This window comes from Hypomesus transpacificus, chromosome 15 (genome assembly GCF_021917145.1).
Source record: "Hypomesus transpacificus isolate Combined female chromosome 15, fHypTra1, whole genome shotgun sequence".
NCBI classification, from domain to species: domain Eukaryota; kingdom Metazoa; phylum Chordata; class Actinopteri; order Osmeriformes; family Osmeridae; genus Hypomesus; species Hypomesus transpacificus.
This window is the reverse complement of record NC_061074.1, coordinates 10271551-10331280: the sequence shown is the minus strand read 5'-3', so window position 1 is coordinate 10331280 and position 59730 is coordinate 10271551. Positions and strand designations below refer to the sequence as shown.

Here is a 59730-nt window from a genome sequence, read left to right as displayed (position 1 = left end):
GGCATTAAAGGTCCCAATGAGCACAGTGGCCTCCATCATCCTTAAATGGAAGAAGTTTGGAACCACCAGGACTCTTCCTAGAGTTGGCCACCTGGCCAAACTGAGTGATCGGGGGAGAACGGCCTTAGTCAGGGAGGTGACCAAGAATCCGATGGTCACTCTGACAGAGCTCCAGCGTTGCCGGAAGACGGAAGCCACTCCTCAGTAAAAGGCACATGAAACCCTGCCCGGAGTTTGCCAAAAGGCACCTTAAGGACTCTTAGACCATGAAAAACAAAATGCTCTGTTCTGATGTAACAAATATTGAACTCTTTGGACTGAATGCCAAGCATCATGTCTAGAGGAAACCAGGCACCGCTCATCACCTGGCTAATACCATCCCTACAGTGAAGCATGGTTGTGGCAGCAGCATCATGCTGTGGGGACATTTTCCAGCGGGAGGAACTGGGAGGCTAGTCAGGAACGAGGGGAAAGATAAATGCAGCAATGTACAGAGACATCCTTAATGAAAACCTGCTCCAGAGCGCTATGTGGACTCAGACTGCAGGAAAGGTTCATCCTCCAACAGGTCCACAGGCAAGATAACAAAGGAGTGGCTTCGGGACAACTCTGCAAATGGCCTTGAGTGGCCCAGGCACCCCAGACTTGAACCCGATTGAACATCTCTGGAGAGATCTGAGAGCTGTGCACTGACGTTCCCCATCCAACCTGATGGAGCTTGAGAGGTCCTGGAAAGAAGAATGGGAGAAACTTACCAAAAATAGGTGTGCCAATCTTGTAGCATCATATTCAAAAAGACTTGAGGCTGCTTGAGACAAAGGTGCTTCAACAAAGTATTGAGCAAAGGCTGTGAATACTTACGTAAAGCAAAATCTATAAAAAAAAAATGTAAACAACCTTTTTCACTTTGTCATTATGGGTTATTGTTTGTAGAATTTTGACAGAAAAAAAATGATTTTAAGGCTCTAACATAACAACAGGTGGAAAAAGTGAAGCTCTGTGAATACTTTCCTGATGCAGTGAATGAGTACTACTAAGTTCTTCTTTATTACACATCTGTACATTGTATTTCCATTCTTGTCAAATACAAGTACAAGGATGCTCATTAACATCCACTTAAAGGAAAACAGGTTCTCATAATTTTGCATAAATAGTTTATTAGGATGGCATAGATTATGTTTATACTTTCAGTTGTATTTACAAAAACAGTTACTTTTGAAAATCTTTAAAAATCATTCAAATAAACACTCTCTTACACACGCACACACACACACACACATACATACACACACACACAAACACACACACACACACAGAATATATTACATACAACCATCAAAAAGTGGAAATATTACAAACACACTAAGAACAGAATGGAACACAATCCTCTCATCAGCCGTCGCAGTGTCCTTTACAAGCTATCCAAATATATGTCAACATCTTGGTGGCAGGCTTTCACAAGTACGTAAGTTTTTTTAAGTACATAGAAAAGTTGCATAGTACACAGAAGCTCAGAGAGGGGGGAAAATGTTTAGAAGGACAATACAACTGTGTCACAGTTCATCAATTGTAGGCATGATGTGGTACATAAAGGATAGTAACTCTTTATAATATGCTAGTTGATTGTTATCTCCATGGGTGGTTAAACGGTATGTGGCTCCCCTTGGTTGTCTGTATCCTCTTTGCTGTTGTCGGTGCATTCTGATGGGATGAAGCACCCAGAGTCTCTGGTACAGTCGCTCTTCTCTTCCTCCAGACTGCGTGACGACAAGGACTTAGGCTCCTCACTCTCTCTCACATCTTCACCTGTGTGGTCGAGAACAGCAAAAGAACAGTGTGGTTAGAATCTGAAACCCATGCCGGCCCATGTTTGGCTCAGCCTCATTTTAGTCAGTTCAATTAGGATGCCCTTCTCACACAATAGCCTAATGGATTTAAGCTTGATTAAATGACTGAATCCCTCTCTGGCTGATAACTTCAGCTGGTGTCAGCCAACAAGCCAGGGGCTGTGCATTAGTAAGTGCCATCTGTTTGGTCCAGCCTGAAACCAAACACACATTCATTCTGACCTAATTTAGACCAATATACAGAGCTAGAAGTGTTATTTGGATGTAAACATGATTAAGTTACTTAAACACACCCGTGTACAGAAGGCTGCAAATAAAAACATCCCAGCATTGCTAATTTCTAAAATTAGAGCAATAACAAATGTGTGAGTTGAATTGAGTCCGTCTACGAATATAAAAAGGAGATAAAAAAGGAAAATGCATTGGGCACAACACTTCATAAATTGAGACTTGAGTAGAGAGATAACAATTTGTTATCAATCTGGATTACATCCTGATCAAGATGTTTCCACATTTGCTGTGGCTTGAGTTTCATGTTCTGGCTGTTCTGTACTCTATTGTGAGAGCTGTTGTCTCACTGTTCTGACACTCACTCTCAATGTAGCGGTAGTCTGCTGCGGCCAGGAGCCTGCGTCTGTGTTCAGGGTCCGTCACGTTGAGTTCTATCAGGTGCTTCTCCTGCAGGTGTGTCAGATCCTCCACGGTCTGATAACCATTAAGGAGTAATGCAGAAGCATACTCCTGAAATAGACAGAATAGTTCTCTATGTCAGTTATGTCATTTAACAGCTGTAGTCAGTGGACATCGACTGCTTCCTGTATTTTGTAACAAGGGCTAAGTTCCTTAAAACCGTCATGTCATTATTGTACAATGGGAAGCCTGAAATCGATACTTCTCCGGTATGTGCTGTGTTTTGTGTAATTTCTTTGTTGTGTATAGGAATGAAAAGACGTAATGTTCAGACATTTAGCGTCTGTTTTGACTTCTGATCAGAATCCTCACCTCCAGCTGAAGACGCTCAAGTAGTTCCAATAGTGTTTTGGGTCGAGGCCTCCTGCACACCTTCTGAGGTCTGATCTTAGGGGCTTCTTCCTCTTTCTTTTTCTCAACCAGAACATCAACGTAGATGAACTTGAAGTTGCCCACCTTGTTTTCCAGCATGCCGGTCCATATGCCCATGGGAGGTTTACTAATGATGCTAATAATGTCGCCAACCTTTCAAGAAATAACATGACTTTAAACAAATGTATGTTTCCATACCTGGACTTGTTCCCATGCCAATCCTATCTACCTAAACCAAAAGTGCATTCATTACTACAATCCTAATTATTGGTTCTCCTACCTACCTTAAGTTTGAGAGAGTCGGTGTCATATGGGCTTGGGACAAAGTCTGTGTGGACCCGAGCTTTTCCACAGAACTGTCCATGGTTTGACCCATCCTCATCCACCTTCAGACTGTCTCTGGTACTGGAACCTTCCGAAGCACTGGTCACACCACCTAAGCCCACGGGGGACAACACATCAAAGTATGATTACACTGCTCCACTGGTATGTGTGCGTGAGTGTGTGTGCGTGAGTGTGTGTGTATGTGTGCTTACTGGAGGAGCTCTGGCCACTGTAGAGGCTCTCCAAAGAGTTGCTGGTCTTCTCAGAGCCTTGTTCCACAGCAGGACTGCTCTCTGCTTCTCCTTCATGATCTTTGTCTGTCTCATCCCCCTGCAAAGTATAGTGATACACATAATAGGGATGTTACTAAGGAGCACCAGTACAAGTACAGCCATCCCAACCAAGCCATGTCTACTGTTGTGATTGAATCCTAAGGTTATGAAGACATAACCTTTTGGCAACAGTTCACATTAGCATTACATTGACTGGCATGTACAGCAACATAACAATACCTATAGTAAAAACATTGTAGGTACGCAGGCATTGCTATGTAATTAAATGGTATAAAGTGTTGGCGGGATAGGTTATTTGAAAAGTGTAAGAAGGCTCAGTATGTGGGAGGGGTGTAAGAGGTAAGTGGAGGTTGGAAAGGGCATAAACTAAATTGTGGTGAGGGATAACTACATAGTAATTCCCCATGTAAATACAATATTGTTACAATATGTACTGCTCTTTAGTTACATGGTGGTTAATGTAACCTTAATGTAAAGTGTTTCATCAAGTAAGCCTAGTGAAAAGTCCCCTAGATACTGTCTTGTCACTCGTGCCCCAATTGCAAGACAGACATTGTCAGTACATTTCATGACATCTCTCAGCAAGCTATTGAATGTTGTGCTGGAGGATGTGAGTTTGAGGGAGATTTAAGATAGGTAGTCTACGTCAAAGGCTTCCTGAGAAAAACAACACACATGGGTTTGAGGTGCAGCATGTGACTCACCATTTCCTCTGAGAAGGATTTGACATGCTTCTTGCCCATCCTTCTGCGCATGGTCAGAGAGATCGCCTTCATCTTCTTCCCCAGACTTGCTGACTTTGTTGGATCGATAGTCTCACTGCCAGACTCCTCTGTACCCTACACACACACACACGCACATACACACACACATACATATATATATATATATGCATATATATGCATTCACACACATACATATATTTAAATTAGCTTTAAAATGCAAAAATGTTGAATGTTTGACATATTAACTTTATATGTAGTATATATGCCTGAAGCTTGACACAATTTGTGATGCATACAGTTTACAGTATAGTCATGTATGGTACTTTACCAATGTGACTACATTTTCTTCTAACTTGGCTGGTGATGGCTGCTGTCGATTGTTCTCAAACCTTCCAAAACTAGTTGAACGCTGTATGGAGAGATGGGAGATGGCAGACTGAATATGTGTTTACCAAACTGTACCAGCCAGATCTCTGGTATCTAGAGGGTGAATTAACATCCGATTAAACCTGGTACATCATTATTTTAAACTCCTAGGGGTCCTAAAATAAAGATACACATTAATGTATACAGTGTTTTTGTATTTTGAAATACAAGGCTATATGTGAGTGAAGAACTACAGGAGAGTTAGTATAAATAATTCCCCTAAATATTGTCTTGCTCTCCAGCAATGTCTGAAGTAAAAAATCCGTCCACAACGGCTATTTTAATTAATGAGATAGAACAGAATATAGCCCAGAGATTAGAGTTGCGTGCGTAAACACTATACTGCATTAACAACTTATATTCTCCTAAATGTAATACTCTCTATACTAATTATTTTTTCATATTCTGAAACTCAACCAAACCTCGGATATGTCTGCTTCAGAACATCTAATATGAATCAATAATCTCTGAAAATCCCTGACATCACAGACCATGTCAGGGCTCTTGGCCAGACCTTATATCTGACACCTCAGACCATTTTTTTTTATACCTACCACCTACTGAAAACATTTATGAAATCAAATTGAATATAATATGTTTTATACACTGTTTAAATCAATCTCTCTGTCTTTTTATCTTTCAATCTAACTTTTGCAAATGCATGCACACTGTTTGCCGCTAAAAATGTCCTTGTTCTTGTCTGTGCACAAAACCTACCTTTGGTTTGCTTTTTGGTTTGTCAGAGACATTTGAAGCAGCCCTTTGTAGCATTTTCTATTTGTTCTGCTCGTTTTTTTAAACCTTAATCTTGGATTGCTTCTCTTTCTCTCTTTTTCAAGTCTCCGATCACCTTCATTGACACCAAAGTGTTAATACCACTAAAACTGGCAGTCTGGTTAGCTTCCTCAAAAGTGACAGGATGTGAGGCAATTTACATTCTGTCTCTTACTGCGGTATCGGTTTCAAAGGGAAAAACAATTTCTGCCTAAACAAGCATTTCTGTGGTCTATGTTTGATAGTCACTGCCAGGAAAACCTTGTTGGTAGTTTTCTTCCTCAAATGTTCAGTTGTGTAACCTTGTTCCTATTGGTGATGGGGCTGCTCATGTAAAATCTGATATGCAGGTACCACTAGGTCATAGGAACACCTGTTACCACATATCAAGGTGATGATTAGAAGCGTAATTAGATTTGAAAGAGTTGATTTCCTTTTTCCAATCAGGCCTGTGACTGGTCTAGGGCAATATCCACATCTGAACAACAAAAATAAGACAGATAAAAACTACAGATGTTATTCTTTAAAATCTAGATATGCCATCTCATCTACTACCGACTGAAATTTTGTATAATTATTTTGATATATATAATAAATAAATAATAGATAAAAACGCATTTAGAAAAAAATATGTTTTGCACAAGTGATGACTGATCTTCCTTTTGCTATTTCAAAATTTTGGATGATTACATTTGAGGAAGTGATGAAAAGGGTAGACTGATGATGAGCTGAAGACGGTAACCCTGACATGTTGAAACTAGTGCTGTCAGTTTAACGCGTTATTAACGGCGTTAACGCAAACCCAAATTAACGGCGTCAATTTTTTTATCGCACGATTAACGCTCTTTTCGGCCTAGCAAACTTTGTAGTTTTTTTCACATGCTGTTGCAACAATTACCGACGTTAGAAAGACTACAACACCCCACCGGATATAGCTAGACCGGAAATAAAACAACAGGCACGCCACACACACACTTGTTTGGCTTGCGAGCCGGCTAAAGAGTAGTAGCAGAGCCCGTGTACGGATATTACACATTCTCTGGTAGTAGGCTAACGTTACGTTTTGAGTGGATGGCGAGCGCGAGACGCCAAAATGGATGCCAATAAGATTCCGAATGGAAAGTTTACTTTTAAAAAGTTGCCAAATGGTTCCATTGACAAGACCAAAGTGATCTGTGTGTTTTGTCGTTGTAAACTGAGTTATCATCGCAGCACGTCCAGTCTGAAATACCACTTGATGGCCAAGCACACAGCTGATGCGATTCATGCGAATTCTCCGCCCCCTCGTCAAAGCCAGGCGATTGCAATGTTGTTTTCAATAAAAAAATATTTGCACGAAGCAATCCGAACCACTTTTCCATGTTGATAAGAGCTTTAAAATTGAAAAAAGAATGGGACAAAAAGAAATCAAGGGACATTTAGAATAGATAAAAATGTGCGATTAATTGATTAATCGCGAGTTAACTATGACATTAATGCGATTAATCGCGATTAAATATTTTAATCGTTTGACAGCACTAGTTGAAACGTATTAGTCTTCAACTAATACAGACATTGTCAGCGTGGAGATTACAACAATAATTAATTAATTTCACTGTAATTAATAACAGTAGAACCACTTTCCCATTTGATTGAGAGGACCAACATTATTGATTGTAAAACTAGCTTACATCTTCACATGTAAACTGCCCTTTCACACACGCAATCCCCCGTCAACCTATTGAAACAAGGACATTTAACTAGTGTTTACATTGGAGCACTAGCTACAATCGACCAATGACAAACAAGCAAGCACCGTTGACAATAACATGGCCTAATCCCACTGCATGCAATCAGCGGCGCTTGTCTCAATCCAGGATTAGAACTTGTAACTTTACTAATATATATCTTCAGACCCCGCGGACCCTTCAAAGATTGAGCACACTGCATCTGTTTATCTCTTGTGACAGAAATGGGTTGTTCTCGATTGTACTGTACATTTGACAGCTGTGGACCAAAAACAACATTGTTTCTTTTCACACACATCATGAACATTCATGCTGGGCACCAGATGGCATCATAGCCTGTTTCACCTGAAGCGAAACCCTTGCATTAGCACCAATGCAATTCATGTTTTTAGGTAGTCTACATTGTCACAAATATTTGAGTGAATACTACAATTACAAATAGTAAGAATACAATGCCCATATTACTGTACAAAGCATGTATAAAAAATGGTTATATTCCATTCTCCCACACACTTACTGCAACAATTTTACACATTGGTGATAAACAATAGGCCATCATCCCTCTCTAGGAATGAAATAAGTGCTTTAAGCTAGAGAATAGGAGTCTGCACCACAATAGTGGTAATGTAATCTTGAATAAGCTGCTTGGGTGTCACATGACCAACACAGAAAAGCTTTTTGACCTATGCAGCCCTAGAGCACATGTTCACCGGATGTCAGAGACTCCATCAACTAGATCTCTGACAGCGATCCCAAACAGATCCCATCCTGTTCTTTTACCACTTTGAATCAATCTTATCAGTCTTTCTATCAAAAATACGAAACTTGAATAGAGAAGGATGTCCTACAAAAGGGAAGATTATTGGATGTCACATATGGAGAATATTTAACTCAAATCGACTCAAGTGGCCACACTCATCTCTTAGAACAGGCCTGTTTTTGCTACTTACGCTGGGTTCGGAGAGATCCACATCTGTGACAGACCCCCTGGGCAGGGTGAAGTCATGGGCGTAGGGGCGATACTCAGTAAGGGGCCGCCGACAGGTGTGGTAGGAGGTACCCCAGGCTGGGGTGCTCTCTGCTGGGTTGCTCCAGCGCTGGTGGCTGGGCGTGGAGCTGGAGGATCCTCCAGGGCCCTTCCTCAGATCCGGGACGCCAGGGGTGGTGTTCTCTTGGGCAGGGAGAGTTGAAGCTCGGCTTGGGACCGGTATCCTGGCTGGTCCCTGGGCTAAGTCCAGATACTGTCCCACAACTGGCAAGGGGTCTGGTGGAAGGTGATCTAAAAGAGAGAGACAGCATGTGATTCCGACTGAACAGAACACAGATGACTTATATACCTGGTGCAGTGTTTGGTTCCCACCCCCCACCCCCCAAAAAACGATCAATGCAGTAATTAATATAGTTTAATAATCTGGTTCAACCTTTGGAATCATGGCTTTTCTTGGTGCCCTCTTTTCCATTCTTTCCATTTGCTTTCTTCCCAGCCTTCTGGCTCCTTTTAGCAGTACCTCTAGGCTCTGCCACATCACCATTGGTGTGAACAATCTGGAACAACACATAAGTAGCAAACGCACCCTCACGGCACAGAATCATGGCTCATTAGTGGTCTTCCCATTAGAGTTTTTGTCATTTTAGTTGGTGATGCATCTTTTTGAATCTACAGTAATCCTTTAGGACTACTGGCACTGCTGACCAGCCCCAATCTAATTTTCAGCTATTAGTACTTTGCATTAGTCTTGTTAGCCTCTGTGTCAGGCTGCCTGCCAAGAGTGTGTGTGTGTGTGTGTGTGTGTGTGTGGGGGGGGGGGGTTGCTGAGTGCTCATCCAAGTGTTCATCCACTATTGGCAAGCAGTGGCCTACAGCTCATTGTGACAGGCTTTACTGACTGTGTGGACACTAGACCTGGCATCAAGTTCTCCCCAGTAAAACATCTGCCCTGTATTAACCCTCCATCAGCATTTGTTTTAAGTAATTGCTCCATTTGGGACTAGAGGCTCTTTGAATCTATTTGAATGTGGCATCAGGATGCCATGGAGCACTCGCACAGGATGACACGGTGCCATCCAGAGGCCCACTCACCACGTCCCTCTGCCTGCTGTTGGGCCGATCCGTTGGCGTCGGCCACACTTCTGAACCTCCACTCTGAGAGCAGCAACAGAAATTGTGTTTGAATTGACTGAACTTTCAAAATGGCGTTGTTATGGGAAATATTGATCAAGCGCAGATGATATTTGCCATTTTGGCTTGAGACTACACACTTGAAGCTACATTTCGATAGAAATCTAAGGTACTCCTGAGATTCAGTCCAGTCCCAAAATAAGTTAAATTTACTGTACTGAGATTCTAGAGTTTGAAGTTATTTCAGAGCAAGTGGAAACCAGCATTCACATTGTTTTGAAACTGGCAGATCCTAACCTGTGATGGAGATTTGTCTTTCTTCCTGGTGCTTGACTGGTGTCCTTCTCTTCCTGCCTTTGCCTGGCCTGTTCTGGGAGCTGTCTTCACCACATCTGTACAAAATCAAACACACTTCTAAACCATGCAGTCTTTCCCAGGCAAAGGCAACTGTCAGCCATAATGATACTTCTGAGTGCAAATACAGATGCAAGTTGCCCATACTCAGGTGTTTTTGCAATTGTTAGGGAAAAGTAGGCTGGCTGGTTGGACTACTGCTGAAAAAGACGGTCTTGTAGTACTATACATATTGTTACCCCCCCACTCACACACACTCACACACAGTCCCTGTTACAGTAATACCCTGTTGGCACATAATTAATCCCAAGACTGACAGCCAAGTGTTCTAGGAAAAGCCCTCTAGCTGGTCCAACATTAACACTCTCCCTAGACCTTCTTTATTCTACAGACTCCAGACTTTTAAATCTCCAAAGGTTACCATAGTATTAGTTCACCCCACAATGCCTGTGGAGAGTCTCAAATGAGCACAGGCAGTCTCAGCTCAGCCTCCCAAATCTCTCTCCATAATTTACCTTCGTTTTGATTGTTCTTCATGTGGACTAAATCTTCTGGGTTGTTGGCGGGCAGCCAGAGAACCGTATCGCAGCCGGCGTGATCTGCGTGGAGTGGGAAATCAAAACCATTAGTGGGATTTATTTGGGTCGATCGAGGTCAACAGCAGTTGCAGCTAAATCAAAATGAAGAATGTTGCCGTCGCTCAAGAGACAAACAGGTAGGTTACTGGCATCAAGGGAAGTATGAGCCAAGGTTTTAAATAGTCTCTTTTCCCCAGTTTTCCGTATTAAAAGGTGGATTATTTCATTAGAATAACAGAGAAGGGAATACCATTCAAACCGTTTTAGTCTGCTAGTGTTATGACCAAGCTCATCAAAATAGTAGACCATAGATGAAACTATTTGATAATGCATCATGGAAGATTAAACAGTTTGCATTGCCATTAGTAAAACCATCATTCCACATGCTAAAGCTGGTGTTTAGATAGTGAGGTTCTGCATGACCTCTTGGTGTGTATTTCACTGTCCACACCAAGCATGGGCTGTTCAGTACATACCCAGGGCTTCATTGTCTGACATCGATTTTGATACATGTGTTCTGAAAAACAAAATGGAGAAATTAAGACATGTTTATACAATGTTTATAAAATATAATAATGAATATTTGTTGAGCTGTCATTCTCTTTTCTGCTTGGTTGTAACACTTAGTGAACAGCTAACAGATGAATGCAAGCTGCTGCAGTGTTATGCTGTTTTAAGATGGTCACAGACATATATGTATTTTTTTTGTAAAATCTGAGAAATCGTAAGGCTTTTAACACATTCAGAATTGTAACTAAAGTTGTTTTGAATCAGCTAAAAGCTCCATATTGCTCTAAAGTTTGATCCTTGCAGTATTTGAAGGAGCACACCTGATCTAAAGCACTGAGAGGTCAGAGTGGGCAGGAAACAGTAAGTGGATGGACAGGTATCCACTTAGTCCAGAGGGCACAAAGCCCCTTCTGTCAACACTGGACCAACGGGACGTTTGCTTCTTAGCATGCGACATTCATTCAATCTCAGTGGGATTTGGTATGGCACCAGGAAGGAAATAAATTAAAGGAACGTACGATTCAATATTGACGTTTTGTGTTATGTGGGATATTTCAATTGTTTGTCCCTCTGCCTGATCATTGCTTAAGACTTCATTGTATAAATAGACAGATGCTCTGGGCTTAGGGGGAGAAACCCGCATAGGGTCACAAAGGCAGGAAACATGGTATAGAGCCCCGACTTAAGGTCTTACATCTCAGGATGGACAGAGCGCCTTTGGCAGTGATTTTGTGAGGAACTGCACTTTCACTTGCACGGACAGACATCTTCCTTCTCATTTAACCTTGTACTGGATGTGTCCTCTGAGTATGAACTACAGGACAAATGGATGGGGAAAAACACACCTTCTTTTCTTCTTCTTCAAGTTGGTGCTCTGCATTTGGGATATCTCCTAAAACGCAACATAACATTAAGTTCAGTGGTAGGGCATCTGACTGCAGATCAAGAGGTTGCAGGTTTACGTGAAACTTCCTCTGTACATTGCTTTGGATAGAAGGGTCTGCTGAATGATCACATTATTAATACATTGTCTTTTTAGTTATGTTATTATCCATGTTCTAGAATAGTGAATTACAGTAATAGACACTGTTGTGAATTGATTAGGATAATTACGTTGTCAAACCAGACAGGATAATGCTTTGAGTGACGTAACATTTGTATTTCAGGCCCAGCTGTCAGTGCACTGGTTTCATTACAATAATGTCATAATCAGCTTTATTGTATGGGAAAAAGAGGTTCTGAAAGCTCAATTCCACAGAGAACTACCAGACCTAACAATCTTAGTCCAGATGGCTACAACTTATTGCACACTCATGGCTTGACATTACGCAAATTACACTATACAGTTGAGCATTTGCTGTCATGAAATGCTCTTATCAGATATTGCCATAGTTCCAATATTCCTTGGATTGGATGTTGCCTGTTTTTTGCGAATGGGCTATTGTGTGTGTGTGTTGGGGGGGGGGGGGGGGGGGGGTTCTGCAGTATGTGTGTCTGTAACGTACTTGAATGTGTGCCTCTGTGTAGGTATGTGAGAATGTGTGTGTCTGTGTGTGTGAAGCAATTGTATGTGTGTGTGTGTGTGTGTATAAATGTTTGCATGTGTGTGTGTGTGAAGTATTTGTATGTGTTATGTGTGAGTATTTGTAAAGTATTTTTATGTGCAAGCTTATGTGTAAAGTATTTCCGTGTGTGTGTGTGTGTGTAAACACCATGGAGATGGACCGCCCTGAGCTGCTCCACTTGGCGTTGTCCTCCAGCAGGACAGCTGGGCTGCAGGAGCGACTGCAGGAGCGACTGGAGGAGCGACTGGGGATGGTGTACACCGGGGCATCACTGGAGTCCTGCACAGCCTCATACAGGCTGTCCATGGAACCCTCCTACACACACACACACACGCGCGCATTTATATACACACATTCATGTAGATGTTGATAAACATACACATGTTTAAATACACACAGATACATGTGCATACACACAAACCCCATATACACATTCAAATTCATACACAAGTATGTACAAGAAAGTTTATCCGAAAGTGAATGTTCTTTTGGAATGCAGGAAGTAGGCTGCATTGGATTAATGCAACCTACCACTGTAGAGTTATCAGAAATGTCATTGATGAATGTCAACGTCCAACTACAGTCCTAGTTACAATCTAGCAAAGTTTACTGAAAGTTGAAGGTGAAGATAAAACCCTTTTGCTACAATCCATATTCATTTCCTTGCAAAGAACGCTTCATAGGCTTACATCTGATAGCTTTGCGGATTACGATCTCATTCAACCTGATTGGATTCTTTCAAAGAAAATTATCTGAGCAGATTTATTCTTCAACTATTTCTTGACCTTCGCATATGGACAATGACCTTTCAACCATTCACACTGAACCTCCATATTGGAAAACCAAGGCCTGGATTCATGAATGTGGCATCAATCAGTCTAATCAAATAAATGATTGAAAAAGACAGAATGCTTCCAATGCAATACCTAGACCTGTATATATTTCTGGTTTCTCCATGTGATGTAGTGGGATTGATATATTATGTTTACAAGCAGATCCTGTTGAAACACAATAACATATCTGAACTGCAATATCGGGATCTTAGATCAGTTGGTCAGTAATCCTGAACCTTTACCAGGATCTGTCCAAGTGTAGGAGAGTGAGACACACACTTCACACTCCCCCACGCGTGTGACTGTATGAAGGCTTTGCTTTCTATGAAATCTTCATGCTACACTACATGCGCGGGCTATCACCAACTATAACACACTCTGGTAACAAGACTGACAAACGAAGACTGAGAAAAAGGGAACTTCAACCTTACCAGTGAGAAACAGAAAAGGTTCATCTCGGCAAAAGAGGTCCCTCTGTCACTCAGGTGCCAGTGAGGAGCAGAGCCAACAGGGTGGTGGTAGCAGTAGCGGAGGACCCAGCCAGAGACTGACGGAGAGACACGACAGAGCTCTCTCTCTCCTGCCCTGCCCTGCCCCGCCCAGTGAAGCAGGCTGTCCTCCACTCAGATTAACAGCCCATGAAATCCCTCCCATAATCCAAAAGATGGACGCGACCAACACTCAGGCTGAGGCAGACTTCACAACAGACACTACCAGCCATTACATTTATGTATTAGTCATATTCTTGGGGGAAGTGTTTTGAAAAAATATTTAAATCCTCCTGTTAAACGTTGCAGGCTCCATACACATACAGAGTTTTCTGTTGTGTTCTTCTAAAAGCCTTGGATAAATAATTTATATCACAGTCTTGAGGTCAGGAAAATTCAATTTCATGCCACCATGCATCTTTGCAAGCCCCCTACCCTACACTCTCTTCCTCTCTCTCTCTCTCTCTCTCTCTCTCTCTCTCTCTCTCTCTCTCTCTCTCTCTCTCTCTCTCTCTCTCTCTCTCTCTCTTCTCTCTCTCTCTCTCTCTCTCTCTCTCTCTCTCTCTCTCTCTCTCTCTCTCTCTCTCTCTTTCAATCTCACCCTATCAACCCCCATTCTCTTTCTTATCTTTGAGTGTGCAAAGTCCATCTCTTCCTTCCGTGTCAGAAAGAAGCCAACAGAAATCCAAGCACATCATGCATCGCGAGGACCCCCGCAGGGAGCATCACCAACTGGCTTGCGGATGTAGTCGTGTTATTGTAGCAATACAAATCTCGCTGTGAAGTGATCGAGGTCAAGGCTGCATACTGTGCATGCAGAAGGAGAGAGGAAGAGAGAAATAAAGAGAAAAGAGAAGGAGTGTTGGAGTGCCCACATACAGTATATGCTCTTACTGTACAGTTCTGTTCAAGTCAAGTTCCCTCAAGCACAAACTCCCAGACACCCTCCATTCAACACAGCAGGGGCGGGCGGTCTGACTCATGGGGTCGTGCCTAACATATTAGTCACTCTTATGCTGTTTTAAACCATCTGCACAGTATCGACACAGTGGTTCTTACTATAAGTGTTGTGAAACTGTGTAGTGTATGGTAAACCGTACATACTCTAAAATGGTTTAGAATAGAGATTTAAAATATATATATAAATAATACAAATCTGTATTTGCAGCAGACAACTCTAAAGTGACATAATATATTAAAAGGGCTAGATACCTGTGCCCTGTGTACTTTTCTAGTCAATTTTATATTGAAAGAGGTGCACAGTGTGTGTGTGTGTCTGTTTGTTTGTGTTTGTGTCTGTGTGTGTGTGCCTGTGTGTATGTCTGTGTGTGCAAAGGTGTGAATGTTGTCTTCCTTGGGTTTGAACACATCTAGAAATCTATATTGCTCCTGTCTTGATGAGCACTGAAAGATTAATAAATCTGGTCAATTAAAATCAATTTTAATTGTACAGTCCTTTTTAACAGAAATGTCACATATGCCCATAGAACTGCACCAAAACTAACCTAAGCCCTCAAGGAAGACAAGGAACAATAACACAATGTCTACAATCATAAACACACATTACAGTACGTAAAGGTGTTGCATCACTGGCACTTTTTTATATAAGCCCTGAGTTTTTGATTGTGCCTTCTAACAGCTATAGGTTAACTCAAAACCTTTTGATGGATTACCAGAAAGAAAATAATAGATTGTCTAGTGTACATGAGATTAGGTGATGCCTTATCAACGCTCAAAAAAAGTTAACTAAAAGTTCACTTTGATTGAATTGTTGAAATAAATATACTGCCTATTTGACGTTTTGGAAATATTGGAAGTAGTGTCATTTCTCACCTTCCTTAGTAAAATAATGTTTTTACATACTATATACCCATTGTAACACTTAAGAATACATTTATGAATTGTATTTATAGCCTTGTAATCCCCATATTTTCCCTTTGTTGTAGCTGGTGACAGTTGTAGTTTAGTTGGGTTACTCGGGAGTGCATTGGGTTGCCAGGTAAACTGAGCCCCATAACCCCCCTCCCCCTTTAAAAAAGAGGAAAGGATTTCTATAATCCAGATACCCAGATTCCTATTGCCATCCTTGTCCCTTCATTTTCACAGTCTGGCGACCCATATTCCTGATGGTTGTCGTAGTGATGACCCACTCACTTTGGAACACTTTGGATCAGGGGACAGGATTAGGTGTTGCTGTGTGGCCAGCCTCTTAGTATTAATTCATAAAAAAATTACATCCACATGTCAGCCTAGACATTGGAAATCCTCATTAACATAATACCCCACTGACTGGAGATATGAGTCTTGTATTGATCGTCAAACCAAGGGCAACAACGGTGTGCATGCCATGTACAGTATGTATGTGTGTTTGTAGGATATATATTTATTTATCTTATCTATTTTATCTATTTTATCTTTCTATTTTATCTATCTATGTATGTATCCATCAATATTATGTATATTTCTATCTTATATATCTATCCTATCTATCTATTTTATCTATTACTTCTATCTATTACTTCTATCCATTACTTACTGTAAGTCACTATGGATAAGAGCGTCTGCTAAATGACTAAATATATTATAGATATCCACTATTTTAACTATTGTGGTTATTATACATTCCAGCACAATGTCAAAATTCACATTCAACATTATTTATGTAGCTTGAAGCTGCACTAGGTGACATTACTGTATAAATAGAATCAAAATCAAATAAACAGCGCCCCAAGGTTTGGTGTGCTTTCACAGTACTGCACCACAGCAGTCTAAACCTCAGAAACCTCTTCACAGTCTCAACCGGTATTGTCCTATTATAGTAGTAAGATGGTAGGAACTACTGTCCTGTTGATATACAATTAACTAACCAAGATGTATTCACCACATTGTAAACGACTTATGTCCCTGCTATTCATAAGACTGACCACAGGGAGGCATCATGCACATACCTGTAGATTAGACAGTAACCAAGTGTGAAAAAGTAAATAAACACACCACTCTTCCTGTCTGACTTGCCCAGTGAGGCATGTGTGAGTGAGTGAGTGAGTGAGTAGGGGGTTTTGATACTGTATGTGTGGTAGAAAAGAGAATATACAGGTGTATTGTTTACTCTATGACCTGCCCCTCAGTGTGTGTGTGCTTGTGTGTATGTGGATGTGTGGCATTGTGGGAATGTTTGCACAGTGATCCCTTGTTCAACCTGTTTGAAACGTGAGCTGACTCACTCAGCCTCTGTGCAGGTATATGTCAGTACAGCCTCGACAGCCACAGAGAACAGAACCTCACAGAGAAAGAAGATCAACCCAAAAAAGAAAAAAAGGACTAACTCTTTTCAGAAAACTACCAAGGTCCCACCTCTGACGTGGAAAAAAGAAAGAAGACAAACAGTCAATGCTGGAGTGAGGCATAAGGAGAGAACTGTGAAAGCAAAAGCTCCAGAATGTGGAATGACCCAGTGGAGTTTCCATCCTGGCGATAAACCCATGGGTCTGCCATTCTGATGTGGCCTGCTCTGAAGCACTCTGACGTTCAGGAAGTTTCTCTGTTTCTCAGCATCACATTTTATGTGTGGCACCTAGGTATGTACTATATCTACTCTGCAGGAACTCTACGTTAAGCTTTTGCCATCATGTCTCTGCAAGTTCTTGTTTGACGAGGGAGTTACTGTATTGTGTACTGTAGTGTGCTTTGAAGGACATTCAGAAATATTCCAATGCTTATTTGTGTTTGAATGGAAATGCCTATGTTTGCCCATGGGTGAATGTACAGTATGTTCAGCTTTTTCTATAAAAACTAATCAATCTCAGAGAACCAGGTTTGAATTACAGATGGACCCTGGACTCGAGACTACAATTAATCTTTTGATATTGTTTTAACCAGGGGCCAGTTGAGGAGTAATAACAGAGCTGCACACACACCTTGATCCTTTAGGCATATAAACAGGAGTGGAATGGTCTTCCTCAAAAGGTTTCATAGCATACCTTGGCAGCCATTTTGTTTCCACTCCCCTAAGTTTTTTGTTTGTGATTCACCTGAACCCACACACCCTTAGTTGGACAGGTGCAGCATGTGAGTTATGATAGCTCATATTGTGGCACTTACTGAAGCTCTAAAGCTAGCTTCCTGATGCGAAAAGGTGGCTGTTGGCAAGAAACTAAATTAGAACCTTCCAGCTTGTCAGGCAGGTTTCAGGCCCGACAACTTAGAACAAATAACTGCAACTTAAAAAATATGCATTCCACAGCTCAACCTACTTGTTCTGTAGAGTTAATCCCTTTATCTTCCTCATTGTATTGTCTCAGAGAGTTGGAATCAACACAAGTTTAGATGAGCATATCAGACATGTGCCAAAATACATATAAAGGCACGTGAAATGGTTACTTACATTTACATACATTAACATTTAGCAGGCACTCTTATCCAGAGTGACTTAAAGTCAGTACAGGGACATTCCCCCGAGGCAAGTAGGGTGAAGTGCCTTTCCCAAGGACACAACATCATTTTGCATGGCCGGGAATCGAACCAACCTTCTGATTACTAGTCCGATTCCCTAACCGCTCAGCCACCTGACACCTACTTAATTTCTGAATCTGAACGTCTCTGAGACAGGGTTAGGAAAAACATTTGTGTGAATCATTCCAGATAAAACAGTAGACTCCATGTCTGATCCTTACATTTGGAAATGTTTAACCATGTGTCACCTCCAATGGATTGATTGCAGTTTATGTCTTTTAGGAAAAACGTTGAACATTAACTTGGAGTTATACTGTAGAAAACGAAGATGAATCCCTGGACAATCAGTATTGATTTATACTTTCGTAGTTGTCGTAGGTACTTCATTGACCCCAAAGTGGAATCATGGCATTGGAGTAGGCAAGAAGAAATAGGAAAATATACAAAATACACAAATTCGAAAGTGTCTTGATTGCATGTTAATCCTAATCAAACAAAAATTGTATTTACTTAGACGGGGTTAGAGAATTGCAAACAATCTCAAGGCTATAACTTTTGAATATATTTTAATCAGATTAGCAATAACCAAATTGTATCCCACCAGCAGTGGGTGCCATCTCCATAGAGTCTCCTCAGAAGAGCCTGACAAGGTCGGTGCAGGACCATGTGTTTTTCTCTGTGGATGTTACCTGCCTTGGGATCCCCACAATACAATGGAACTTCATGTCGGGGGTTGTGAGCCGGGGCATAGGAATCTGGCAACCTGGGGTTTTCACCAATGTGACGGTGGATTATAGAGACAGAGTGCACACTTACTCCAATGGGTCCATGGGACTGGCCGATCTGCGTCTGCAGGACGCGGGCTACTATGTCGTCACGGTGACGGACGCCTCTGGGAGCAGCAAGGATGCTGGTTTCGTTTTGAAAGTGAATGGTGGGTTCTACGGGCATTTTTGTATGCATCTCACACATTTCTTATTCTCATGTATTTACAATAAAGAAATGCAGTATTTAGGACATACTCTCTAAATGGCTTTTTAAGAAAGATGAAGCATTCAATTGATTACATTTATATTGATCTGATATAAATACTTTAACTTGGAGTGATGTGCAGGGGTTTGATTTGGGTCTGGCACCGGTATCTGAGTAGGTCTGAAAATGACCAAACACAGCTGGTCTCTGAATCATGCATTAGTGTCTTGGCTTACCATGTTGCTGCAGGTACACTAACATGGTCTCTTGTCTGTGTGTTGTAGAGATTCTGTATGAGGATTTGCAATACCTGTCAGTCTCCATCGTGGTGCTGGGAGTCCTGGCTGGCCTCCTCCTGCTCTGCATGTGGCTCACAGAGAAGGCCTACCGCCACCTCAAGGCACGGAGGCGCAAGGAACAGATGCCAGGTATGTTGAGATATCGAAAGGCCTCTGGAACATTCTGCCTACCTTCCTTTGACACATCATTGATGTGACTTGACTGTTTTGGTAACAGGGAGTTCACTGATCCAGCCTGGTTCGACAAGTGAATACCTCTCTCACAGAGAGGTGGTGCTTGACCAATTGACTTACTATAACAACCCATCTTCACCCTACCAACTTTTTTGTTTTACAGAAAACGATGAAACTGAGCTACAACATCTCTGATGGTCTGGAACTGAACCCAGTGTTTTATGTCCCAAATTGTTTCTACATCAGAAAACAGCGGCAAAAGTATTGACACCGGGAACAAATTAAGACTTGCAATGAGAATCACTTTTTCTGATATTCTTTCACTGTACATACTGTGTTAAGTGCCATTTCACTGTCTAAAAATTAATCAAATATACAAAGGGAAACAAATTATATATTTATTTTCCATTTTGAGGTTTCCAAGGTTGTCTTTGCGTTTGTTTTTATTGTAACTTAAAAATATCCAGCTATATGAACTGTACATATGACTATGTCCTCTTTTGAAATGAAATCTCTAGGATATTTAGGTCATAATTCATTCTACGGAAGATGTAAGTAAGCTTCCCCCAATCCATGGCTACATTACTACGGTTAATCTGATTAGAGAATACTAGCCAAACATGATGAGTGCTATCCTTCCCTCCAGGAAGATATACAAGGCCTGTCCATGTTTAGAGAGTGAAACCGCTGACGAGGTATTCATGTCTTCATATTTACAAGCGAAAGAGAAAGAAAAGAGTGAGGCAGAGGTAAAGAGAGCGCTCCTATCTAAGGGCACAGCGTGAGGGCAGCCATGAGGAGCTCCATCTTGTAGACAAAGTTGTGTCCCTCCATCTTGCTCCAGTTGACCTCCTTGTAAGGCCCTCGCAGGTGGTTCCACTTGGCGTCCTGGATCACGTCGCTCTTGGGGAGCTCCTTGCTCTGGCTCCGGGGGAACTGGACCAGAACCTTACAGCCGCTCTCTGGCCCGTTACGCACTGGGTGACATCACAGGGGGAAGAAAGGAAATGAATAAGTTCAGAGCAAAATGAGCAAACGTCAATAGCATTGTCTAGTTAGCTAGGTAGGTATTCTAATTTGTACATCAATGCCATAAAAAAAAACAACAACGTCTAAGCTACTAGTCACATCTTTTGCAGTCCATATAAAGTCTGTCAATTCTTCCTGACATTCGTCACAACACCTTCACATCTGAAAGAGAGCCCCCAAATCCGAACGGTTGTCGGTACCTGAGATGGCGTACTCTCCGTTGGACGAAGCGACAGTGATGGCGGATGCGTTGCCGATGCTCTCCACGGAGCCCAGGCCCACGTGGTTACTGAAGCTCAGCACGTGCCAGCCCATCACCTTGGCCAGCTGCTGCACTGCGTGAACCTGGTGCTGGGACATCTGCGGGGGCATAGCCATGGGCGGACGCGCACACACACACACACGTACACACACAGCTCACATTGTAAACAAAGATGGTTCGGACCAAAGGGGCTAGGTCGATCATAATGCAGAAGTTTGCTTAAGGTGCGTTATGTTGATAACAAAAAAGAAAAGAAAACTGTCCTCACATTTGTACTCATCAGTGAACAATGAGTGACTCACTAGTGACTCATCATGCAAAGAGAAGCCCTTTCTTTCAAGTCAAGAAATGGTGGTGTGTGTTCTAGCTTGGGGGTATGTGTGCGCCCTAGTGAGATGCCGTGTGAGGGAGGTACAGTCCAGAGTGGTGGAGGGGACAGTGCTGGGGTCTGGGGTGCCACCTGGGAGAGGAGGAAGTCCTGCAGCTCCTGCTCCTGGTGGGAGAGGGTGATGACGCGGCCGTCCCTGTGCACCACTCGGATTTGCTCCACCCCAATGTTCAGCTGAAGCTGGATGGACCTGCGGGACAGGAGGAGCAACCACATCAGAATGTCCTCTCCCACTCCGCCCTCATTCCTACCCAATGGTTTTACACTCCTTTTCTCAACGCATACTGATAGTATGACCGATGCCGTGCAAATCTATCAATCACGTCGCTGAAAGGTATCCGTTGAACGTGTATCTTAATTCCGCATTTGACCGAGAGGATGAACAAGCTTCCAACAAATCCAAGACCACACATCACTGTCTGACCGCCCCATTGTACAGATCGGTTGAAGCAATCGGTGCTCCGCTGCCTGGGTGTAGTTTACATTTACATTTATTCATTTAGCAGACACTTTTATCCAAAGCGACTTCCAAGAGAGAGCTTACAAAAGAACATAGGTCACTGATCATTACAACGAGATAGTCCCAAACATTGCAAGTAGCCAAAACATGAAGCATACATTGTGAAAAGCTAAACAAGTGCCAAAGGGAAGACCCATAAGAGCATGCAGTTATACAAGTTACAAATTAAACAACATGAACCACAAAAGTGCAGGACTGTACCTGTAGAAGAACAATCAACAGTAAAATATTTCACAGCGAGTACAAGACTTAACTTGGTTATATCTAACCTAAAAGAGCAACAAGTCACTCAATAAGAGTCATTGTGATCCTGAAGGAAACTAACTAACAAGTCCAGTGTAGTTCCGTATCTCGGCTTCTCCACTCACTTGCAGATCTGCTCGTAGCCCTGGGAGGTGATGAGCACCTTGACGCTGGACTCGTACACGTCGTTGATGTTGGACCAGTGGGCCTGGATCTGGGGGTCCTCAATACGGCTGGCCAGGCTGTCGATGGTTCTTGCTGTCCTGAATCACACACACACACTTCTGAATTACGGCTCAACTCCAAATATCAGAGTTACGTAGAGGGACTGGCTAACTGAGGCTAAATCCATGAAGACGGAGGGGGGGGGGGGGTGCATGAACGAATGCATGAACAACTACAGCCCCATCGCCTGCCTAGGCTCCTGCTCTGAGGGGGGGAGGGCGCTGTTGGCTGCGTACCTGCTGCGGAGGAAGATGTGCTTGGCCTGCTTGATGATTTTCTCCAGCAGCCCCTCGTTCTGCTGCAGCGACGTGATCTCCGCCTTGTCGTAGGCCATCGGGCCGGCCAGGCGCATGCGCTTGTGGCCGAAGGGGGCGCTAGCGGGGTGCGGCATCACCACCGAGCTGAGCTGCTGCTTGTGGAACTGGAGGAGCAAGAGGAGCCGCGGGTACTCTCAAACAGGAACCGTGACGAAACATTTGTGAATATTTACTCAATAAATATGAGTCCGTCCTTCATAAATATTCAGTAAGAAATGCGATGGATAATGTGAGAGTGTGGCCTGGATTTGTGAGTATGGCTATTGGCTGAACCTGAGGAAGAACCAAACATGGTCCTGGCAGGTGAGGAGAAGCATCCGTACAGTTCCAGTGAGTTCCACGTCGACAGCTAGAATACCTCGGCGGTGGCTGTGTTCCTGGGTCCAGTTCTATGGCCTTACCTCTCTCATGAGCTGGTGCAGGTTGTGCTCCAGCACGTACAGGTGGTCGTCAGGCTTGGGTTTCTCTGGGGAGGCCCGCTGGTTCTTCTTCTCTCCCGTTGAGTGGCACAGAGATATGGACAGCTGCAGACCTGCACCACCCCCACCACACACACACACAGAGGAAGACAAATCAACACCTTGCCTTGATGACGTTCTCAATGCACAAAGCTGTGGATAAAAATAGTTAGCAAAACATGTGACGTCATGAAACATTGAGCCACCGCTTGAACTGCTTTACAAAGTAAAAAAAGACAAGTCTAATGAATGTCAAACAGCTGGCAAATGTTTCTAACCATAACCTGATCTGGTGACTGCTTTAGTGCCTATTGGCAGCAACGCTTTTGGACTATATCAAAAGATTTCTGGATGGGTGAATGGTTTCGTGTCCATGCAGAAACACCTCGGTGCTCTGGGAGGAAGATCAGCCTCCACCATACCTGGGAAGGGCTGGGAGATGATCTGGTTCTTCACTACGATGTGTGGGATCTGGGACTTGATCTGGACAGCCTCTCTGGACAGCTGGGCAAAGATCTCCTTACACAGCAGAACATTCTGGGCCGCCTCCAGCTTCACATGCCACGGCTGGGTACCTGGGACGACATGGACACATCGACTTTAGACGCTACTCAAGCACCCCCCCTTCCTCGGCATGCAGACACAAACATATATCCGCCAAATGACAAGCGTTGCATGAATTTTAACACTTTGTTTAAGGGCACGTTTTGTCAAAAAATTGTCTTTTGTTCGGGTGAAGGCTCTGGTTAATGATGTGTCAGCTATCTGTGTGTACCTGTTTTAGTTTTGGGTTGTCTCCTGAAGAGGTTCACTGTGCCCAGGTCCCCGATATCTGGCGCCTGTTTCTGGATGGACACCTGACAAGACAGGATATCCCAAAGTCCAAAGATTATTACAACTCAGAGAAGTTAATCACCACAGTGTCGTTCATGAATGATGCATCAGACAATCCAAGGCAGAGGTGACCCTCGACAGCTTCAGAATACTAACACTCTGCGCTTACCTTGAGGTAGGCGGATCCCTCCAGATCACTGGGGATCTGAACGTTCAGTGGGCAGTAATCTTCTGGGAGCTTTTTGTCCAGGTCGATGTCTGTGTTCTTGATCACCTCAAAGGTGCCTTGGTGAGGAAACAAGGAGCCTGCCAACGACAATGAGGAAAGCTCACGTCTAAGTCATGCAAGTATCAACAGTATATAAATGGGTGAATATGGTACATCTGCAGCGTGACAGAAGGTCAACAGATACAATTCGGGGGACACAAATTTCGTTTACCTGCGCTCCGGTAGCTGAGGTCTCCCAGGATCTTGTCTCCGACTTTTCGCAGCTTCCACTGCGAGCGCAGGCGGAGCAGCTCAGAGTTAAAGTCCCTCTGCCTCCGGTTCTCCAGGTTCTCCGCCACAGACTTGTTGAGCTTCTCCGCCCCCTTCAGCAGCATCTGGGCCGCCGTGGCCAGAGACTTCTTCTTGCTGATCAGCTGGAACACCTGCGGGGTCTGTGGAAGGAGGAGAAGGGGGAGGGAGGGAGGGGACAACGGTATGAGTAAAAGATACAATTTGCAAAAAAGGTTGATCTTGTGGTACTTCTAGATTTCTCTCCATCTGTGCTCCTCTGGTAAGGGGTTGTCAGGTATTGGCATTCAACTTGATTTACAGGTTCGACGGATTGGTTGTTTTTAGTTGGGAACTTTGAGACATACATCATCGGGTGCATTATCCAGAAAATACACAGTGACAGCCAGAGTAATGAGTCAAGTGTTTTGTTAGACTTGGACTATAGGGCTGAGTGTGACTCCACCTTGCCAGCTGTAGGGTCCTGGGACACAGGGTCCAGGGCCATGTACTTCTTCTCCTTCACCACACTGAGGACGTCGTACAAGACACACATCTCTGTGAGGGAGCTGCGCAGGTTGTTGCGCACAGAGTCCCATGGCCACAGAGACGGCTGGAACTTCACAGTGGCTGTGGGAAGGGGAATGAAGAGGTAGAGAGGAAGGAGAGATTCACTTTACTCCCTGTTGTGGAGTGAAATTCAGACGAAAACACAGTGCGTGACCAATGAATGTGTGTACCAGAGCAAAAGTGAACCCACCTTCATCCTCCTCATGTTCCTGCTTGCCCCACTCCTGATCCCTGGGCTCTCCCTCTGTCCCCTCTTCGTCTGAATCAGACCCCTGGCCAAAGTCAATCCTCTGGGCCAGTTTGGCCAGGTTCTGGGACATAGAGAGGGGAGGGACGTACGTCTCCATCCCGTCCAGAGAGACCTCCTGCACCTGCTTCTCGCAGGAGGACTCGATGCTGACGCGCACCGCTGGACCACCACCCGACATGATGACGACTGGGAAGATACAGTCCGAGGCTACAAAGGCCAGGGGATATCATCAGCTCCCTTTACATTAGTGACTCAGTCACATTATTCGCCTGCAATGCCATTGTACTATTAATTTATGAATTGCAAGAAGCTATAATCAAATGTGAGTGTAATGTACGGTAGGTATTCGGACATGACCAGACGCAAAACAATAAACATACAGTAAGGATCCCCGACTGATGGTTTGCTGATTAGCATGCTAACGTTAACGTTGGCCACAGTAGCTATCTAGCTAGCAACAACACAAGTAAGCAACTGATAGAAACTTACTTTCTTCACAAGCGAGGAATATCAGGGCAAAAATGATCATGAAAATGCTTTCAAATAGTTGTAATACCTGTACGTATTTTTCTTAGGACAATGTATTGTGCTAGTGCTAGCTAGTTAGCACAGGAACTGTCCACACTCTTCTTCCAGCACTTCCCACTAGGACAGTGTCTACCACTAGTCGTACAAGCCTGACACCCTCTGGGTGTTTGTGGAATTACAAGCTCCGTTTAAATTAGATGCAGAAACACCCAACATCAATGACTGAATACGCTCACTGGTTTATTACCTGTTAGCCAAAATACAATGTTATGAGTACATATATATATATATATATATAGAGAGAGAAAATAGACATGTGAGCAAAGTGAAAAATGTACTCAAAGGAGTCAAAGCAGAGTTGCACAATGCCGTTGTTGAACACAGCTCACACTGCACTTCTATGGCTCTGGATAAATCAACGACGCGGGCTGTTTAAAATACAGGATATGACGAAGGATGACAAATGAATGCGTTTACTCCGTTGTTGGCATGGATTCCAGCTAATAAACAAAACTTTAGGACATGTTTTTTAAATCAAAGATTTGCTCTGCCTCTTCAAAAGTTTGATGTACATTATGAAAGGTGAACATTGTTTGTCTTCCTGGTATTGGGAGTTTTTATTTCCTGCTCTTGATCGTTCCTCTAGACCGCAAGCTAGCAAACAACTTAGCTACGCAGCTAGCTTGTAAGCAGCTGGCCAGTGGCCACCTTTCTGGCCTTTGTCATTTTCTGTCTTCATCAGCTAATCAGCAACAGACATTTGTTCAAAGATGAAGAGGAAGGTGGCTCGATTACGGTTAAGTCCCAACGAAGAGGCTAAACTTATACGAGAAGAACACGAAAGGAGGCGGAAACTGCGAATACAACAGGTACTGTAAATCAAGAGTATCAGCTGTCAAGCTAAAATTGCATGTCTTGACAGCTTAGCTATCACGTTATGTGATTCTGTAAACAACTAGGAAACACATATTTTTAACTGGTCTTTTTCTTTTGCAGGTGCGTGAACAGGAACGGTATATTGCACTGCAGATCCGCAGAGAAGTCAACCGCAGACGGGAACACGAAATTCAGATCCTGGCCGAGGAGTTGAAACAGGATTGGGAGCGACAACAAAAAGAGAAACTGGAGACACTACATAAGTTGTATCAGGAGAGCCTCCAACTTTTGGGAGAGGGACACAGAAGTGCAAAAGAAAATGTAAATAATTTAACAAGCAAAGCCCAACAAACAGCAATCTCCAGACCAGCTTCGTCAGTTAATGACTTGTCAAATTATGTTAGGTCTGATTTTCATGTTTTATTTTCCAACATTTGTTCAAACCAGCAGTCTACTCCCCTACAAAACAGGGTTACCCATAGTTACCACTCATGATCTTGTGTTCCCCAGGAACCTGATTGGGAAGCCATAGCACAGAAACATGAGGAGAATCACAATAGAGCAGCAGAACGCTATCACAACGCCCTGAAAGAGCTCAAATCACAGAGGCAGAAGGAACAAGAGGAACAGAATCGGTAAGGCCTTGTCACTGTTTTCCAAGAGAGAAAAAAAACTGAGGCATTCTACATTGAATTTTAATTTTTTATCACTTTAGTTTCATCCAGGCCAGGAAGAAAGCTGTTCAGGTTGAGAAAATGCGAGCTGCTAAAGTGGCCAACCTGCCACCCCGACCACCAAACCCTATTGAGGTATGTGGCAAATAAAATATCTATAGAATAATTACCATCAAATAAATAGAACCTAACAACATAAATTGAATATTCGACCATTGCAGAGCTGTACACGAGGTAAAACGGGGTGAAATCATGGGATAACATTGTATACAATATCCTTTTTTTAAAACAACTGTTCCATCCAAAAAGAGTATTCCATCCAAGAAGCTGGTAGCAGTGAAGAAATCTGACGTGGATGCCTTCTCTGTGACCCACTATCACATGCCTGAGACTGCAGTGGACAAGGAGGTGGACACAAGACAGGTAAGCACTTTCTGACAGAGAGTGAGCCATAGTTTTGATAGCCCTTCCTGCTTCCAGCTAGTCCTGTCTTGTTGTTTCCATGGCAATGTGGAAAAAAGTTTCTGGGGAGGACCGAGAAGCAAGTCACTGACATGGTTTTTGCTTGTCCTGTAATGGGTGGGTTTGTGTGGTCAAGCTCCCACCATAGCTGTATTTGAATGCTCTTCCATGTACGTGTGTTGGACTGTAAAGAAGGTTGTGGTTGTCCACTGTACCCTCATCCGTGTTGGGTTTCTTCACCTCAGCCCAGCGCCCAGCAGCAGGCGGAGCAGGAGATGAGGCGTGTGCAGGAGCTGGCGCAGGAGGAGCAGGTGGAGCGCCAGGAGCAGCTGGAGAAGGCACGGCTGAGAGGGAACCACGCTCTGAGGGTGGAGAAACTCACACAGGTGGGTGAACTTGTGTAGCCTGTGTGTGGTGAAACTCACGCCTCAAGTATGCAACAGGCCACCCGCATCAACGAATTGTTAGCTTTTAGTTGAAGTAGTTGGTAGTGGTGGCGCTTGGGAAGTCAGAGGTGGCAGGTTCGACTCCTGGTGGGAGCGAACATTGGCCCGTATGCCTCTGTCGGAGCGTGCAAGACCACGTCTGTTACACTTGCATACTGACTGGCTACTGACATTCAGTCGATACACATTACAGGTACTGGATAATATACTGGATACCAGACCACGCCATACAATGGCTGTTTGTTTTTCCAGTTGTCCAGCATTTAGGTTTTAGATAGCAACCACAAACATGTTTGTGATATGGGTGTGACACTTGTGAATTGTCTGTATTGTCCTAAATCGTGTGTGTGTGTGTGTCAGGACCGAGATCGCTTCCTTGTGGAGCTGGAGCACATGCAGCAGACAGAGCTGCTCCGAAGGAGACAGGTGGTGTCCCAGATGCCTGCTCAGATCTTCCAGCCCCTGTACAAGAGGCAGGAGGTGAGGGAGGACTGGCAGAGGGACATGGAGTTCGCCTTCGAAGACATGTACACCGGAGAGAGACGTACGTTTGGCACTAGGCTTCCTTCTAGTTTGTTTGTTTTTCCCAACAACAGAACACTCTGTTTTGTCATATTGTGAGGAACTTGAGAATAAGCATGGCTCTCGCTGGGAGTAATTATGATTATTTTATTGATATGTAACTTCCCTGTCTTTTTGTGCCTAGGTGTGAAAGGTGACCTGGTGCTCCAGCTGGTCCCAGAGTCCCTCCCAGCCATGTCCACAGACAGCCAGGACCAGGAGCTGGATCTCACTCTAGAGGACGTCCCCTCCGCGGCCACAGCCCTTGAAGTCACACCCGGGGACCAGCAGGGACACGGCCATGACTCCGACCACCAGGTCCCAGCCGCCCAGAGACAAGGTAAGGAGAAGGCTCTTTTCTGCTCCATTACCCTCGTATTGGGCATGGACAAAACCTGAAGCGCACAGTAACGTAGGCCTGCCAAGTTCTCCCAAATGAGGAATGAAAATGACCTTTTCACTGCTTGCACAAATATTCGGCATGTGAGTATTCTGATCTCGTCATTACTTCTGTGCATGTTTTTTCAACTGTGAACCAAATTGAATAGAAAAAAATTCAGCTGGTATGTATTTGTGTAATGAGGGAAGGTGTGGCCTGGATTTCTTAACACTTTAAGTGAGCACAATAGATGGTAAAGCCAGAAGAGGCCTCACAGATGACTGTACCTGGCCCACATCCTCACCTGACTTAAATACCATTGGGAACCTGTGGGCCCTTCTGAAGTTTAAACATGACGTTTACACTGAGGGAAGACAATTCACCTCTTTGAATAGCATTTGGGAAGCTGAGGTTGCTGCTCAGTTGATTGGGAACAGATCAAGAAACGAACAAACTCCATGGATGGAAGGCTCATGGTAGTGTAAGGCTGGGTGTCATCCTGCCCCCACCTCTCATATGCTCAAAGCTGGAGTTGCTGGACGGACTCTGCTTGATGGGTCTCACACCTCATTGTGTAACTTACTGTCGCATTGCTAATCATATGTTGATAAGTAAGGGTCAAGATGTGGTCTGATTGGTTGTTCGTGGGTATAAAGGGAATTGTGAAGCATTGTTCCGTGGATTTTTGATCTCTCGAGGACCTCCTCAGCTCTGGCTTGACAGCTCCTTCTCCATCCTCACCCCTTTTCTCTCTGATTTACAATAAACATAGTAGAGTAGGTATTTAAAACCTAAATGTTTTCCTTGTAATTGATTTAATTCATTTGCAATGTTATTAAAAATATATTTAATTTAACTCCATTAAACACTACACCATTCTTAATTTAACATTTATTTTTTCAGGTTTGAGGTTCAATAAAAATAAAGATTATGAGCATGACTATGAGCATTATATATGTTCAACAACAACAAATCCTGAGGAATGCAACTTGCCTTATATAATGTTGCTTGAAGTGTGAGTTGAGTTAATTAGCATTTCTTGTTAGCAACTAAACTCTTAAAAACCTTTTTTGTTGCAGAAGAACCCTCCAGTCCAGGAGGGGGTGCTCGTCGGCAGGCCCTGAGGAAACTCCTCAACCGCATCAGAACCCAGAAACGTCAGTGTGGTTCCGGGGGCGTCCGCGACCTGCCAACCGAGCGCCAGACGTCCGACCAGGATATGACCATCGACACTGGTTCCCTGGGCAGTGAGGAGAAGGAGCGTCCTGTCACCTCGGGCGTCCAGCCTTCTGAGTCCCGTCAGGCACCGCCTCATGGTCGGTTGGTCTCCGTGTGATCGGACTGATTCATGGACTCAGCATTCGAATCAGCATCATGCTAATAGCTGTTATTATTGTGTGTGCCTAGTGTTGGAGACAACAGAGGAGTCCATTGTGGCTGGCACCTTGCTCCATCCTGGTACGCACGCCAACAGAATCCACACGTTCGAAGCAGACAGGAAGAAACGGGTATGAATTGTGTAAATTGTTCTTACAACCCCGAAAGTGTGCTAAAGTCATTCTTTAAAGTGAGGATGTATTCTGCCAAGTCCCGAATTGAAACAACATTTTTGTTGTTGTGTCGTTGCGGTGCAGGAGGAGGAGCTGGAGAGGCAGAAACAGGAGCAGCTGGACCTGCTGCAGGAGCTGGAGGAGCAGAAGGCCACACTGGAGCTGCTGCTGCAGGAGGCCCACCAGGAGAGACAGCAGCTACAAGCTGCTGTGGAGCAACATGACACTGCTGTTGGGCCCATAAAGGTAGTACCTGTCCATGACCAGGAAGTGACCTCTGGCACTCCTCCCCCAGCTGTAGATGTAAGTCCTTTTATATAGCTGACGTGTGTCTGTGTGAAGGGCTGTAGTTTGAGCTCATTGGTGGTGTTTTGGTCTGTATCTCACCTGGGTTTGTTCCATCTAGTGTTTTTGAACTGAATAACTTTCCTTGCAGCCTGCGAGCTGCGTAGACGAGGATACGCAGTCCCGCAAAATACGAGAGTACCAGCAACGTCTACTACAACAGAACAGGTGTGAATCTTGTTTTGACGTGCCAATGTGTTTGTGTATCTGTGTTCGTCTCCGCTCTGACTCATCTCACTGTTGTCTCTCACGGTTCAGGCTCCATAAGCAGTCCGTGGAGCAGGCTCGCCTACGTCTGGAAGATTACCAACGCACTCTCCGATACCGCTACAACAGCACTATGACAGCAACGCAAGCCACTCGTGGACCTATCAATCCCATCTGCCCTCCGCCACTCAATACTGGCCGAGCGACGCTACCCTTGGTCTCTGTAGATCTCCCCTCTGGCTCTGCAATGCCTCCTCTCCCTGTAGCACTTAGCACCCATTCTAGAACCCAGTCCCCTATGGAAATCCCTAAACGAGAGTCGGCCATTTTGCCTCAACCCTCCATTCTTCCTGTTCCTGGGATGCATACAAGAGCCGGCTCAGGCTTTTCCACCAAGGTCTCATCAGTGCCACTAACAGTCGCCACAGAAAGCTCCAGAAACCAGCACCCCGATCATACTGCTTGGCTGACTGATCATTTCCTCCAGAGAGTTTCCGCCCACCTTCCAGATGGGCTACACCCCCCCTCGACCTCCTCACACCCCCCCTCCTCCAGACCGCCTGCCACCTTGGGTATCCCAGTCCCATCTGCGGCAGACCCTGTCCAAGCCCTCCACCCATCTGAACACCCAGCCACATTTCCAGAGGAGGCCTCGGCGAAGCCTGGGATTTTCCTACCAGGGTTCACCCAGACCGGGCAGCTTTTCAGGGAGGAGATTGAGTTGGAGAGGCAGAGGCAGGAGGTGCAGGAGGCCCAGCGGAGGGTGCAGGGCCAGAGGGAGGCCCTCCTGCTGCAGCAGAAGGAGCAGGAGGAGGACCTGAGGGAGCAGTGGAGGAGACAGAAGGAGGCATTGGACGCACTACTTAGTGCTAACACACAGGTGACAAGGATAATCACATACCTCTACAACATGCTAATTGGGTTTGCTACATTCTTGTAGTGTGGTCGATTTGAAGCCTGAAAATTCTTATATAATAATGACAATGTATTTTTTATTTGACTTTTATTTAAATTGTATTCCTTGTTTAGCAGAGACTTGTCTAAAGCGACAAACAAAAGGTGCATATGAAAAGTACAGCAGAAGAAAAGCGGAATGTCTGTACGTTTTTTTTCTTCTCCCTAACAGCCAAACCCAGACAGTGATGATGATGCAACGGGCTTGGAGAACATAGAGACCGACCGCCTCACTCTGATGACGACCCTACTCAGAGCCATCGAGCAGTCTGACAGCCACAGCCCGTCGTCTGTAGAGGCCTATCAGAATAAAGAAACAGCAGCCCACCTTCAGCCACCGGCCAATGGTAAGACACTGGCAGGGTATGAGATGTCAGGGTTTCCCGCAGCACTTTTCAGTTATGGCGTCCACCTAAGCAACACGCCTGCCGCCTTAATTACGTTGTCATTCTACAACATAGTTACTCCGTGACCAACGCTAGTCTCCCTTCTCTGCGTAACACATTAGTCTATCGCACCCCCCCCCCCCCCCACGGATGTCATGGCTGTTTGTGTAGTTGCTAGGAAGATGATGGGGTCTAGCGATGAAGTGTTATGGTTGCCAATATGTGCAATCTGTATTTTGTCAACCTTCATGAAACAGCTTTGTTTTGTTCCTTCCTCTCTTTCACAAGACCCCACCCACCAGAGCGACCGTTGCCATGGGCCCGCCCCTCCCTCGCATCCCCATGCCCCCCGGGCACCCAAACCCCCTGTGGCCCGTACCAGGCCGGGCGTCATGGAGATGATGAGGATGGAGCAACACGAGCTCAGTGCCATCCAGGAAGTGGAGACGCCAGCCAATGGCAGTCTAGTCACAGGTCAGCCACTCCTACAGGGGCGCCAGCACCTTTTGACTAATCCTATTTATGTATTTTTTGGGGACCGTAAATCCCTGACAGACAAAACAAAGTGTTATTCTTCGTAATGAAATGACTGATACTGTGTCTTCTTCCCCAGAGGAGACTGCCAGACTGTCTCTCCCAGGAGCCGTAGGAGTCTCCCAGGAGCAGGAACCCCCAGCTCCTCCAGACGGGGGCCCTCCCGGCAGCTCCAAGTCCAGCCGAGAAGAGCCCTCGGCTGGGATAGGGACCGGCAGTGGGACTGGGACGGGGAGTGGTAGATCCAGCAAGCTGTCCTGGAGAGACAGACTGAGGCTAGAGGCGGGGGCCTTTCCGGAATCTGGTGAAGAGAGAGTGGGGGTTGTGGATGGAAGAATGGATGGATTGATTGATTTATTCTGGCCTTACATAAATGCTTAGCGGGGAGAGATTTGTATTGCCTAATCCTGACACGAGAGGTTCTCTCCAGATCCTGGATCAGCTCACCCTGAACAAATGTCCCAGAATTCTTCTGATTCTGGCAGATGTGGCCTCGGATACTTTGGACCAGAAACCTCCAACTTCAAACCCCATCCAGAGGTGGGCCCCTTTTTTTGGTGTGCGAATGTGTTTGTTTGGATGTTTGTCTTTCTACTGTTGTGTAACAGTGTGTGTGTGTGCTCTGAGCAATGATTTAAAATCAATTGGACCTGAAGTGTACTTGAAAGTACACATTCATGATGGGTTTTACACTTGAACTGAGCTCTGTGTGTGTGTGTGTGTGTGTGTGTGTGTGTGTGTGTGTGTGTGTGTGTGTGTGTGTGTGTGTGTGTGTGTGTGTGTGTGTGTGTGTGTGTGTGTGTGTGTGTGTGCAAGGCTGTGTAATATGAGCTATGATGTAAATCCATTCTCCCTGAAGTATATACTCCATGATGGTTTCTACACTTGAACTGAGCTCTTTTACACCATAACAGAAACAGCATAACGGTATACAGGAAGTATCCAACCATCCTGTTGTTGTTTTTTCACTCTTCTCTCTGTCTCCCCCTCTATCTCTGTGTCCCTGTGCCGTCCAGGTGGAAGGCGTGTCTCTCCACTCGGCCCACAGACCCTCGGAGCCCGACGGTCTCTCCTCCACCACCATCTCCTCTGGAAGCTACGTCACCACCGAGCCAGACCACAGCTCCAACCACATAGGTGAGGGAGCTGTGCGGGTTTGATCGTACAGAAACATCCCCCTCCGTTTCTTTTTCCCCTGCGATAGTGAACCGTCCCGATGGCTTGTCGTTACTAAATAATGAATCCGAAGAAATATAGTGTTTTCTTTTTGAAGATGTGTCTCTGCTCTTTGCTGGATTTGGAGAAGGTTTGTCAGGAAGGGGAGGAGCTACACTGGAGGACTCCTCCTCCTCCGACGGAGCTCCTCCTACAAGGAAGTGTCTCCCCCAGCGTCGCCTGCATCCGCAGCATCACCTCTGCACAACAGCAGCATCCAGCGCATCATAGACAAGTATACCAGGGAACTCAACATCTCCCTCAACACGACAGGCAGCCCATACGGTACACATTCTCACTCTCCCTCTCTCTCTCACACACACACACATAGGCTTATAAAAAAAGAAGAAACCAGAATGTAAGGGTTAGTTCTCTTTCTCTCCACCCAGCTCCCTCAGTGTGTGGGAGGGCATCATTGGAGGACCCCAGCTCCCTGCTATCCCAGCAGACCCTCCCTGTCGAGGAGGAGGGGGCCATGGACGACACCTGCATATGGCTGGCTGGCTCTCTCTCTACGCCCCCAGGCATGGAGTCAGCGGCACAGGGGCCCCAGGTGTGTGTGTGTTTGTATCCCATACACTCCCCTGCTGCAGTTAAATACTAGTCCATCAGCACATTGTTTTGACTGTTTTCGTTTTTAGTGATTTGTCATATTGTTTTCAGGACTGGGATGAAACTGTCAACCGGATTTTGGCGCGCATCTCAGACCATTCATCCTCATTGCCGTCCCGTCCCAGCCAAACTACCGGCCAGCTCTCAGACTGGTCATCCTGCGCAGACACGGACAAGGGGGGGGATTCTGACATCAACCGTATGATTGGCCATCCATCGGCTCAGTCGTCGTCTCTGGGCGACAACCTCAATACTGACTACACAGCCAGACAGATTATTGGCCAGTTCTCTGGTCAGACGACCTCCGTCGGCGGCGGCCAAGGGTGGGACTCCACTCTGAGCAGGATGATTGGTCGGCTGTCTACCCAGTCGAGCTCTCAGTGGCTGAGCGGAGGGAGGGACTTCTATGCGAGCCAGTTGATTAGTCAGACGGGAATGGAGCAGTCGTCTCTCTGGCTGGATGAAGGGCAGGATGAGAGCCGGATGAGGCCCCTGGTTGGTGAACTGGATGAGTCTACTGCCCAGGGGAATGGGAGCTTGGGTAAGAGTGAATGCATTTAAGAGGAGGCATGAGCGGTGATGCATAACAAGCTGACCCAGAGGTGTATTTGATTTAAATACACTCATGATGGTTTCTACACTTGAACTGAGCTCATGTTGTATGTGTGCACTGTGTGTGTGTGTGTGTGTGTGTGTGTGTGTGTGTGTGTGTGTGTGTGTGTGTGTGTGTGTGTGTGTGTGTGTGTGTGTGTGTGTGTGTGTGTGTGTGTGTGTGTGTGTGTGTGTGTGTGTGTGTGTGTGTGTGTGTGTGTGTGAGTGTGTGTACCTATGTTTGTATTGTATGAGCTATGATGTTAAGCAACTAAACCTGAGTGTGTCGCTGATTTATTTTGACGTACACTTATGATGGTTTCTACACTTGAACTGAGCTCTGTTTGTGTGTTTGAGTGATGCTATTTTCTACACAATTTTCCTCACCACCCATGAACATAACGTACTTGTCTCTCTCAGGAGGTGATGGATCCAACCACCCAGACAGGGAGGACCAGGGGGGTTTAGCCCACACCCCTGTTCCTTCTAGTCCAGAGAGGCCTTCTGAAGCCCAGGCAGACAGCTCTGCTCCCCCTGGTCCAGAGTCCTTTGACCAGGCCCTCCAGCCCTTAGGCAGCCCTCATGAACAAGACAGGACTGGAGGTGAGTCACTCCACCCAAGAAGGAAAAATATACCCGTAGTACAAGAATAACAAAATGTTTTGTATCTGAATGCATACAAGCTGACTTATTTGTTAAAGTGTGATCAAGTTGCCAGGTTAAGTTGTTTCGAACAAGACTTATTTCTGGTGGATCCTTCTTCAGACTCTTTCCACCCCCTCCTGCCGGAGATCACTCACAACGAGACCGGTGAACCCTCGCTTACCTTTCACCTTCCTCAAGAGGAAGGGGAGCCCAGCTCCTCCGAAGGAAGCCGGCCATCCTCACATGTGAGGCAACTCGATTTCTCGCAGCGCTCTGAAGAGCCCTCTGATGGAGACCTGGACACGCGGGAGTCCCCCTCATGTATCTCGGACCACTCTTCTGAGCAGATGAGAACAGAGGAGCTGTCCCTTTCTCCGCCTTCCCTCCAGGACTCCTTGTACCAGCTGACCACCTCACAGTGCCACCCCCTCAACTCTGCCTCAGTGGTTTCTCCCGCTGCAGAGGAGGCGGGGCTTACAGCTCTCAGCCTATCGGCTCTCAGGCTCTGTGAGGAGGAGCCTGCTGTGGACCTACCGCCTGAGAGGACAGACATACATATGGAGAGTGTTCTTACACCTCAGAAAGTTCCAGAAGTATTTAAATGTGCTGTCATGGATGAAGACCTCGGCAAAGATGCAACAGGCAAGCTGTTGTCTGACACAATGGCCAATCCTTCAACTTGGGAAAGACTCATGGTATGCAGCTTTGATTCTCTATGATTATTCAGCGTTGGGTAGTATGGCTGTCAGTGTATTGTGTTATGTCTTTGGTGTTGGTTTAACTGTCTAATTAAGGTATCTCCCTCCATATCTAAGGACATTGGAGGAGAGAAGGGGATTCTAGAAGAATCCCAGCTGACACTGGTGAGCATGACAGACACCACACTACAGGACCAGGAGCTCACCGTCAGCGAGGAAGATGAGGGAGCATGTAAGGAGGAAGAGGACCCTACTAAAGAGGAAAAGGTTATTGTCCAAGCCTCACAGGTGTAAAGGGCAGGGAATGAGTGACTGAGACCAGCTCCATAATATGTATCAGTGAGTACCATAGACATGTTGTTCAATCTTGGAACTGTCCTTTAGGAGTCGGAGACAACTCTGTTGCCCGCGGAGGAAACCGGTTCAAAGGAAGAGACATCACCCTCGCATGCGGGTGAGGATCCATCACAAGAGCCCTACTTTCGCTCAGTCCGCCGCGAACACCCTCTTATCTGCCTATGTGCCTCTGTGTAGTGATGCTGCTGGAGTTCCAGGGCCCCGGGGAGGCCCTCCAGCAGAAGCGCCGGGCCCTGCTGCAGCAGAGGTCGACCCGCAGGGTGGAGGAGATCAAGGCCAGGAAGGCAGGGGCTGGAGACCAGGCTAACTCCTGGAGCAAAACAAGTAGCCAGTTATCCTCCACTCAAGCCAAGAGAGAGACCAAAAGCTTGGCTGGAGGAGATGTCAAGCAGAAGACCCAGCCAAAACCTCCGCCAAAACCCCAGCCCGCTCTTCCGGGTAAGCACACCGTCAAAACACCGAAACCAAATGTTTGACGAGATGGTCAATGTGGGTCTAAACTCTCTCCTCTCTTTCTCAGTGTGTGAGGCCAAGTTGAAGAAGGTGGGGGAGGTGAGGATCTGTACACCTGAGCAGAGGAAACTGGACGTAGCTGAGATGCACCAGAGAACAGACAGGTAGGAGGTCTACGTTTCAGCTCCGCCTACCTCTCTCATGCTGCTCGATCCTCTGAGGGACTGAGCAGCATGAGATCTAGAAATTTGATCATTCAGAAAAAAAAGACTTTTAAAATCTCGAAATAACCCCTAACCTTCCCTTGGCTTATCTGCAGATTGTACAACCGTCTGGAAGAGGTGAAGCAGCTCAAAGAAATCAGGAGCAGACAGGAGTTGTATGCCAAGAACAGAGAAAAGGCCAAGGACTTCCATAAGGTAATCGACTAATAAATTATACTTCAGGCAAGATAGTCAATGTATGTGTGTTCATATTCTTTTATAGATTTGAATACATGCTCTCTCTCCTCTCTCTGCAGAAAACTTTAATGAAGCTAAGAGCCAAGCAGACTCCACATTGATTCTTCACTGGATTTCAATTAATGCCTTTGCTCTTTGTGTGTTTGTATGCATTTTATACTTAGTTAACATAATTTTTGTAAATTTTTACGTCTAACTTAAAAAAAGCATAGTTTTATTTGTAATAAAGTGTCCATACCAATCAACAGCCTGTCTTTGTTGTGATTGCAATGTTGGACTATTTTGAATTGCACAGAATAGTTCAAGTTCAAATCTTTTATTTGTCAGATGCACAGAACAACACAAGGTTAGACCGGGCACTGAAATTCTTAAGACAAGACAACGCAAGCACCTGACATAACATATAAGTACACGGAACATAATTTACATCTATGCTGAGCTTAGATAAGTGAACTTCCTGAATATACAGATAGCAATAAATAAACGACTATACTAACCCTAACACTAAAACTTCTAAAATTACAGATAACAATAAATAGTACGCTATACTAACCCTAATGCACAAAAAAACCTGTTTCAACCCTATAACCTATCTAACCTAAGTGGAGTACAGTGCAGTAGTGCAAATTTGCAGATCAGTGACTATGTCAATGACCAAACAGGAGCCTGGTGGCGAGGTACAGTGAGGTACAGTAGTGCAATGTTACTGAAAGAGCAACCAGTAGCTGAAAGTTACAGTGTTTAAGTGACTAGTGTGCAGTAAAAATGTCCATATCAGTGTCCATTCAGAAGCCTGATGGCCCTTGGGTAGAAACTGTTGTCCAGTCTGCGTGTGCGCGACCGGATGCTGCGGTAACGCCTGCCAGAAGGCAACGGGGTAAAGAGACTGAAGGATGGGTGGGAACAGTCTCTTAGAATCCTGCTGGCTTTCCTCAGGCAACGTGTGTGGTAGGTGTCCTGTAGGGCTGGGAGCTTCCTGCCGATGATGAACTCAGCAGAACGGACCACACTTCGTAGGGCCTTGCGGTCCCGGTCTGTGCAGCTCCCATACCACACTGTGATACAACCAGTCAGAATGCTCTCTATAGTGCATCTGTAAAAGTTAGTGAGGATGACTTAGTCCATACCAAACTTCTTCAGTCTCCTCAGGAAGAAGAGGCGTTTACGGGCCGCTTTGACCACCTTGTCCGTGTGAACAGACCAGGTGAGGTCGTTGCTGATGTTCACCCCGAGGAACTTGAACCAGCTGACTTCTCCACTTCAGATCCGTTGATGAGTAGGGGTGCATGCTCCTCCTCCTGCTGCCTCCTATACCTATCACCTATGTTTATTGAGCTGCTGGTCTTCTGAACATGCAAAAATATGAATGTGACTTTAAAGGCAATCCAATCTGATCTCACCAGCAGAAGCAGAAGACAACACTTCATAGTCCAACTACTATTTGATTGATATTTGATATGTCAGCAACGTTAGATCAGAGGAATGTGCCCATATTGTGTACAAGCTTTTACCTTACATCTCATGTGCTAGGGATATGTAGTTATTAGAGGGGGCAGGTATCAATGTAATGTTTTATGTGAAGCTATTAAATGAATCCAAAGTCACATTTATATTGTACGAATTATTATTGCTTTCTTTTAATAAAGTTTGTTTGCAATACACCATCTCCATTGTGTTTATTTCATCGTATTCATAAACTGTATCATTCTTCATTTATCTTACTAGCTAATGGATTGTACTGTGGCCTGTAAGTATTTTGTTTGTCTATTCTGTTGCTGCGGGTTCTCCATTGCATCATCACTGTGGGGATGAGATGGGTTGTCCATGATGGCCATCAGCTACTCTCAGCCTCCTTCTCCAAGCTGTCCAGCATGATCCCCAGCAGAGAACTCACCTTTGATGAAGAAAGTATCTTGTTCGTCTTCATTAACAGAGACTAAGTTCAGTTCTGTATTTTTATAAGTGACTACATGTATTATTGATCTGCAGATTGGGAGAGAAAACAGACCTCTGACAATAAATGACGGCACAACACCCGGCTTAGGTCTCAATCATGTTTCCCAGCTTCAAAGGTTGGGGGAACGTGTTTTATAGGGTCAAATAAAGTCAACATGGATATTCATAGTCAGGTATTAATGGTGTTAAACAGTCATAGAGAAAGATTCCCAGCTCCCAGCCCATGACCACTCAGGGCAGAGAGATCATAGGTGGAGCTCTCCCCGTCATTACAAGGAACGTTCACCCAGGACTTTCTCATGACCCTGAACATCTATTCAACCTGACTACACACAATCTACTCTTATCAATAACAACTCACATGAGAACATACTAGGTATCCAATGACTTGTTCTATTGATTTGTGAAAGTTCTGTCGATTAGTGTATAATTTAAGTACATGGGAAATCCCATACATGCATGTACAGTGAGACAGACACAGTGAGGCAATGTGTGTCCAAGTTAGGGCTGTAATTGGAATGCTTCAAGTTCAAGTCTTTTATTTGTCAGGCACACAGAACAACACAAGGTCAGACTGGGCACTGAAATTCTTAAGACAAGACAACGCAAGCACCTGGCATAATATATAAGTACACAGAACAAAATGTACATCTATGTTGAGTTTGAATAAGTGAACTTCCTAAATATACAGATAGCAATAAATACTAGACTACACACTCTAATACTAAAACTTCCTAAATATACAGATAAAAATAAATAATACACTATACTAACCCTAAATGCACATAATACCTATTACAACCCTATAACCTATTTTAACCTAGGTGGAGTACAGTACAATAGTGCAAAACTGCAGATCAGTGACTATGTCAATGACCATACAGGAGTCTGATGGCAAAGTACAGTGAGGTACAGTAGTGCAGTGTTACTGATAGAGCAACCAGTACTCAAAATGACAGTGTTTAAGTGACTAGTGTGCAGTGAATCAATGTCCACATCAGTGTCCATTCAGAAGCCTGATGGCCCTTGGGTAGAAACTGTTGTCCAGTCTGCGTGTGCGCGACCGGATGCTGCGGTAACGCCTGCCAGAAGGCAACGGGTAAAGAGACTGAAGGATGGGTGGGAACAGGCTCTTAGAATCCTGCCAGCTTTCCTGAGGCAACGTGTGTGGTAGGTGTCGTGTAGGGCTGGGAGCTTCCTGCCGATGATGAACTCAGCGGAACGGACCACACTTCGTAGGGCCTTGCGGTCCCTGTCTGTGCAGCTCCCATACCACACTGTAATGCAACCAGTCAGAATACTCTCTATAGTGCATCTGTAAAGTTAGTGAGGATGACTGAGTCCATACCAAACTTCTCCAGTCTCCTCAGGAAGAAGAGGCGTTTACGGGCCGCTTTGACCACCTTGTCCGTGTGAACAGACCAGGTGAGGTCGTTGCTGATGTTCACCACGAGGAACTTGAACCAGCTGACTTCTCCACTTCAGATCCGTTGATGAGTAGGGGTGCATGCTCCTCCTCCTGCTGCCTCCTATACTCCACCATCATCTCCTTGGTCTTGCTGATGTTGAGAGAGAGGTTATTGCCCTGGCACCATGATGTCAGGGTGTCAACCTCCTCTCTGTAGGCTGACTCGTCACTGTCAGAGATGGGGCCCACGATGGTTGTGTCGTCAGCAAACTTAACAAGGAGGTTGGAGCTGTGCGTTGCCGCACAGTCGTGAGTGAACAGGAGATGGCTGAGCACACAGCCCTGGGGGGTGCCTGTGTTGGAGATCAGTACGGATGAGTTGCGGTCACTGATTCTCACCACCTGTGGCCTCCCCGTCAGGAAGTGGAAGATCCACTTGCAGAGGGAGGTGCTTAGTTCCGGGTCCACCAAAGCTTGGAGACCAGTCTGGAGGGGATGATGGTGTTGAATGCTGAGCTGTAGTCAATGAACGGCAGCATCCTCACATACGTATTCCCTTTGTCCAGGTGGGAGAGAGCGGTGTGCAGAGTCAGAGCGATGGCATCGTCTGTAGACCTGTTGGACCGGTATACAAACTGCATAGGGTCCAGTGTGGGGGGCAGCGAAGAGCAAATGAATGATTTGACTAGCCGCTCAAAGCACTTAATAACACCCATTGGAAATGCCAGTCCTACGAATTAATGACTGCATCTTTTGTTATGAACTGCATCATTTCAACATATTTGTTAAATAATAAAACACAATGCCTGCCTTTTCCCTCCCAAATGAACAACATAGGCCTACTTATGTCAAATGAGCTGGTTTTTGATTGTGTTGGATGATTTAGCATCTATAGCTCCAAGAGGAAAGTTTAGTAGTTTTATTAAAAATAATTGAAAGCTTAATGTATGCCAGTAGTGGTTCAAAGTATTGGGTGGTATAGTCTCACACATTTTCGAGCGTATGTTCCTCGTGTTGATATCCACATTTGAACAGTAAATGGCGTAGTTCTGCCAATTTAGTGGAATTTAAACTGAACCCAGATAAGTATGTTACACGTACAATGCATTCATAAAGATTAGGACAATGGTTAGGTTTTTTGGGGTCTCAAAACATCCAACTTCATCCATTTTCAAAATCAATGTTGAACTAAACCGAACGCCAACGGATGGCAAAGTCTACAATGGCCGCAGTGGGCAACGCTCTTAGCGTAGAAAATGTTATGCAATTCTGGATATCCAAAATTCGAATTCTTGATATCCAAAATGCAATTATTGATATCCAAAATTGGAATTCTTGATATCCAAAATGCAATTCTTGATATCCAAAATTGGAATTCTTGATATCCAAAATGCAATTCTTGATATCCAAAATTGGAATTCTTGATATCCAAAATGGAATTCTTGATATCCAAAATTCGAATTTTGGATATCAAGAATTCATTGATTAAATGTTAAAACGGCTTGCCATCCTCGACGACGTCTAAACAAAAAACCGTTGCGCCACCTACTCTTCTGGCGGTGAATTGTTTTTCAGCACCCACAGCCTACGGAGAACCATAAACGCTATTCAGGAGCTGAAAAGCACTTTAAAGCAATACAAAATGAAAGTCTCAAAGAAGGAATCTAATGGCTCAATACCTTCACAAAACACCTTTACCATGTATAAACAGCCACAGGAACATGTTGTAACAGTTAAAACATCAAGAAAACCATTCAGACAGAAGTTATATAAACTCGCCTGGGGAGGGAGTGAATCTCAAGACAGCTCGCCCCGGGGGGGGGGGGGGGGGGGGGGGGGCGAGCAGCCTTCCTAACCCCTGCTCAGAATCCAGCGCTGGTCCCTTCTCCTGCTCAGGATCAAGTGCTGGTCCCAGCCTCCTGCTCTGCATCCAGCACTGGGCCCAGACTCCTTCCACTAACCCCTGCTCTGCATCCAGCGTTGGTCCCAGCCTTCTACCACTAACCCTGGCTCTGCATCCAGTGTTGGTCCCAGCCTCGTACCCCTACCTCCTGCTCTGAATCCAGCGCTGGACCCAGTCCCCTACCACTAACCCCTGCTCAGGATCCAGTGCTGATGCTAACCTCCTAGCACTACCTCCTGCTCTGCATCCAGTGCTGGTCCCAGCTTCCTAGCCTTACCTTCTGTTCTGCATCCAGTGCTGGTGCCAGCAGCATCCTACCACTAACCCCTGCTCAAGAAGCCCCTGCCCCAGCCTTCCTAACCCCTGCTCAGAATCCAGCGCTGGTCCCTTCTCCTGCTCAGGATCAAGTGCTGGTCCCAGCCTCCTGCTCTGCATCCAGCACTGGGCCCAGACTCCTTCCACTAACCCCTGCTCTGCATCCAGCGTTGGTCCCAGCCTTCTACCACTAACCCTGGCTCTGCATCCAGTGTTGGTCCCAGCCTCGTACCCCTACCTCCTGCTCTGAATCCAGCGCTGGACCCAGTCCCCTACCACTAACCCCTGCTCAGGATCCAGTGCTGATGCTAACCTCCTAGCACTACCTCCTGCTCTGCATCCAGTGCTGGTCCCAGCTTCCTAGCCCTACCTTCTGTTCTGCATCCAGTGCTGGTGCCAGCAGCATCCTACCACTAACCCCTGCTCAAGAAGCCCCTGCGCTTTCCAATTATTTTGATGTTGTAACCGCTAACCACTCTCACCATGAATAGCTAACCATGAATTGCAGTCCATAATGTTGGTGTGATTGCATAATTTTGCAACAATTGCCTTTTTGTTAGCTCAAGAAAATAATGTCCAGAAAGGCCAGTACAGGACTGGTTGCCAGTCTGTAATGCCAGAGTGTTCTGCAGCTGGTAAATGGTTGCCACGCTCGGCCTCCCCGGAATATCAGGACAATCGGCTACACCTCTGTCTCGTTAGCATTAGTTTATAAGTGTCTGTTTTGGGGTTGTCTGGTGCAAAGTATTGATCTTGTTTTCCGGTTCAGCCCTAGCCTTGTTAGAATACGTCTACTGTTACTGACCTTAGCTAGTCTTACTCCGTTTTGGATCTCCTGTATACTCTGTCTATCGTGTACCGATCTTTGCCTGTCCGACTTTCCTAACAACTCTGCGCTCTGCGCTTGGATCCAACCCCGTCTGGTACATCCACAGTGGTGGCGAGAGAACTTGCCCTTTTCTTCCCCCAACAGTGGTAAATCTGTCGTAAATTATTTTTTGTTGTCTTTTGTTTTTATAATGGAGACATTGCATTACAAAATCTCTCAAATTCCTTAGGTGAAAACAGGGGAACGTTTACTGCATCAACACTGTGAGGGATAATCAACTCTTTTAATAGTTATTATGGCTTGACTCAGGAGGTTAGTTTTTTATGAATTTAGTATCTCTGTTAATCAATTCTTTGTTTTATCTTTGACTCACTGTGTTGTTTTTCAGAATGATATAGAAATGGAGTTGGTCAGCTTCCCAAACAGCCCTGAAGAAGCCGGGGAAACCTTCACCAGCAGCTCTGCGGCAAAAACATCTTAATAAAGCATAATTTGTAACATTTATGTCAAATTATTTTATCAGAGATAGAATAAAAAATGCAACCATATGAGCCGAACCTCGATCCAACAACTTAATAGAATGATGAGACAAAGCTCCTACTTACACTTGTAACCTGACCAAGCGATTCCTAATAGCCTAGTTGGGGTACCAAATATTCTAGGTTCTATTAAGATCTTTTTGAGCTATGTGCAAGACCACAGTGACAAAACACATCAATACAACACAGGTATAAGCATTATACATTGCAATTGACTTTTTCCAGTCTAAATGAATAGACCGCACACTCCTCGCCTGGTATAACGTGTCATTAAAGTAGCCTTTACCACTATGACTATTCTGACAGGGGCAAAAGTTGTTGTGAAACAAGCCCAGCTAGTGAGTATGTTGAAGCTCCCCGTCTCACGATTGTAACTTACACAGTACGAACTGGTGAGGTGAGCTGAGCTCTTTTGAAGTAACATGGCATCCAGGATGCGAAGGGCGACTCCAATCATTCTCTGCCATGCTCCTCCTATATGTGACACATGGGGGAATTGAAGATCTATGAACAGCTTTGGTCTTGAAGGTCTGTAACTATGTAGTCTGTATTTATCTTCAGCTCTTTGCAGACTCCTTTTAAATTAGTACCTTGATCTGAGTGGAACTGTTTCACTGGTCCTCTGATGGATGTTAATCTTCTCAAAGTTTTAATTAAAGTAGAAGTGGACATTGATTCTATTGTTTAAATATGCACAGCTCTAGTGCTCAAACGTGAATAGGACGGCGCTGCCTCTGGTACGATGTGTGACACACTTGTGGATCTGTCTGAAAATCAACTGCTTACTTCACACTATCCACTGTCCAACAGACCGGATGGCACCTTCTGTGAAGTGGCAACCCTGGTGTGCAACTTCTACGTGGTAATTGGAGGATCACCCCCTGCAGGCACTCCGCTGCACAGCATTTATATATATGTTATACCGTACTGCATAAAACCTTTAACATCTGTTGGGAGTAGGGTTATGAAATTGAACAATTGTATTTAGCTAACCCCATTTATTCACTGTACCAAGCCATGACTATTTACTATAAAGGAACTCAAACTCCTAACCCCCAGTACCAACGGGGGACAAAACAGCACCACAGATCCCACATTTTGGTTTAAAAGTCCAAGTTCAGATGTCCATATTTCACATCAGTAACCAAGTAGAGCCTCCAGACTGGTATTGTGTTTCTGTTGTGATCACAACCTTTCCAATTATGTATTTGGTGTAGTCCTATGACAGCATTTTTAGTTTCACCCTGCTGGACTAGACCTTGTGTCAGGCACACATTTCACAGAGACATGAAAAGGTAAAATGCATATAATTTGTACATTGTGGCTAAATTCCTTAATGATTTTTTTTAACTTACTTTTATTGTTAAGGATTTAACCTGGGACTAAATACAACTCCCTGCCAGGGATTTTGTATTTAGACCAATTTTGACACTCTTCACATCATTTCGGAACCACTTTCAAAGATGATGTTAAATAATGCTAAGTGAAGGTTACAAAAAGACAGTTAAATGTTGACTTGTCGAGTATTGATAATTTATGGCTTGTATGTATATTTTAATTGTAATTGTTGACAAATTTGTTTAAAATAACGAGTTTAAAAGATTACATTTCCCAGATCGCCGCCAACAAGTTTGAACAATAATAGGCACCATGTTTGTAGTCTGGTTTGTTCACTTTGTTTGTAGCGCAGATGATATAGTTATTAAATATGAAATTACTTTAAAAAATTAAAATTAAAATAAAATTAAAAAAATTAATAAATAAATAATAAAAATTAAAATAAATGTGTTTATTATCCCCAAGCATAAGACGTCATCGTTCCGTACTTACACAAGAAGAAGCGATGTTGGAGTAGCCCGCTATTAGATACAGTGAACCTTCAATGAGTGAAAAGCACTTTAAAGTGCTTTTTAGCTCCTGAATAACGTTGTTCAATGCATTTACAATGTTTGGCATGTAACTTCTGTCTGAATGGTTTTCTTGATTTTTTAACTGTTATAACATGTTCCTGTTGCTGTTAATATATGGTAAAGGTGTTTTGTGAGGCTATTGAGCCATTAGATTCCTTTTTGGAGACTTTCATTTTTTTATTGCTTTAAAGTGCTTTTCAGCTCCTGAATAGCGTGTTCAATGCATTTACAATGTTTGGCATTTAACTTTCTTTCTGAATGGTTTTCTTGATGTTTTAACTGTTATAACATGTTCCTGTGGCTGTTTATACATGTTTAAGGTGTTTTGTGAAGGTATTGAGCCATTAGATTCCTTTTTTGAGACTTTCATTTTTTTATTGCTTTAAAGTGCTTTTCAGCTCCTGAATAACGTGTTCAAAGCATTTACAATGTTTGGCATGTAACTTCTGTCTGAATGGTTTTCTTGATGTTTTAACTGTTACAACAAGTTCCGGTGGCTGTTTTTACATGGTAAAGGTGTTTTGTTAAAGTATTGAGCCATAAGATTCCTGTTTGGAGACTTTCATTTTTTTATTGCTTTAAAGTGCTTTTCAGCTACTGAATAACGTTAATCAATGCATTTACAATGTTTGGCATTTAAGTTTCTCTCTGAATGGTTTTCTTGATGTTTTAACTGTTATAACATGTTCCTGTGGCTGTTTATACATGTTTAAGGTGTTTTGTGAAGGTATTGAGCCATTGGATTCCTTTTTGGAGACTTTCATTTTTTTATTGCTTAAAAGTGCTTTTCAGCTCCTGAATAGCGTGTTCAATGCATTTACAATGTTTGGCATGTAACTTCTGTCTGAATGGTTTTCTTGATGTTTTAACTGTTGTAACATGTTCCTGTGGCTGTTTATACATGGTAAAGGGGTTTTGTGAAGGTATTGAGCCATTGGATTCCTGTTTGGAGACTTTCATTTTTTTATTGCTTTAAAGTGCTTTTCAGCTCCTGAATAGCGTTTTCAATGCATTTGCAATTTTGGCATGTAACTTCTGTCTGAATGGTTTTCTTGATGTTTTAACTGTTATAATATGTTCTTGTGGCTGTTTATACAGAGAACCCTGTTGGTAATGACTTTATTTGGCGACCAGATCGAGACTAACAGCCAGACAGAGAAGAGAGAAGAGAGTAAAGGTGTTTTGTGAAGGTATTGAGCCATTAGATTCCTTTTTTGAGACTTTAATTTTTTTATTGCTTTAAAGTGCTTTTCAGCTCCTGAATAGCGTTTTCAATGCATTCACAATGTTCGGCATGTAACTTCTGTCTGAATGGTTTTCTTGATGTTTTAACTGTTATAAAATGTTCCTGTGGCTGTTTATACATGTTAAAGGTGTTCTGTGAAGGTATTGAGCCATTAGATTCCTGTTTGGAGACTTTCATTTTTTTATTGCTTTAAAGTGCTTTTCAGCTCCTGAATAGCGTTTTCAATGCATTCACAATGTTTGGGATGTAAATTCTGTCTGAATGGTTTTCTTGATGTTTTAACTGTTATAACATATTCTTGTGGCTGTTTATACATGTTAAAGGTGTTCTGTGAAAGTATTGAGCCATTAGATTTCTGTTTGGAGACTTTCATTTTTTTATTGCTTTAAAGTGCTTTTCAGCTCCTGAATAGCGTGTTCAATGCATTTACAATGTTTGGCATTTAACTTTCTTTCTGAATGGTTTTCTTGATGTTTTAACTGTTATAACATGTTCCTGTGGCTGTTTATACATGGTAAAGGTGTTTTGTGAAGGTATTGAGCCATCAGATTTCTGTTTGGAGACTTTCATTTTTTTATTGCTTTAAAATGCTTTTCAGCTCCTGAATAGCGTGTTCAATGCATTTACAATGTTTGGCATGTAACTTCTGTCTGAATGGTTTTCTTGATGTTTTAACTGTGGTAACATGTTCCTGTGGCTGTTTATACATGGTAAAGGGGTTTTGTGAAGGTATTGAGCCATTGGATTCCTGTTGGGAGACTTTCATTTTTTTATTGCTTTAAAGTGCTTTTCAGCTCCTGAATAGCGTTTTCAATGCATTTGCAATTTTGGCATGTAACTTCTGTCTGAATGGTTTTCTTGATTTTTAACTGTTATAATATGTTTTTGTGGCTGTTTATGCAGAGAACCCTGTTGGTAATGACTTTATTTGGCCCCCAGATGGAGACTAACAGCCAGACAGAGAAGAGAGTAAAGGTGTTTTGTGAAGGTATTGAGCCATTAGATTCCTTTTTTGAGACTTTCATTTTTTTATTGCTTTAAAGTGCTTTTCAGCTCCTGAATAACGTGTTCAAAGCATTTACAATGTTTGGCATGTAACTTCTGTCTGAATGGTTTTCTTGATGTTTTAACTGTTACAACAAGTTCCGGTGGCTGTTTTTACATGGTAAAGGTGTTTTGTTAAAGTATTGAGCCATAAGATTCCTGTTTGGAGACTTTCATTTTTTTATTGCTTTAAAGTCCTTTTCAGCTCCTGAATAACGTGTTCAATGTATTTACAATGTTTCGCATTTAACTTCTCTCTGAATGGTTTTCTTGATGTTTTAACTGTTATAACATGTTCCTGTGGCTGTTTATACATAGTAAAGTTGTTTTGTTAGGGTATTGAGCCATTAGATTCCTTTTTGGAGACTTTCATTTTTTTATTGCTTTAAAGTGCTTTTCAGCTCCTGAATAGCGTTTTCAATGCATTCACAATGTTTGGCATGTAACTTCTGTCTGAATGGTTTTCTTGATGTTTTAACTGTTATAACATGTTCCTGTGGCTGTTTATACATGTTAAAGGTGTTCTGTGAAGGTATTGAGCCATTAGATTCCTGTTTGGAGACTTTCATTTTTTTATTGCTTTAAAGTGCTTTTCAGCTCCTGAATAGCGGTTTCAATGCATTCACAATGTTTGGGATGTAAATTCTGTCTGAATGGTTTTCTTGATGTTTTAACTTTTATAACATGTTTCTGTGGCTGTTTATACATGTTAAAGGTGTTCTGTGAAAGTATTGAGCCATAAGATTCCTGTTTGGAGACTTTCATTTTTCATTGCTTTAAAGTGCTTTTCAGCTCCTGAATAGCGTTTTCAATGCATTTACAATGTTTGGCATGTAACTTTCTTTCTGAATGGTTTTCTTGATGTTTTAACTGTTGTAACATGTTCCTGTGGCTGTTTATACATGGTAAAGGGGTTTTGTGAAGGTATTGAGCCATTGGATTCCTGTTTGGAGACTTTCATTTTTTATTGCTTTAAAGTGCTTTTCAGCTCCTGAATAACGTGTTCAATGTATTTACAATGTTTGGCATTTAACTTCTCTCTGAATGGTTTTCTTGATGTTTTAACTGGTATAACATGTTCCTGTGGCTGTTTATACATAGTTGTTTTGTTAGGGTATTGAGCCATTAGATTCCTTTTTGGAGACTTTCATTTTTTTATTGCTTTAAAGTGCTTTTCAGCTCCTGAATAGCGTTTTCAATGCATTCACAATGTTTGGCATGTAACTTCTGTCTGAATGGTTTTCTTGATGTTTTAACTGTTATAACATGTTCCTGTGGCTGTTTATACATGGTAAAGGTGTTTTGTGAAGGTATTGAACCATTAGATTTCTGTTTGGAGACTTTCATTTTTTTATTGCTTTAAAGTGCTTTTCAGCTCCTGAATAACGTTGTTCAATGCATTTACAATGTTTGCCATGTAACTTCTGTCTGAATGGTTTTCTTGATTTTTTAACTGTTACAACAAGTTCCGGTGGCTGTTTTTACATGGTAAAGGTGTTTTGTTAAAGTATTGAGCCATAAGATTCCTGTTTGGAGACTTTCATTTTTTTATTGCTTTAAAGTGCTTTTCAGCTACTGAATAACGTTAATCAATGCATTTACAATGTTTGGCATTTAAGTTTCTCTCTGAATGGTTTTCTTGATGTTTTAACTGTTATAACATGTTCCTGTGGCTGTTTATACATGTTTAAGGTGTTTTGTGAAGGTATTGAGCCATTGGATTCCTTTTTGGAGACTTTCATTTTTTTATTGCTTAAAAGTGTTTTTCAGCTCCTGAATAGCGTGTTCAATGCATTTACAATGTTTGGCATGTAACTTCTGTCTGAATGGTTTTCTTGATGTTTTAACTGTTGTAACATGTTCCTGTGGCTGTTTATACATGGTAAAGGGGTTTTTTGAAGGTATTGAGCCATTGGATTCCTGTTTGGAGACTTTCATTTTTTTATTGCTTTAAAGTGCTTTTCAGCTCCTGAATAGCGTTTTCAATGCATTTGCAATTTTGGCATGTAACTTCTGTCTGAATGGTTTTCTTGATGTTTTAACTGTTATAATATGTTCTTGTGGCTGTTTATACAGAGAACCCTGTTGGTAATGACTTTATTTGGCGACCAGATGGAGACTAACAGCCAGACAGAGAAGAGAGAAGAGAGTAAAGGTGTTTTGTGAAGGTATTGAGCCATTAGATTCCTTTTTTGAGACTTTAATTTTTTTATTGCTTTAAAGTGCTTTTCAGCTCCTGAATAGCGTTTTCAATGCATTCACAATGTTTGGCATGTAACTTCTGTCTGAATGGTTTTCTTGATGTTTTAACTGTTATAAAATGTTCCTGTGGCTGTTTATACATGTTAAAGGTGTTCTGTGAAGGTATTGAGCCATTAGATTCCTGTTTGGAGACTTTCATTTTTTTATTGCTTTAAAGTGCTTTTCAGCTCCTGAATAGCGTTTTCAATGCATTCACAATGTTTGGGATGTAAATTCTGTCTGAATGGTTTTCTTGATGTTTTAACTTTTATAACATGTTTCTGTGGCTGTTTATACATGTTAAATGTGTTCTGTGAAAGTATTGAGCAATAATATTCCTGTTTGGAGACTTTCATTTTTCATTGCTTTAAAGTGCTTTTCAGCTCCTGAATAGCGTTTTCAATGCATTTACAATGTTTGGCATGTAACTTTCTTTCTGAATGGTTTTCTTGATGTTTTAACTGTTATAACATATTCTTGTGGCTGTTTATACATGTTAAAGGTGTTCTGTGAAAGTATTGAGCCATTAGATTTCTGTTTGGAGACTTTCATTTTTTTATTGCTTTAAAGTGCTTTTCAGCTCCTGAATAGCGTGTTCAATGCATTTACAATGTTTGGCATTTAACTTTCTTTCTGAATGGTTTTCTTGATGTTTTAACTGTTATAACATGTTCCTGTGGCTGTTTATACATGGTAAAGGTGTTTTGTGAAGGTATTGAGCCATAAGATTCCTGTTTGGAGACTTTCATTTTTCATTGCTTTAAAGTGCTTTTCAGCTCCTGAATAGCGTTTTCAATGCATTTACAATGTTTGGCATGTAACTTTCTTTCTGAATGGTTTTCTTGATGTTTTAACTGTTGTAACATGTTCCTGTGGCTGTTTATACATGGTAAAGGGGTTTTGTGAAGGTATTGAGCCATTGGATTCCTGTTTGGAGACTTTCATTTTTTTATTGCTTTAAAGTGCTTTTCAGCTCCTGAATAGCGTTTTCAATGCATTTGCAATTTTGGCATGTAACTTCTGTCTGAATGGTTTTCATTTTTTATGTGCTTTAAAGTGCTTTTCAGCTCCTGAATAACGTGTTCAATGTATTTACAATGTTTGGCATTTAACTTCTCTCTGAATGGTTTTCTTGATGTTTTAACTGGTATAACATGTTCCTGTGGCTGTTTATACATAGTTGTTTTGTTAGGGTATTGAGCCATTAGATTCCTTTTTGGAGACTTTCATTTTTTTATTGCTTTAAAGTGCTTTTCAGCTCCTGAATAGCGTTTTCAATGCATTCACAATGTTTGGCATGTAACTTCTGTCTGAATGGTTTTCTTGATGTTTTAACTGTTATAACATGTTCCTGTGGCTGTTTATACATGGTAAAGGTGTTTTGTGAAGGTATTGAACCATTAGATTTCTGTTTGGAGACTTTCATTTTTTTATTGCTTTAAAGTGCTTTTCAGCTCCTGAATAACGTTGTTCAATGCATTTACAATGTTTGCCATGTAACTTCTGTCTGAATGGTTTTCTTGATTTTTTAACTGTTACAACAAGTTCCGGTGGCTGTTTTTACATGGTAAAGGTGTTTTGTTAAAGTATTGAGCCATAAGATTCCTGTTTGGAGACTTTCATTTTTTTATTGCTTTAAAGTGCTTTTCAGCTACTGAATAACGTTAATCAATGCATTTACAATGTTTGGCATTTAAGTTTCTCTCTGAATGGTTTTCTTGATGTTTTAACTGTTATAACATGTTCCTGTGGCTGTTTATACATGTTTAAGGTGTTTTGTGAAGGTATTGAGCCATTGGATTCCTTTTTGGAGACTTTCATTTTTTTATTGCTTAAAAGTGTTTTTCAGCTCCTGAATAGCGTGTTCAATGCATTTACAATGTTTGGCATGTAACTTCTGTCTGAATGGTTTTCTTGATGTTTTAACTGTTGTAACATGTTCCTGTGGCTGTTTATACATGGTAAAGGGTTTTTTTGAAGGTATTGAGCCATTGGATTCCTGTTTGGAGACTTTCATTTTTTTATTGCTTTAAAGTGCTTTTCAGCTCCTGAATAGCGTTTTCAATGCATTTGCAATTTTGGCATGTAACTTCTGTCTGAATGGTTTTCTTGATGTTTTAACTGTTATAATATGTTCTTGTGGCTGTTTATACAGAGAACCCTGTTGGTAATGACTTTATTTGGCGACCAGATGGAGACTAACAGCCAGACAGAGAAGAGAGAAGAGAGTAAAGGTGTTTTGTGAAGGTATTGAGCCATTAGATTCCTTTTTTGAGACTTTAATTTTTTTATTGCTTTAAAGTGCTTTTCAGCTCCTGAATAGCGTTTTCAATGCATTCACAATGTTTGGCATGTAACTTCTGTCTGAATGGTTTTCTTGATGTTTTAACTGTTATAAAATGTTCCTGTGGCTGTTTATACATGTTAAAGGTGTTCTGTGAAGGTATTGAGCCATTAGATTCCTGTTTGGAGACTTTCATTTTTTTATTGCTTTAAAGTGCTTTTCAGCTCCTGAATAGCGTTTTCAATGCATTCACAATGTTTGGGATGTAAATTCTGTCTGAATGGTTTTCTTGATGTTTTAACTTTTATAACATGTTTCTGTGGCTGTTTATACATGTTAAATGTGTTCTGTGAAAGTATTGAGCAATAATATTCCTGTTTGGAGACTTTCATTTTTCATTGCTTTAAAGTGCTTTTCAGCTCCTGAATAGCGTTTTCAATGCATTTACAATGTTTGGCATGTAACTTTCTTTCTGAATGGTTTTCTTGATGTTTTAACTGTTATAACATATTCTTGTGGCTGTTTATACATGTTAAAGGTGTTCTGTGAAAGTATTGAGCCATTAGATTTCTGTTTGGAGACTTTCATTTTTTTATTGCTTTAAAGTGCTTTTCAGCTCCTGAATAGCGTGTTCAATGCATTTACAATGTTTGGCATTTAACTTTCTTTCTGAATGGTTTTCTTGATGTTTTAACTGTTATAACATGTTCCTGTGGCTGTTTATACATGGTAAAGGTGTTTTGTGAAGGTATTGAGCCATCAGATTTCTGTTTGGAGACTTTCATTTTTTTATTGCTTTAAAATGCTTTTCAGCTCCTGAATAGCGTGTTCAATGCATTTACAATGTTTGGCATGTAACTTCTGTCTGAATGGTTTTCTTGATGTTTTAACTGTGGTAACATGTTCCTGTGGCTGTTTATACATGGTAAAGGGGTTTGTGAAGGTATTGAGCCATTGGATTCCTGTTGGGAGACTTTCATTTTTTTATTGCTTTAAAGTGCTTTTCAGCTCCTGAATAGCGTTTTCAATGCATTTGCAATTTTGGCATGTAACTTCTGTCTGAATGGTTTTCTTGATGTTTTAACTGTTATAATATGTTTTTGTGGCTGTTTATACAGAGAACCCTGTTGGTAATGACTTTATTTGGCCACCTGATGGAGACTAACAGCCAGACAGAGAAGAGAGTAAAGGTGTTTTGTGAAGGTATTGAGCCATTAGATTCCTTTTTTGAGACTTTCATTTTTTTATTGCTTTAAAGTGCTTTTCAGCTCCTGAATAACGTGTTCAAAGCATTTACAATGTTTGGCATGTAACTTCTGTCTGAATGGTTTTCTTGATGTTTTAACTGTTACAACAAGTTCCGGTGGCTGTTTTTACATGGTAAAGGTGTTTTGTTAAAGTATTGAGCCATAAGATTCCTGTTTGGAGACTTTCATTTTTTTATTGCTTTAAAGTGCTTTTCAGCTCCTGAATAACGTGTTCAATGTATTTACAATGTTTCGCATTTAACTTCTCTCTGAATGGTTTTCTTGATGTTTTAACTGTTATAACATGTTCCTGTGGCTGTTTATACATAGTAAAGTTTTTTTGTTAGGGTATTGAGCCATTAGATTCCTTTTTGGAGACTTTCATTTTTTTATTGCTTTAAAGTGCTTTTCAGCTCCTGAATAGCGTTTTCAATGCATTCACAATGTTTGGCATGTAACTTCTGTCTGAATGGTTTTCTTGATGTTTTAACTTTTATAACATGTTTCTGTGGCTGTTTATACATGTTAAAGGTGTTCTGTGAAAGTATTGAGCCATAAGATTCCTGTTTGGAGACTTTCATTTTTCATTGCTTTAAAGTGCTTTTCAGCTCCTGAATAGCGTTTTCAATGCATTTACAATGTTTGGCATGTAACTTTCTTTCTGAATGGTTTTCTTGATGTTTTAACTGTTGTAACATGTTCCTGTGGCTGTTTATACATGGTAAAGGGGTTTAGTGAAGGTATTGAGCCATTGGATTCCTGTTTGGAGACTTTCATTTTTTATTGCTTTAAAGTGCTTTTCAGCTCCTGAATAACGTGTTCAATGTATTTACAATGTTTGGCATTTAACTTCTCTCTGAATGGTTTTCTTGATGTTTTAACTGGTATAACATGTTCCTGTGGCTGTTTATACATAGTTGTTTTGTTAGGGTATTGAGCCATTAGATTCCTTTTTGGAGACTTTCATTTTTTTATTGCTTTAAAGTGCTTTTCAGCTCCTGAATAGCGTTTTCAATGCATTCACAATGTTTGGCATGTAACTTCTGTCTGAATGGTTTTCTTGATGTTTTAACTGTTATAACATGTTCCTGTGGCTGTTTATACATGGTAAAGGTGTTTTGTGAAGGTATTGAACCATTAGATTTCTGTTTGGAGACTTTCATTTTTTTATTGCTTTAAAGTGCTTTTCAGCTCCTGAATAACGTTGTTCAATGCATTTACAATGTTTGCCATGTAACTTCTGTCTGAATGGTTTTCTTGATTTTTTAACTGTTACAACAAGTTCCGGTGGCTGTTTTTACATGGTAAAGGTGTTTTGTTAAAGTATTGAGCCATAAGATTCCTGTTTGGAGACTTTCATTTTTTTATTGCTTTAAAGTGCTTTTCAGCTACTGAATAACGTTAATCAATGCATTTACAATGTTTGGCATTTAAGTTTCTCTCTGAATGGTTTTCTTGATGTTTTAACTGTTATAACATGTTCCTGTGGCTGTTTATACATGTTTAAGGTGTTTTGTGAAGGTATTGAGCCATTGGATTCCTTTTTGGAGACTTTCATTTTTTTATTGCTTAAAAGTGCTTTTTCAGCTCCTGAATAGCGTGTTCAATGCATTTACAATGTTTGGCATGTAACTTCTGTCTGAATGGTTTTCTTGATGTTTTTAAACTGTTGTAACATGTTCCTGTGGCTGTTTATACATGGTAAAGGGGTTTTGTGAAGGTATTGAGCCATTGGATTCCTGTTTGGAGACTTTCATTTTTTTATTGCTTTAAAGTGCTTTTCAGCTCCTGAATAGCGTTTTCAATGCATTTGCAATTTTGGCATGTAACTTCTGTCTGAATGGTTTTCTTGATGTTTCAACTGTTATAATATGTTCTTGTGGCTGTTTATACAGAGAACCCTGTTGGTAATGACTTTATTTGGCGACCAGATCGAGACTAACAGCCAGACAGAGAAGAGAGAAGAGAGTAAAGGTGTTTTGTGAAGGTATTGAGCCATTAGATTCCTTTTTTGAGACTTTAATTTTTTTATTGCTTTAAAGTGCTTTTCAGCTCCTGAATAGCGTTTTCAATGCATTCACAATGTTCGGCATGTAACTTCTGTCTGAATGGTTTTCTTGATGTTTTAACTGTTATAAAATGTTCCTGTGGCTGTTTATACATGTTAAAGGTGTTCTGTGAAGGTATTGAGCCATTAGATTCCTGTTTGGAGACTTTCATTTTTTTATTGCTTTAAAGTGCTTTTCAGCTCCTGAATAGCGTTTTCAATGCATTCACAATGTTTGGGATGTAAATTCTGTCTGAATGGTTTTCTTGATGTTTTAACTTTTATAACATGTTTCTGTGGCTGTTTATACATGTTAAATGTGTTCTGTGAAAGTATTGAGCAATAATATTCCTGTTTGGAGACTTTCATTATTCATTGCTTTAAAGTGCTTTTCAGCTCCTGAATAGCGTTTTCAATGCATTTACAATGTTTGGCATGTAACTTTCTTTCTGAATGGTTTTCTTGATGTTTTAACTGTTATAACATATTCTTGTGGCTGTTTATACATGTTAAAGGTGTTCTGTGAAAGTATTGAGCCATTAGATTTCTGTTTGGAGACTTTCATTTTTTTATTGCTTTAAAGTGCTTTTCAGCTCCTGAATAGCGTGTTCAATGCATTTACAATGTTTGGCATTTAACTTTCTTTCTGAATGGTTTTCTTGATGTTTTAACTGTTATAACATGTTCCTGTGGCTGTTTATACATGGTAAAGGTGTTTTGTGAAGGTATTGAGCCATCAGATTTCTGTTTGGAGACTTTCATTTTTTTATTGCTTTAAAATGCTTTTCAGCTCCTGAATAGCGTGTTCAATGCATTTACAATGTTTGGCATGTAACTTCTGTCTGAATGGTTTTCTTGATGTTTTAACTGTTGTAACATGTTCCTGTGGCTGTTTATACATGGTAAAGGGGTTTTGTGAAGGTATTGAGCCATTGGATTCCTGTTTGGAGATTTTCATTTTTTTATTGCTTTAAAGTGCTTTTCAGCTCCTGAATAGCGTTTTCAATGCATTTGCAATTTTGGCATGTAACTTCTGTCTGAATGGTTTTCTTGATGTTTTAACTGTTATAATATGTTCTTGTGGCTGTTTATACAGAGAACCCTGTTGGTAATGACTTTATTTGGCGACCAGATGGAGACTAACAGCCAGACAGAGAAGAGAGAAGAGAGTAAAGGTGTTTTGTGAAGGTATTGAGCCATTAGATTCCTTTTTTTAGACTTTAATTTTTTTTATTGCTTTAAAGTGCTTTTCAGCTCCTGAATAGCGTTTTCAATGCATTCACAATGTTTGGCATGTAACTTCTGTCTGAATGGTTTTCTTGATGTTTTAACTGTTATAAAATGTTCCTGTGGCTGTTTATACATGTTAAAGGTGTTCTGTGAAGGTATTGAGCCATTAGATTCCTGTTTGGAGACTTTCATTTTTTTATTGCTTTAAAGTGCTTTTCAGCTCCTGAATAGCGTTTTCAATGCATTCACAATGTTTGGGATGTAAATTCTGTCTGAATGGTTTTCGTGATGTTTTAACTTTTATAACATGTTTCTGTGGCTGTTTATACATGTTAAATGTGTTCTGTGAAAGTATTGAGCAATAATATTCCTGTTTGGAGACTTTCATTTTTCATTGCTTTAAAGTGCTTTTCAGCTCCTGAATAGCGTTTTCAATGCATTTACAATGTTTGGCATGTAACTTTCTTTCTGAATAGTTTTCTTGATGTTTTAACTTTTATAACATATTCTTGTGGCTGTTTATACATGTTAAAGGTGTGCTGTGAAAGTATTGAGCCATTAGATTTCTGTTTGGAGACTTTCATTTTTTTATTGCTTTAAAGTGCTTTTCAGCTCCTGAATAGCGTGTTCAATGCATTTACAATGTTTGGCATTTAACTTTCTTTCTGAATGGTTTTCTTGATGTTTTAACTGTTATAACATGTTCCTGTGGCTGTTTATACATGGTAAAGGTGTTTTGTGAAGGTATTGAGCCATCAGATTTCTGTTTGGAGACTTTCATTTTTTTATTGCTTTAAAATGCTTTTCAGCTCCTGAATAGCGTGTTCAATGCATTTACAATGTTTGGCATGTAACTTCTGTCTGAATGGTTTTCTTGATGTTTTAACTGTGGTAACATGTTCCTGTGGCTGTTTATACATGGTAAAGGGGTTTTGTGAAGGTATTGAGCCATTGGATTCCTGTTTGGAGACTTTCATTTTTTTATTGCTTTAAAGTGCTTTTCAGCTCCTGAATAGCGTTTTCAATGCATTTGCAATTTTGGCATGTAACTTCTGTCTGAATGGTTTTCTTGATGTTTTAACTGTTATAATATGTTTTTGTGGCTGTTTATACAGAGAACCCTGTTGGTAATGACTTTATTTGGCCACCAGATGGAGACTAACAGACAGAGCAGAGAGAAGAGAGTAAAGGTGTTTTGTGAAGGTATTGAGCCATTAGATTCCTTTTTTGAGACTTTCATTTTTTTATTGCTTTAAAGTGCTTTTCAGCTCCTGAATAACGTGTTCAAAGCATTTACAATGTTTGGCATGTAACTTCTGTCTGAATGGTTTTCTTGATGTTTTAACTGTTACAACAAGTTCCGGTGGCTGTTTTTACATGGTAAAGGTGTTTTGTTAAAGTATTGAGCCATAAGATTCCTGTTTGGAGACTTTCATTTTTTTATTGCTTTAAAGTGCTTTTCAGCTCCTGAATAACGTGTTCA

At 42.4% G+C, this 59730-nt stretch overlaps 4 protein-coding genes across 12 annotated transcripts; 2 read left to right on the top strand and 2 right to left on the bottom strand.

Annotated features, from left to right (window-relative positions):
* Positions 1 to 1145: 1145 nt before the first annotated feature.
* On the bottom strand, positions 1146 to 13651 carry samsn1a (SAM domain, SH3 domain and nuclear localisation signals 1a). Its single transcript, XM_047036032.1, has 17 exons — positions 13569 to 13651; positions 12452 to 12619; positions 11585 to 11631; positions 10706 to 10746; positions 10167 to 10250; positions 9595 to 9689; positions 9259 to 9321; positions 8600 to 8723; positions 8129 to 8457; positions 5395 to 5451; positions 4580 to 4660; positions 4231 to 4365; positions 3446 to 3563; positions 3194 to 3345; positions 2850 to 3062; positions 2441 to 2588; positions 1146 to 1806 (listed from the first exon to the last, which is right to left on the bottom strand). Exons 1-17 carry the CDS (start codon positions 13590 to 13592, stop codon positions 1643 to 1645), a joined length of 2043 nt encoding a protein of 680 aa, XP_046891988.1. The 5' UTR covers positions 13593 to 13651; the 3' UTR covers positions 1146 to 1642.
* A 3017-nt stretch (positions 13652 to 16668) lies between these two features.
* Positions 16669 to 20003, top strand: LOC124478069 (V-set and transmembrane domain-containing protein 5). 2 transcript variants are annotated; one of them, XM_047036184.1, is made up of 4 exons: positions 16669 to 17203; positions 18685 to 19011; positions 19334 to 19477; positions 19686 to 20003. In XM_047036184.1, the coding sequence occupies exons 1-4, from the start codon at positions 17125 to 17127 to the stop codon at positions 19715 to 19717; spliced, it is 582 nt and encodes a 193-aa protein (XP_046892140.1). In that variant the 5' UTR covers positions 16669 to 17124; the 3' UTR covers positions 19718 to 20003. The 2 variants fall into 2 exon arrangements, with proteins under 2 accessions (XP_046892140.1, XP_046892139.1); XM_047036183.1 differs by having other exon boundaries at positions 16671 to 17203; positions 18682 to 19011.
* On the bottom strand, positions 19907 to 25779 carry med17 (mediator complex subunit 17). 4 transcript variants are annotated; one of them, XM_047036181.1, is made up of 13 exons: positions 25604 to 25779; positions 25055 to 25383; positions 24761 to 24924; positions 24239 to 24458; positions 23968 to 24104; positions 23740 to 23821; positions 23387 to 23539; positions 22908 to 23038; positions 22426 to 22610; positions 22090 to 22227; positions 21274 to 21391; positions 20752 to 20911; positions 19907 to 20499 (listed from the first exon to the last, which is right to left on the bottom strand). In XM_047036181.1, exons 2-13 carry the CDS (start codon positions 25290 to 25292, stop codon positions 20291 to 20293), a joined length of 1935 nt encoding a protein of 644 aa, XP_046892137.1. In that variant the 5' UTR covers positions 25293 to 25383; positions 25604 to 25779; the 3' UTR covers positions 19907 to 20290. The 4 variants fall into 4 exon arrangements, with proteins under 4 accessions (XP_046892137.1, XP_046892135.1, XP_046892136.1 ...); XM_047036179.1 differs by having other exon boundaries at positions 25055 to 25321; XM_047036180.1 differs by having other exon boundaries at positions 25055 to 25321; positions 25671 to 25779.
* Positions 25780 to 26088: 309 nt separating this feature from the next.
* Positions 26089 to 34712, top strand: cep295 (centrosomal protein 295). 5 transcript variants are annotated; one of them, XM_047035925.1, is made up of 20 exons: positions 26089 to 26511; positions 26639 to 26839; positions 27029 to 27153; positions 27234 to 27327; positions 27502 to 27615; positions 27900 to 28040; positions 28461 to 28644; positions 28807 to 29001; positions 30120 to 30356; positions 30448 to 30548; positions 30675 to 30836; positions 31027 to 31103; positions 31194 to 32022; positions 32269 to 32443; positions 32771 to 32956; positions 33096 to 33320; positions 33447 to 33556; positions 34033 to 34153; positions 34323 to 34516; positions 34621 to 34712. In XM_047035925.1, exons 1-19 carry the CDS (start codon positions 26413 to 26415, stop codon positions 34460 to 34462), a joined length of 3516 nt encoding a protein of 1171 aa, XP_046891881.1. In that variant the 5' UTR covers positions 26089 to 26412; the 3' UTR covers positions 34463 to 34516; positions 34621 to 34712. The 5 variants fall into 5 exon arrangements, with proteins under 5 accessions (XP_046891881.1, XP_046891880.1, XP_046891879.1 ...); XM_047035924.1 differs by having other exon boundaries at positions 34320 to 34516; XM_047035923.1 differs by having other exon boundaries at positions 34290 to 34516.
* Positions 34713 to 59730: the final 25018 nt, after the last annotated feature.

Bases quoted from the DNA above. Each gene is read 5' to 3' on its own strand.
- LOC124478069 (XM_047036183.1), top strand. From the start codon at position 17,125: ATGTGGCCTGCTCTGAAGCACTCTGACGTTCAGGAAGTTTCTCTGTTT. The intron at 17,204-18,681 runs GTATGTACTATA...GTATCCCACCAG, and splicing joins ATTTTATGTGTGGCACCTAG to CAGTGGGTGCCATCTCCATA. The intron at 19,012-19,333 runs GTGGGTTCTACG...TGTGTGTTGTAG, and splicing joins TTTCGTTTTGAAAGTGAATG to AGATTCTGTATGAGGATTTG.
- samsn1a (XM_047036032.1), bottom strand. From the start codon at position 13,592: ATGAACCTTTTCTGTTTCTCACTG. The intron at 3,346-3,445 runs GTAAGCACACAT...CCGTGGGCTTAG, and splicing joins CAGTGGCCAGAGCTCCTCCA to GTGGTGTGACCAGTGCTTCG. The intron at 2,589-2,849 runs GTGAGGATTCTG...TGTCTATTTCAG, and splicing joins TTGAGCGTCTTCAGCTGGAG to GAGTATGCTTCTGCATTACT.
- cep295 (XM_047035923.1), top strand. From the start codon at position 26,413: ATGAAGAGGAAGGTGGCTCGATTACGGTTAAGTCCCAACGAAGAGGCT. The intron at 30,837-31,026 runs GTAGTACCTGTC...CTTTCCTTGCAG, and splicing joins CTGCTGTTGGGCCCATAAAG to CCTGCGAGCTGCGTAGACGA. The intron at 32,957-33,095 runs GTCAGCCACTCC...CTTCTTCCCCAG, and splicing joins CAATGGCAGTCTAGTCACAG to AGGAGACTGCCAGACTGTCT.
- med17 (XM_047036179.1), bottom strand. From the start codon at position 25,643: ATGATCATTTTTGCCCTGATATTCCTCGCTTGTGAAGAAA. The intron at 24,105-24,238 runs GTAAACGAAATT...TGTCGTTGGCAG, and splicing joins CCTCAGCTACCGGAGCGCAG to GCTCCTTGTTTCCTCACCAA. The intron at 23,039-23,386 runs GTATGGTGGAGG...GGGGTGGTGCAG, and splicing joins CATCTCCCAGCCCTTCCCAG to GTCTGCAGCTGTCCATATCT.